The sequence below is a fragment of the Gossypium hirsutum genome, chromosome D03 (genome assembly GCF_007990345.1).
Source record: "Gossypium hirsutum isolate 1008001.06 chromosome D03, Gossypium_hirsutum_v2.1, whole genome shotgun sequence".
NCBI lineage: Eukaryota > Viridiplantae > Streptophyta > Magnoliopsida > Malvales > Malvaceae > Gossypium > Gossypium hirsutum.
In genome coordinates, this window is record NC_053439.1 from 3650275 (window position 1) to 3722363 (window position 72089).

General features: G+C 33.0%; 4 protein-coding genes across 7 annotated transcripts in view; all 4 read right to left on the minus strand.

Annotated features, from left to right (window-relative positions):
- Nucleotides 1–24023: 24023 nt before the first annotated feature.
- On the minus strand, nucleotides 24024–26192 carry LOC107950909 (transcription factor bHLH18). Its single transcript, XM_016885820.2, has 5 exons — nucleotides 26067–26192; nucleotides 25898–25963; nucleotides 24850–25440; nucleotides 24349–24726; nucleotides 24024–24244 (listed from the first exon to the last, which is right to left on the minus strand). The coding sequence occupies exons 2-5, from the start codon at nucleotides 25931–25933 to the stop codon at nucleotides 24170–24172; spliced, it is 1080 nt and encodes a 359-aa protein (XP_016741309.1). The 5' UTR covers nucleotides 25934–25963; nucleotides 26067–26192; the 3' UTR covers nucleotides 24024–24169.
- A 1989-nt stretch (nucleotides 26193–28181) lies between these two features.
- On the minus strand, nucleotides 28182–38115 carry LOC107950506 (probable sphingolipid transporter spinster homolog 2). The gene is made up of 16 exons (XM_016885360.2): nucleotides 37857–38115; nucleotides 37455–37586; nucleotides 37230–37331; nucleotides 36907–37011; nucleotides 36719–36794; nucleotides 36554–36628; nucleotides 36278–36380; nucleotides 36125–36190; nucleotides 35564–35645; nucleotides 35044–35141; nucleotides 34857–34933; nucleotides 34635–34748; nucleotides 34404–34523; nucleotides 29242–29370; nucleotides 28917–28995; nucleotides 28182–28703 (listed from the first exon to the last, which is right to left on the minus strand). Exons 1-16 carry the CDS (start codon nucleotides 38003–38005, stop codon nucleotides 28552–28554), a joined length of 1659 nt encoding a protein of 552 aa, XP_016740849.2. The 5' UTR covers nucleotides 38006–38115; the 3' UTR covers nucleotides 28182–28551.
- Nucleotides 38116–40927: 2812 nt separating this feature from the next.
- On the minus strand, nucleotides 40928–50361 carry LOC107950505 (probable starch synthase 4, chloroplastic/amyloplastic). 3 transcript variants are annotated; one of them, XM_016885356.2, is made up of 20 exons: nucleotides 50152–50361; nucleotides 49997–50044; nucleotides 49877–49910; nucleotides 49599–49671; nucleotides 49389–49517; nucleotides 48602–48806; nucleotides 47987–48121; nucleotides 47324–47428; nucleotides 47043–47141; nucleotides 46125–46254; nucleotides 45372–45422; nucleotides 45139–45249; nucleotides 44627–44736; nucleotides 44341–44509; nucleotides 43364–43450; nucleotides 42939–43010; nucleotides 42270–42383; nucleotides 41742–41803; nucleotides 41536–41632; nucleotides 40928–41410 (listed from the first exon to the last, which is right to left on the minus strand). In XM_016885356.2, the coding sequence occupies exons 1-20, from the start codon at nucleotides 50271–50273 to the stop codon at nucleotides 41291–41293; spliced, it is 2073 nt and encodes a 690-aa protein (XP_016740845.2). In that variant the 5' UTR covers nucleotides 50274–50361; the 3' UTR covers nucleotides 40928–41290. The 3 variants fall into 3 exon arrangements, 2 of the variants coding, with proteins under 2 accessions (XP_016740845.2, XP_016740847.2); XM_016885358.2 differs by having other exon boundaries at nucleotides 49997–50040; nucleotides 50152–50350; XR_005911033.1 differs by lacking the exon at nucleotides 40928–41410 and adding an exon at nucleotides 42805–42840 and having other exon boundaries at nucleotides 50152–50350.
- Nucleotides 50362–67609: 17248 nt separating this feature from the next.
- The window catches only part of LOC107950504 (protein SPT2 homolog), a 4944-nt gene continuing 464 nt past the window's right edge, over nucleotides 67610–72089 (minus strand). Inside the window, exons 2-10 of one of the 2 annotated variants that reach the window (XM_016885354.2) lie at nucleotides 71559–71656; nucleotides 71057–71304; nucleotides 70765–70882; nucleotides 69912–69989; nucleotides 69699–69819; nucleotides 68904–69607; nucleotides 68689–68810; nucleotides 68367–68453; nucleotides 67610–67931 (exon numbers count right to left, since the gene is read on the minus strand). In XM_016885354.2, the coding sequence (XP_016740843.1) occupies nucleotides 67820–67931; nucleotides 68367–68453; nucleotides 68689–68810; nucleotides 68904–69607; nucleotides 69699–69819; nucleotides 69912–69989; nucleotides 70765–70882; nucleotides 71057–71304; nucleotides 71559–71579 (1611 nt within the window). In that variant the 5' untranslated portion in view covers nucleotides 71580–71656 and the 3' untranslated portion in view covers nucleotides 67610–67819. Of the gene's footprint in view, nucleotides 67932–68366; nucleotides 68454–68688; nucleotides 68811–68903; nucleotides 69608–69698; nucleotides 69820–69911; nucleotides 69990–70764; nucleotides 70883–71056; nucleotides 71305–71528; nucleotides 71657–72089 lie in introns of both variants that reach the window. The other variant, XM_016885355.2, reaches the window with a different exon arrangement.

Genomic DNA, 72089 nt, shown 5'->3' on the forward strand with positions numbered 1-72089 from the left:
TACCCAATTGAGTTAATGTCAGTTGCCTCATGATACCAATTCAGTTAAGACCTTAATATATAGTATTATAACCCCACTAGAGATTTTCAATTTTTTTTATAATTTATAATATATAAAAGATGTATAAATGAAAAAAAAATATGTTTTCTCTCTTTTTCTTTTTTTTTGTTAGAGTGTGTGTGACCCAAGTCCAGCCACTTGTTGAAGAAATAAATATAGTGGTAAAATAAGGGGATCTATAAGGGCAAGAGGGTCGTAACCATTAAGCACAAAACTGGATTGGGGGTGACCATACCGCATAAGTTGAGTCCGTATAGAACTATACTTGTACTATTTGACTTTAATTAGAACATGATTTTTCAACCATTAAATAGATTTAGTCGGAACTCTTCTTGTATCATTTGTTTTTCAACATTAATGAATTTCTTCTCCTCTGTCCGTGCTTTTCACGTAAAATCTGTGTGTTCTTATTTTTCCTTTCTTATTACTTTGCGATTATTCTACCGTGATTATTCACATTTATTATAACAAATTTTCTATTTTTTTTGTCTCCACATCTTTTTCTCTCCCACACCTTAGAAGGAAAAAAGTCAACTGTCAAACATTGAGAGCTTAACATTTACAGTGCCATTATTTTATATAACATTATAAATATTTATAGTAATTGGTCAAACAAATTGTTCATCATTGGTGGTGTCGTGTTAAGGAAAGCACTAAAAAAGAAATGCTATTTGCGTTGGATTCTATCTACATTTAGTAAGTTTAAAGATAAAAAAAAATTATTTAGAATCCAATTATCAAAAGCTTTAAATATATTTTAGTTGGCCTTCTTTGTTTAATTTTGTCATTAGGAGGCTGGCAAAGAACAAAGGAAAGAAAGGAACAGCTCTATCACATGATAAACGTGGTTTAGCTTTTCTCCTCTAAACAAATTAGACGAGTGATTAACAATTTGAAGTTATGCTCTTCTTTTAGCTGTTATTTACTTAAACTCCTCCCACCCCCCTTTTGCTTTTAAAAGGTAATAGTGAATAGCAGTCCCTGTATTATATCTCAAATTGCATTTTGGTCCTTTTACTGCAAAAATGGGTAAATTGATCATTGTACATTAGATGAAGCAAAATGGTTCCTCTGTTAAAATTTTGCTATTAAATGATTATTTTGGTGTTTTATATATAGGCATAATAATAAATTTAGCCTTCACAATCTTTATACATTTATTCAATTTGGCCACTACTCTTTTATTTAAAACAATTTGGCTCTCAACCTTTTATTGCTAATGTTAGAATTGTGTGACCTGAATTCCTTCACAAGTTGAATCCGTATAGAACTATTCTTCTTCTATTTGACTTTGATTAGAATAGGGTTTTTCAACCATTAAATAGATGTAGTCTAAACTCCTCTTGCATAATTCATTTTTCAACATTAGTGAATTTCTCCTCCTTTGCTCGTGGTTTTTTCCCAAAAAGGTTTCCACGTAAAATCTGTGTGTGTTTTTCTGTTATTTTCTTTTTGCTTTGCGATCATTCTACTGCCATTATTAACGTTTGTTATAACTGTAACGCCCCAAAAATCCCTTATATATCTATTTTCGTATGCTTGTGGCATAAATACATGTCTGCTTTAGTGGTTAAGTGTTTTAGGAAGTGTCTGAGAGGTTCTAAGTTCTAGCCTTAGCTTGGGCAAAATTTTGTTTTTAATTGAATAAACCCCTATCTTTAGCCAGTAGGCTTATAAATAAATGTTAGTGAAATATGTTAGAATGGGTCTGCTGGTCTGGTGGATAAATAGAGTGGCAAGTATATCTTTAGCCAGTAGGCTTATAAATAAATGTTAGTGAAATATGTTAGAATGGGCCTGCTGGTCTAGTGGATAAATAGAGTGGCAAGTATCGGAGGTCTTAAGTTCAAGTTCTGGTGTGTGTGAGGGAGTGTTTTATTTTATTGCTTGTGTCGGGTAGGTATTTTGGTCTAGCCGAAATTCTGAAGTGTTTGGATGAAGGTTGGTTTCGGTTGTTGAGAGAATTATGGTGGGTTGGTAGTGAGGATTTTGAGGAGAAGTTTTAGGGATATGATGAGAGGTGGTGCCGAAATTGAATCCTTTTTATTTTATTTTATTTTATTCTTGCTTTTCTTCTCTCAAAATTTCGGCTTGGGAAGGGCTTTCTCTCTATTTTTCTTAGTCTTATTTTTTTTCCAAATTATTTACTCCCCAAACTCCTCCCTTTGTCGCCGTTGCTTTCCCTAACATCACTCTTGTGCTGCCAATTTTATATTTCCTATCCCTACCGATTCGTTTTCTTTCGTTGGTTTACTCGCCCCAGTTTCTCTCTTTTCCCTAAAACCTTTGTCGAATTCTTATTCTTTATTCACTCTTAATTTGCGATTTCTCTCTGAGAAGGGAAAATTGGCATTGGTTCTTCTCTGCTTCCCTTGGCCGAATACTTGACTCCCCTTCTTTCTCCCTTTTCTGTCGACTTCTCCTTTAAGTTGATATTCCGATTCAACGTGGGCTGCATTTGGTTGGTAAGTCTTTTGGTAAGGGGGAGAATTTATGCCTCAAATGTTTTGGAGAAGTTTTATTTACTAATTTGTTAAGTTCCTAACACTCTATGGTGTCGAATTATGTTTGGCAGCATCAAATCGCAACGAACTTGGTCTACCTTCAGAGTCGTAGGCTATATCTTTTGGAGCGATAGGGGTAAGCAACATAATTGGAGTTTGATTATTGATGTTTTAATGGTATTAGTTTTAAGCGTGACTGATTTTAGACATGGAATTGTCATTGTTTAGGTGTTTTTTGTCTCAGAAGCATGTGCATACCAAAAATCGTACCAGGTATGTAAACACTGCCCAAATCGTAAACCGGCAAAAGTCGAAAAATATGACAATTGATGCTACACGAGCGTGCACTCGCTCGTGTGGTAATCTGAACGCATAACACGTGGGCGTTAGACTGTTGAAGCCACCATGAGCGAGTCGTGGTCTTTGGCCGTTTTGGGCCATGTTGGGCTGAAATGGGTCGTGTGGGCCCAATAGGCTTGTGGGCCGCACACGGGTAAACCACATGAGCATGTGGAGAAAATTGGGCCAAACTGTGTAATTTCATGATCGAGACCAATTCTGGGCTATGTGGGCTCGCATGGGCCCGCATTATGGGCCTTGGGTCCAATTTTACTATTTGACTGTTAAGGTTGCATGGGTCGTCCGAGACAACTGTGGACCTACTGATGGGTCGATAAGTAGACCTAAACTCTCAAACTGATATAAAATAACTGTTATGCCCCCACGTGGTAAAATGACTGTTATGCCCCTATGTTATAAAATGACTGCATACTCTATGTTATGTATGACTGTATATAAACATGCCACGATATATATATGTGTTGCATACATGTATGATATGTTGCATGGGAATGGGATTATTATTGGAGGAAGTGTACTGTACTGGCAGCTCTACTGCATATACTGTTTAGTGCCACAACCGGTATTAATTTTGGAGTGTAGGGATGGGTGGGTAATGTTATCCCCATATGGAGTGTTGGGCTGGACGGAGTTGAGTATAGAGGCTGGTTGGGTAGGATTTCTAATTGCATGTCTGAACTGTTACTATCACTATAATGGGCTAAGGCCCACACTGATATTGATACTGTATTGGGCAAAGGCCCAACTGAACTGAACTGTTATTGAATTGGGCTTAAGTGCAGACTGTAAATGCATTGGCTATTGGCTTATATGGGGTTACACACTGAGTTTTCGTAAACTCACCCCTCTATTTATCTTACAGGTAATCCCTAATATTAAGGACCAGTATTGCGAGGGACTCGGAGGTGGCCACACAACCACACCTGCTTTTATATTTGACTTTTTATTTATAAGAAATTTATTTTGGGTATTTGTTCTGTAATAATGTCTCTTTAAATTTTTTCTTTAAAACTTTTTAATTTGGGGATTTTACTTATTTTAATTCATATCTGATAGAAGTAGGACCCAGATTTTCAAAAGATGTATGTTTTTTTTCGAAACACCATGTTTTCGTACCATAAAATAAAAGCTTCCGCATCAAACAATGTTATAAATACAGTAACAAACTAATATGATCAACAAACTGCTAAAGTCAACTTGGGTTTCAATAAACGAGAATTAATATAGAGCGGATTTATCATTGAAACTATGTTTTCAAAAAATATTTCAATGTGATATTGCCAGATTCGGCCATAAAGTCTAGGCTAAGTTTGGGGTGTTACAATAACAGCTAACGTGATACTATTTTTCTCATATGTCAAGTTATCAAATCCAAGATAAAATTTTTTAAAAAAAATTATAAAAGAAGTTCAATTTTTCAATATGTTATCTCTTGCAACGCTAATTATTGGCCTTAATTGCTGGTCGAGATGGACCGACCCGAATACAAAACGTCACATTAGTCACTTACGTGACCTCCGTACAACCACCAATCACACCACACAATTTTATATACATGTATATTCATCAATCATATAGTTCAAGGTAAACATACAACTCTAAAAAAAAAAGCTTTTGCAGCCCTACTCTGATCAGAACAACATCAGGGTAGAATCGTCATTTAACACACGACATAAGTAACATTCTTAATCGAATAAACAAATCATATAAACAGTATAAAACAATTCAATAAGGACAATAATTGACAGAAAATACCCAAAATTGATAAGTAAAACTCATTTAATTTTAAAGCAAAGTTTAAGGACCAAACCGTAAATTTAGTAAAATATTTAGTTGTAATGCCCCAAATTTTTGAACCGTTGTTGTTAGTTTCTATTAACAATTAAATATTCGCTTCAGTGATTAAGTGCTTTGGTTGTGTGATTGAGGTTAGGTGTTCAAGTCTCGTTTTTAGAAAGTTTTATTATTCTTTTGGCTCAACTCTTATCCTTGAACATTTGACTTAAGTTTATTTCTACATTAATTTATATCAAGAATGAGCCTGTTGGTTCGATGGTTAAGTTCTGTGTATTATCGGGTCTTGTGTTTGTGTCTCTACGTTTGCAATAAGGAAATATTTTTATGCTACTCGGGGAAAATTTTAGTTATAATTTTCTTTAATTAGATAGTTTCTTTTAAAATAAGTGTTCTTTTCTTCTTCTTTTCTTTTTTCTTACCTCCGTAAATTTTTATTGGGTTGAATTGGGAGTTTTACGTTACTCATTGTGTCGATTGGAAGGTTATTGTGTAAGTTTTGTCGTTATTCTCTTCTATTTTAGCGAGTTTTGCTTTTGTTATCATTCGTTTTGTCAAAATGAATTTTCTACTTATTTTGCTCAGATTCTTTGTTTAAGTGTTTGATTGACTTCTTTTTTAGGCGAAGATCTTACTGGAGACTAGAGCTGTCCATGGGCCGGGATCGGGCCGCGCCCGAAAAAAATTTCAGCCCGCTTTCCAAGCCTGGGCCCGGCCCGGCCCAAAATATGAGCTTGAGATTTTGCCCAGGCTTGGCCCGAGGAAAAAATATGGAACTCGAGCCCGGCCCAGCCCGACCCGGTTTTAATTAAAATTAAAATTATATCTGTAATAAAATTAAAACTAATTGTTATCAAAATTAATTGTTATTAAAATTGTATCAAATTATATATATTTTTTGTCAACATTTTGTTAATAAAATTTTTAATTGTTAATTATATTAATTGTTACTAAAAAAATCAAATTATATTAAATTATTTTATCAAATTATTTGCTTTCATTTCTATTATTCGGCTGAAAATTGAAATTCATTGCATGTTCACCATCCTGTTCACTGGACATTGAATCACTTGGGTTTCTTTCTATTAAACACACCATCCTATTCACTGGACATTGAATCACTTGGGTCTCTTTCTATTAAACAATTAAAAGAAGTTATGTAATATGTATTATTGATGTGCATTATTAAAGCCATTCAATACATGGATTTATTTATTCCATTTCTATTTTGATATTTAATGGCCAATGAGCAAATCTGTTCTATTTCTTATTTATACATAAATTAGTTGGACAAATAAAGAACTATATTTTATAGCAATAAACATACTTAATTTTAAACATACTTAATTTTATCCTGTCACCTAAATTTTATAACAAAATATTTAAACATACTTAATTTTATAGCAATAAACAACAAACCATAATATTCATACATTAATCCATCAACATATTTAATTTTATAACAAAATATAAATTATAAGCTAAATTAAATTTTAAACATTTAGAAAGAAAGTATCTTAAAAAGCAACTGAAGAAACATCATCATCGTCGTCATCATCGTCGTCATCGTCCCTTTTGCAACCAATTTCTAACATGAAATAAAAATGAATAATTAGATAATCAAATTGACGAAAAAAATATAAAATTACAACAATAAAATGAGAATAATAATTACCTGCTGAAAATCCCTTAGCTCGCATCCAATCATCGAAGCAAACAACGGCTTGAACCGTTTTTTGCTTAAGTGAACTCCTCAAAGGTGTGATAACTTTCTTACTCATGCTAAAAGCCGATTCGGAAGCTACAGTCGATATTGGAATTGCCAAAAGATCACGAGCCAATAATGAAAGCTCATCGTATCGAACTGAACTTTTGCTCCAATAATCTAAAACATCTATTTGACTATTCAACTCAAGCTCCGGTTCTTCCAAATAAATGTCCAACTGTGAATTTTCATTCCTAGTGCTAGATTCATTTAAATACCATTTATAATCATCACTCTCATCAAAATATCCCCCAAAATCAGCACTATTATCATTGTGTTCATCCAAACCAGAATTAAGAGGATTTTTATCCGAAACATAAGAACTCCCAGCCAAAGAGGAAGACATGGAATTGGATTTCTTAACATACTCATCAAACAAGAGTCTAAGATTGCTAAGAATGGTCTCAACAAAATCTAAAGCATGAATACCATAGATTGTATTAAATCAATACTGCACATAATTCAACTTGTAGCGAGGATCTAAAATTGCAGCACATGACAATATCAACTAATACTCAGCCCAGTACTTATTAAATTTTTCTTGCATTTGCTTAACCATTGGAGTTAAAAATGAATAAGGGCCTTTAACTCTATCAATCAAGAGCTTGTGAACCTTCCAAACCCCTCTAAAATAAAGATTAGCCGTTGGATAATTAGAACCAGAAAAACACAAGTCACATCATAAAAGACTTTCAAAAATTTGCAAAGAATAGCAACATTTCTCCACTCCTCGCTAGAAAGTGCAAACATTTGATAATCTTTATCTCATTGACCCCAATAATCTAGCACATCTTTATAGTAAAGAGAAGATTCAAGCATCAAATAAGTAGAATTCCATCTCACACACACATCTTGACAGAACTTTTTGGTCACATTTAAATGAAAACTTTTGTCGGCCACATCATAAAATCTTTTCCTACGAATTCCCGACTTTTTTATGTACCTAATCCCATTTCGAATCTTACAAACAACATCATCGGCAAGTCCCAAACCAGCTTTAACTATAAGATTCAATATATGTGCACAACATCTAACTTGAAAAAAAGCACCATCACACAAAATAGCTCGGTTTGCACGAAAACGATTTTTAAGACAAGAAACCAAAACATCATTATAAGAAGCATTATCCAAAGTGATGCTAAAAATTTTCTTATCTATACCCCATTGAGATAAACATAAAACAAGTTCATCCGCCATGTTCAAACCATCATACAGAGGAAATAAAGCTCTAAACCTTATGATTCTCTTTTGTAGCTTCCAATCTTTGTCAACCCAATGAGCAGTAATGCAAATATATTCATCATTAGTATGCTCCGAATTCCAATTATCAGAAGTTAGACAAATTAAACCAGGTGCTTTAGCCAACTCTTCTTTAACATGATCTCTCTCTTTTGCATAATACTTTAGGACATCCCTAATATCTGTTTGTCTACTTATATTCTTAAAATTAGGACTAGCAATTCTCATCATGTATCTAAATCCCGGTTCTTCAACTGTCCTAAATGAATGCTTGCCACACACAAGAAAAGTAGAAATAGCCTGACGACACTCATCAACATCAAACTTGTAGTTTTTTATAGATGGAACACCTTCTAGTGATGGTTGAGTGACTATGGTGTATTGAGTGATGTCCTTATTAACTTTTTTCAAACAGCTATTTAGATGACGTCTTAAATGAGAGGTTCCACTAGAAGACTTAGTAGAGAAGATAGTCTTACAATGATTACATTGTGCCTTCAATTCATTTTTGTTGTCGCATTCAAGCTTTGTCATTTCATCCCACACCTTTGAAGTGGTAGACTTTTGACGTTTGACAGCACTTTCATACTCATTAAACCCTTCGTCCACAGATATAGGAGTGTTCGAACTAGCCATAGTCATAAAAATTCAAGTCTTGAAATCCAAAAATAATCATATTTATAACTCTGTTATTGAATATATATATACAAATATTTTATTAAATAACTGAACATAAATATTGTATAACAGCCACGATTGAGCAGCCAAGCATAAAAGAAAGCAAGGCAATAATGTGAAATTTCTAGCTAATGTTCCATTATATAAACAATAGGCTAATGTGAAATTTTGAGCTAATTTTCCATTATATAAACAATCGGCTAATGTTCCATTTATAATTTTAAAAGGTTGAGCATAATATTTTATGCTCTTGCTTTACAGGAAGTCACCAACATAAGCTTAGAAGCATATTTTGAACTCTTTAAATGCATACTTTTATAATATATAGAATTTTAAATTAATAACTCTTTAAACTACTAATTAACTTGCTGTCTAATTAACAAAAAAAAAAAACACTACTCATCCACTTAGATGCATACTTTTATAATGTATAGAATTTTAAATTAATAATAGTAAAATTGTACTTTGAAGTTCGAACTATTTAAAATAATAAAAAAATAATTTAGTCTTTCAAAATTTATAAATATATAATTTGTTATTAAAATTTTTTTAAAAATTTATATATTTAAAATAAAAATTTATATATTTAAAATATTCTCGGGCTGGGCCCGGGCAAAAAAAATTTTACCCGAGGCCCGGCCCGTTTTCTAAACAGGCCTCATTTTTTGCCCAAGCCCATATTTCGGGCCTATATTTTTACCCGAACCCTCCCATATTTCGGGCGGGTCGTCGGGCCGGGCCGGGCCGCCCGACCCATGGACAGCTCTACTGGAGATGCTTATCCAACGTGCTAGTTCTGTTTTTCGCTTTTACGTGCAATGTGAGTGTGTGAATTTCAGGTTGGGGTTGTTTCGAAGTTTTTCGACATAACTTTGGTTTGATTGTTATTTCTAGTGATTTGTTTGAGAATAATTGTGTAATTGGTCACTGAATTTTTGTTTTTAGGCCTCGGATTCACCCCGGTTGCTTATACGTTGAAATCATGTCAGGTATGTTACGAAAACCTAAATTTTTGTAATTCGCAAATGCCGAAAAACATGACTGTTAACGCCACACGGCCGTGTGTTAGGCCTTGTGGTAGGTCGTGTAACTCACTATTTTCGAGTTGGAGGCACATGAGCTAGAGACATAGGCATGGCTCTAGGCCGTGTAACTCACTGTTTTGGATTTAGGGTCACATAAGACAGGGACACGGACGTCTATCCAGGCCGTGTGAGGGGTTGTGAGTCACACAGGTGTGTGCTTGGCCATGTGCCAGACCGTATAACTCACTATTTTAATCCATACAGCCATATGGACAACATGGGCCAGACATTTAGGTCGTGTGAATCCACATGAGCGTGTGGGTCAAAAATAAAAAATTTCCCATAGGGCCGTAATCATCGTTCAGATCGAGCGTAGGCTTACTATAGGGTCTATACGAGCTGAATAGACAATGAAACTGTTATCTAACGATTTGTTACTGAATAATCTATTATTTTTCTATATATATGTTCAATATGGAATTTGATAAGTAAGTTGTGACAGCATTATATGAGCATGATCTAAATTTGCATTTCTGTATACGCATATTTGATATCTATTACCTCTATATCTGCATTGGGTTGGGATTGTGAAAAGAAGGAAGTATGGGTAGTTTAATAATCTGTCGAACCTGGTGGCTAAGCGAAAAATTTCTATATGATTCTGGCGAATTATCGCTTTTTCATCTGGTAGCTTGACTGCAAACATTCTGAAATGTGACACATAGTCACTATGTGGTGTGTAGGGATGGAAGGGTACTTGATACCCTATGTGGTGTGTAGGGATAGACGAAGATGGTGTGTAGCAGTTTGGGGTAGAAAATTGCATCTGTATCTGAAATATTTTGAAACTGTATGTGATATCTTCTGTTTCTGTATCTGATTTTGAGAATTGATTGATTAATAAGGAACTGTATTATATCTATTATATTGTTAATTAATTGAGAATGTGAGTTATGCAATGAGTTGTAAACTCATTTTGTCTATTTGTTTGGATTACATGTAACCTACAAACTTAGGCGGGTCGATGTGGCAGGAGCTCGGTCATCTCTTTTCTTGTTACCTAACGTTTTACCTGGACTTATACTTTTGTGCGTTTATTCTAGATTTCAGTTTGTAACTTGGATTTATATGTTGGTTTATCTATATAAATGATTTTCGATTGCTAAACTTTGGACAGTTAAGATTGGATTTTTCTGATGGTTTGATGTAACCCTCCAGATTTGGTCTTAACGTCTAGGCTAGGTATGGGGTGTTACATTAGTAAAACCTTTTTGTAAAATCGAGAGTAAAATTGTGAAATTAACCATATAAGACTTAATCATAAAAATTTTCAAGTCATTTCATAGTATTTAAAGACTCCAATTGCGTAGCATTAAAATTAGGACTCAATTGCAAAGATAACAAGACATGCCTAAAACTTGCATATGACACATTGACACCAATCCACACATACTATTTCATGTTTTCATGTCAATTTGCCTATTCTAACATATCATATAACATACATAGATATTACAAATCATGTTTAATTACACGGAAACATTCATTAACATATTTTAACACTCTAGCCAGTTAGCTATACTAGCATGCCATCCTGAAGTCAAAATTCATATTTTCTCAACATGTCAAATTTGCAGTTTATACATTTTTAAGTGCATTATATGTTCATACCTTACCATTTGGTCATTTTAAGCTTGTCTCAATGTTCAGTAATTCATTCAAGCATCTACAAGAATAATTCACTAAGCACATGCATATCATCCATCATGCAACCAAAACCTAAGAATCATGCGTTTCAAGCTTAAATCCAACCAATCAATCGACCACAAACCCAATTATTCTAACCCCTTTTTTGAGATGTGGCAGACTTCAAATAGGAGAATTACTTGCTAAGGAGCTTATCAGATTTAATTCAAGTTGGATTGAACTTGTTGAAGGTAACTTTTCCTATTTCAACTTGAAGATAAGGTTATTTGAAGCCTATTTATAGGTTGTTGATTCGACATAAGGGATGCACTTTTTGTGTGGTATTTTTCTTGAGATTTTAAGTGTTGGTTATTGTGTATTCAAACACCTTTTACTTAGGTATTTATTGGAGAGTTATATTGATTGTATTGTGAGATTTTTGGGAGAGTGATTGTAACAATTTGGGTTTGACTTTGGGGCTAAAATTATCCATTGTTCTAAGAGTAGATTGGCCTTAAGCCAATAGTTGTTCCGGATGAATTGTTAAATAATATCATTTCTGAACAAGACTCCCTAAAAGTAAGGTTGGTAAATCCGAACTACGTTAGTAAATATCATGTGTCGATCTTACTCCTTGCCTTACTTTCAATGCATAATTATCTTGTCTCAATTCTTGTTCATTCAACTAATAGAACATTTATGGGAGCAAAAGGCAAACCGTGGTGAAGCTTTTTCATTTCTATAAAGGGGCATATGGTAATGGTGGCCGAGGGCCCTTACCCCCTCCAAAACAAAACTTAAGGAAATTTTTGTTACTCTTTTAAAAATTTTAATTAGGATCCTAATTTTTTGAAAATTCTGATTATGCCTTCTAATTTCTTTTTGAAAAATTTTAATTAAGTTCTCTTCATAATTTTAGAAATTCACATTAATCTCATAAAAAATTTAAAAACTTCAATTCAACCCCTTAATTTTTTCTCATCAAACTCCTAAAATTTTAAAAATTTTAATTAAGCTACCAAAACTTAGTCCCAAAACTTAGTCCCAAATACCGTCACTATTCTAATATATGAATCACCTGGTCATTTCAATTGGAATTTGAAATTTTGGACCTAATGTTTAGTAATTTAGAAAATGATGATGTCTATGCGTTCAACGTAAATTTAATTAATCTTGTGCAACTCATTAATTTTCAGAACAATATTATAAATGAAAATAGCCTCAATTGTATATATGATCAAAATATAATAAATTAAAATATCAGGATATTTTATTTTCAAATTTCATTTTCCAATTTCAAAAACAATATCAATCCTCAATATTCTTAATAAGCAAATTTGTCAAAGCAAGCTGGAAGATTGAACAAAATGAATCTGATCATGATTTCTTATAAATTGAAAAAAAAGAAATTAGAGATATAAAATACATTATGTTATATTAAAATAATATAAAACAACCCCTCTAATCTATTTTATATGAGGAACAACAACAAAAATATATTATCAAGCGTTGGATGTAGTGATAAATGCATATTTCATCTTTTAAGAAGAGAATGTAAATTCGAATTTTAAAGACAACACTGTTGAAAAGAACGGTTACGAACCCTAAACTTGTAAATTGTTATTTCCATTAATCAATTTACAGCATTATTGGAGAAAATGTAATGGATTTTCACTAGAAAATGAAATATTTAGTTACGACATTTATTGTTTTGATTTAATTTTGCTCTTAATCTTTGTCCTCTTCGTACATTTAAAATTTATTATTTTATTTTTAATTCTATAAATTTAGTAGTCACATCTGAAGCGGTGAACACCCTGACCATCAGACCATCAGATGAGGTTATTTTATATATTACTTTAACCATGTATTAATTGACTTTCAAATCTTAACATTACCGTCATGACATTGTTATACCAATTTAATTAATAATATATAGTTTTCTTTCAAAAGAAATTAATAATATATAGTTGTGTGATGAAACTAATGACCATTTTAGATACTTGGATAGTAACGTGACAATAAATAAACCTTAAAAATGGATGAGTTGAAACTTGAAATGGCTTATCAAATAGGTTAACTAGGCAAGGGAAAATTATTCAACACTAGCATGTCACCAATTACAAATTTTGTTTTGAGAATATTCCAAATGAAAATTGTGGTAATAATGCTATTAAACTCCGTATTTTTTCTAAATTTGTAATTTAATTTTTGTACTCTTATTTTTAAGAATTTAATTTTTTAATAAAATAATTTTAATAGTATTAATAATTAAATTTAAATTTTAAAATCTAAAAAATAGAAGGACCAAATTTATTATAAAGATTTTGAATTTAAAAAGAGCATAGATACTTATGACGGACGATGTTGCACTAATCACGCATTAAAACATCTTACGAGGTTAATTTGGAGATTACAAAGTTGTTGGCTGTCTATTGGTTGTTTTATAACCCATTTTTTCTACTACAAAAGCTGGTATTTGTTAGGTAGGGTTTAGAAAGTCAGAAGATAATCTTTTAATTTTACAAGTCAATTAAAAAGTCTTTTTTATTAATTTTTAATTTCATTTATGAAATCTAAAAAAATTATAAAGGACTGTCCATGGGCCGGGTGGCCCGGCCCAGCCCGACGGCCTGCCCAAAATATGGGAGGATTCGGGTAAAAATTTAGGCCCGAAATATGGGATTGGGCAAAAAAATGAGGCCCGTTTAAAAAATGGCCTGGGCCTCGGGCACCACTTTTTTGGCCCGGCCCGACCCGAATATAATAAATATATTTTTTATTTTTATTTTTTAATTTTAAAATACTTTTAAAATAATGTTTTTAATTTTTTTTATTTTTAAAATAATTTTTTAATGTTTATTTTAAAAATGGGTCGAGCCGGGCCGGGCCGGGCTCGGGCTTATGATATTTTTCCCGAGCCAGGCCTGGGCAAAATTTTAGGCTCATATTTCGGGCCGGGTCGGGCCCGGGCCTAGGAGGCGGGCCAAAAATTTTTTCGGGCCCGGCCCGAACCCGACTCGGCCCATGGACAGGTCTAATTTACATGTACAACAAAATCTAGATGAAAGATATGATTGTATCACACAAAGTTAATGGGAGATAGAGATTGTGGTAAATAGATAAAAGAAAAATTGACCATTTGAGATAGAGATTGTATCACACATGGAAGTGGTATGAATGCAAAATGTAAGGGAGTTGTTGATTCGCGGCTAGTTGAATTGTAATTAAAAAAAATTAATTTAAGTTTATTTTCGAGTCAATTTGATCTGTTTAAAATCATAGACGAATTCAAGAATTTTTAGGGACGGAACTAAATTATAAATTTTTGGGATGTCAAAATGTAGTTTTAACATTTATTCATTTATAGCTCCACTATTTTTGAAGGGACTAAAATGATTTTTTTTTATTTTGGGAAAGTATAAATTTACCATATATTAAATTATAATTTCATTATTTATGGGGACTAAATTGCCAATTTTTCATTTTTTGGGGCCAAGACCTCCACCTACTCCTAGATTCACCCTATTCAAAATATTAATAAAAAATAAAAAATAAATTTTATATTAATAGTTATACATTTTCATAATTAAACTTAAATTCAAAATTATTTTTATTATTTAAATCAAATTCGAATGAGGCCGAACCAATAAAATAAATAAATTTTTTATTCAAACCTGACCCAAACGAAGTCAGCTAATTCCAATCCTGTTTTCATGGAGGTTGGAGTAAAAGAATAGAAGTCAACTATGAGTGAAATGCCCCAAAATTTTGAGAATTTAATTGTGAAAATTTACAATAATTAAAATTATGTATCTATGGTTCTATGCTCTACTTATGTGATTGAGGTCTAGAGTTCAAGTTGCATCATTAAAAGTTTTGTTATTTTTAAAGTAACCCCTATTTGTGTGTTATGTAGTTAAGTGCAATTCTATAAAAATTTAGGTCAAGAATGAGCCTGCCGGTTCACTAGTTAAGCATCTATATGTATTCTGTCTAGTCCTAAGTTTGAATCCCATCGTATGTTGTCGGAAAACTAAGACAAAAATTTTAAACGTTTTCTTTCTTGGTTTCCTGAAATGTTCTTCTTTCCCTTTCTTTTATTTTTTTTCTTTCTTCTTTTTACTCCTTCTATTTCTCCTTCGCAATTGTGTTCGACAAGTGAATATCGAAATTAGTGAGACCCTTAACTTGTTAGAAGATTTCTGTGTAAGTTCTGCCATCCTTCAATTTCTGCGAAGTTTTGTTTTTCTATTGCGTTGTTAATTGGGAATTCTCTAATTGTTTTACATAAAATCTCTGATAATTAGTCGTTTTGTTTCCTTAGGCGTGAGTACGGAGGGAAGTGATCCTTCACATGTTGTGCCAATTTAGCACTGTTGAACTATCGGTAAGCGTTTGTTGTTGAAAGTTAACCTCGAGGTTTCGACACGTTGCTTGAGTGTTAATGTTTACGTTGATTCATTGTTATAATTGTTTGATTGGTTATTGAATGGTTAAATTAGGTTCCGGGATTTCTCTGTGTTGTTTCTACTTCAAAATCTCTTTAGGTGGTTCTCAGACTTGAGCAGATCGACGCTGCGGGAGCTCCGTCAAACTTTTATCTTTCTTCTAAATACTACCATTAGGAATTTCGATATTCTAAGATATTACGTTGTTTGGGAAGATTGTATACTCACATAATTGTTGTGCTAGATATTATGTGTTAAATGGTTCATTCTGACTATGTTATAACTTTGGTGTTTTAGTATCATTAATGTAACTCTCTGGACTTGGTCTGAACGTCTAGACCGGATTTAGGGTGTTACATTGAGGTATTACGTAACCCCATTTTTCTCTCCCAGTTATAAAAAAAATGAGGCACTAACAATTATTATGTTAGTCTAATAATGGTTTTAACCCATTTCCTACATTGTAATTAAGAATCCAATCCCCTTACTTTTATCATATTAAAATATTTTATAATTTTTGTATTAATCAGAATAATTTTAATACCTCTGTCAAGTGGATTAATTTATAATACTAAATTATTTAAATATCTAAAGTGTAATTAATTAATTAAATTTTTGTCAATGATTCAAATAATTTACTCATTATTTTTTCAATAATGAGACATGCATTAATTTACTGTAAAAATATTAATGTGTCAAGCAATGAGGTTATTCACTTGTCAAAAATGGAAATAGATATACCACATAATTTTTTTCTTAAATGTATAAATGAAAGTGATTTTAAGGGTAATAATCATGACTTTTTTAAGCAATTTTTCATTGTGATTTGTAGTCAAGTACCAATAGGACCAAGTTGCAATTTTACTTTATTAATACCTGCTAGTTGGGGGTATATAAATACCCCAACTATTTGGTGTCACATTTTTCATAGGTCATCTAATTGATAATAGAGATTTAAAAGTGGAAAACAAAAGTTGAAATCTATTCTTTTTTTTGGCACTTTTTGGGGGCGGCTATACTTTTGACTCTTGCAAATTTGGCAAAGAATTTGTTTAGTGTTTATTATAATCTAATCCCTTACTTTTATTATATTTGTTAAGTTCGAATTAATATTTGAAGACATAATAAAAAGAAGAGAAAAATAAACAATACAAAAGATGTTTACGTTGTTCAGTTTCTCTTCATCTGTGGGGTCTTATCGAAAGAGACTATTCACTATCTTAAAACTAAGTACAACAAGTGTTTCTAATATGTAACATTCACCAGTTTAGACTTTTCACTTTTTTTACCTAAGATCCAAACATCTCCCCTCTAAATTTTCCCTTTGAAGCCTTAGGACTCTAATTAAATCACACACTTGATTATTACAGTTTGTTACACTCACAAAAACGTTCCTCACTGAACAAAATAAAGTGCTCTCGGTCAATACAAAACCCCCACAATATATAAGTGAATAAGACTTACTAACATGCTATATCTTTTACAATCAATTACCCCTTTGAATTAGTAAGATAACTAGCACAAATAATATCTCCTAAAAAGCATAGGATCGGGCTTGAATCATCTGGATATACTTCCTTCTATAGCTTGATTCGATTCGATCCATGAGTTAAGGGATAGTGGTCGCTTCAATCCAATCTAAACATATCTTCAAGATCTCTTGCTAAGTGAAGTTTGGATATCAAGGATGAGCTAATAGATAACCCAATCAATAAAGAAAACACAACCTGAAGAAATTTGTTGTCAAAATTTATCAATTCAAACGCGACAATTTTTCCGAGTAATTGGTGCTACTACCAGTTGATATTGGTTCAAGCACTTCTTGAAAAATTTATACATTACATTAGAATGATTTTATACAATGAGACATGCATTAATTTGATATAAAAGATAGTTATAGCACACACAAGAATTTCTTGAATGTTATATGAAAGTGATTTTAAGGGTAATAATCATGACTTCTTGTAGTAATTTTTCGTAGCCGTTTGTAGTCTAATACCTATGGTTCCAAATTGCAATTTAATTTTATTAATACCTGCCAATTGGGGGTATATAAATACCCCAAATATTTGGCGTCACATTTTTCTTAGGTCATCTAATTGAAAATAGAGATTTAAAAGTGAGAAAGGAAGTTGAAATCTGTTCTTTTTTTGGCACTTTTTGGGGACGAGCATGCTTTTGACTCTTGCAAATTTGGCAAAGAATTTGTTTAGTGTTTATTATTTTGTGAGATTCAAAATTAAGTATAAACCAATTGAATAAAAATATTTAAATATTCAATCAAATAGACCCAAATAAATATGTATTATAAGATGAAAGTATGTATTATATTTTGGATTACATATTAGTTTCTTTATTGAAAAAAAAATAGGTAAATTAGTCCATATTCGATATATGAGTGAGCAAAATTATCTCTTAATTAAAATTTGGTGTTTATATATAAAGTATATTAACAAATTTATCCCTCAACCTTTACATATTTATTCAATTTGATCCCTACTCTTTTATTGGAAGTAAATTAGACATTTTAAAAACTAATGAGGCTAAAGGGTCAAAAATGTTTCAGTAACAAATTTTAAAGGGTCAAATTTTTTATTAAAAAATAACAACAGTGGCCCATTAAAATCTAATGGTTATGAGATTTAAAAAAAAATTGACCCCTACTCTTTTATTGGGTTGGTATTGTTATTTTTAACTAAAAAATTTATAATTATAAATTTTTATAACTTTTGTTTATAATTTTTGTAATTTTTAATAGTTTTTTTAATTTTAAAATGGCTTAATTGGTTTTTTTTTAAAACATTTTACTAAGGTCTTTTTGACCCTTTAGTCTTATCAGTTTAAAAATTTCTAATTTACTTCTAATAAAAGAGTAGGGGTCAAATTGAATAAATGTATAAAGATTAAAGACTAAATTTATTATTATACCTTATATATAAACACTAAATTTTAATGGAGCACTCATTCAATGTAGAGAGACTATATTTATTTATTTTCCATTAAAAAACTAAAATACAATTTAAAATATAACACAAGAAGTTTTGCAATAATTTTACCGGAAAAAATTACATGTTTTGTCTACATTTTACCCCTTTGATGATGTAATGTGACATTCACATTAGTTTGACTTGAAGTTATTATATTCAATGGTTATTTTAAACCAGAATTAAATTGAATTAATGAGTCATGCGTGATGTTTATCATTTACCATATGAATATACACAATTTGCCATGTCATATGAAAAAAGAATGAAGATGGACTCTACAAAATTAAAATGGGAAGGTTGGTCGTAATCGATTTAGTTTTAGTTCGATTGGCACGTGTATTATTGTCAATGCAGGAGAACGTGACTTTGAGTGCATTGAAGTGCATCCAGTATTTTTTTATTTATGGATTGGGGAGAGACTATGGATAGTTATAGATATTGTATCTAAAAGAACAACTTTTTTTATCCAATAATATAGTAATGAATATCGGGTTTCCTACAAAATACCCATAAATACTTGATATTTTATGTATATATTTGATCCGCCAACAGTATATGAATTTATAATGTAACATCAAATATCATCGAAATTTGAATATTAAAATATACAATATTTTCTCCTATTCTTAAATAATAATAAAAATAAAAGTTCTCGTGCTCTATTTTTCCAAAATTCATGAATTAAATAATTAGCTATTTTTTCTTAAACTAATAAAAATATATAATAGTTTTTAATTATTAACTCTTTTTCTTTAACTAAATTTCATCGTTAATCTTTTAAAAAAAAATCAAATCGTTTGTTTTTTTTAATAAAATTTTTGACTAAAACATTAATTTTTTAGCAATGTTGGTGTGACAACCCTCATGACTAAAATATAACACTATTTATTTTATATTCCACATCAAGAAATAATTTAAAATTTATAAAAGTATTTAAAATATTTAAAATTAAAAATATATATAAAAAGTTCATAAAAATAGCATAAAATACACTTGGATTGTCATGTAGGCTGTCATGTTTAAAAATTTAACGTTTTAGTCAATATTTTCGTTAAAAAGCAACAATTCAATTCAGGGGCGAAGCCAGAAATTTTTTTTGGGGGCGAAATTAAATTGTAATTTTTAGAATAGTAAAAATGTAACTTCACCATTTTAATAGTCTCTATCTTTATAATTTTTTAAAGGATTAAATCAATATTTTATCATTTTAAGAGGGGGCCAAAGTGTAATTTTACTTTTACTAATTTAGAATTTAAAAACTTCAAAGGGCTTAAATAGAAAATTTTTCATTTTAGGAGGGTCGAGCCCCTGCCAATCCCTTGGTTTCACCCCTAATTCAATTCCTTTTTAATGGTAATTTAACTTTCTATTATAGGTTAAAGGTCAAATTGATAAAAAGTATAAACATTAAGGGCTTAATTAGTATTAAAACCTAATTTGATTGAAAACCAAACACTTAATTTAATGTATGGCTACCTAATTTTTCAACTAAATTAAAAGAAAATAATTTAAAAAAACCCCTAATTTGAGAGGAGTGATAGATGAACTGAAACAGTGTGTTCACATTTGTGGAGTAGCTTTCATTGGGGGTTTTTGCTTTGTTTCCTTTGCTTTATTTTATTTGTGATCAAGGTCATAGAAACCTCACATTATAAAATTAATCCTCTTGAAATTCAACATTTGTAGTATTAAAAAGTTTAGGTAAGAAATATATTTATAAAAAATAATATAAAGAATAAATGAGATTTCATAATTAAAATAATAAAGTTGAAATATTTAAAATTACAGTGTTTTGGGTTCAAAATTTAGACATGCTATTGCTTGGAAGGACAATTATAAACTTCGAAACAATTAATCTTTATGAATGATAAAATATAAAAAAAAATAGCTTTTTAATTAATCTGAGCTTGATTTAGATAAAGTTAAAAATGTTTAAACTATAACTCGATAAAACTTAAACAAGTAATTTACATTTTAGGTCACTTAATTTAGTAATTTTCATTTAGGCCCTTTTTTAATTCATCTACAATCATATTGATTAATTATTATAAAACACAAATCGAACATAACTTTCTTACACCAGAATAACTCTTGACAAGATCCACACGTGGTGGGATTTAAGTTAAAATAAATTTGGATTGTATCTACATGTGATTTATGCAATATGCGACTTGAACCTAGGCACCGGAGGTCCGAGGCCTCCTCATTGGCATTTCATTTAGTTGACATTGACATTATTGTTAGTGCAAGAGGATACGAGTTTTAATACATTGAAATGTATTTACCCTCCTATTTAAAAGTTAGGGAGGGATTATTAGTAATTCTATACATTATATAAAAAAAATTTATATTACTCGACTTGTATTATTAAGAAATTAAGTCGATAAATAATTCTCATGAAAAAATTTACTCAAAATACATTTGTCACCTAACACAAAAGTTCAAAATCAGTACTATATAGAAAATAAATAAAGTATGCATAAAATTATTATAATAAATTAAGGAAAGCGATCTAATTTGTTAATAATAACAAATCAATGTTATGACTTATCCAGATTTGAATGTTAAATTCAATGACATGAAGTATAAATTACCCAAACTTAGATTAACAACAAAATCCAGTAAATTTTTTTTTCTACCAACCCTAATCATTATGTTGGTGAGAAATTCTTTTTCAACAATTAAATCTGAGCTTTTCTCCACTTGTCACCCATTATTGTGTTACTTTTTGAGTAATCATTTTAATAGTATTGTGGTTCATGTTGGATTGATTATTTATTTATGTTAAATTATGGAGTACAAATTTGAAAATCAAAATATACTCCAAGTCTACTTATATTTTAAAAAATTTAGGTCTGATCGTTACTACTATCATGTGACATTTTAAAATTAAAAAAAATTAATTAGTAATCACATAACAATAAAAATAACATTGAAAATGTTTATATAGATTTTTTTTTCTTAAAAACATTCTTTTGTACTCGACATGAGTTGGAATAGTGTTCCTAAACAAAATTGATGTTAGCATTTTGATTAAAATAATTAACAATATTAAATATTTAGACTAACTGAAGTTTGATGGTTGTCTTATAATATACCAAAAAAAAAGTAAGGCAAACCTAAAAGAAATAAAAAGCCACGTATCCGTCTATAAAACTGTTAAGGCATTTAAGTTAAATATAACAATGTAAAGTTTTAATAGAAAAACTAATTATACTAACTATTTATAACATTATAGAGCTATAGGACCAAAAATATTAGAAATTAAAGTATAGTAGTTAAATATCAAATTTAGACATAATAGAGGGATCAAAATTGAAATTTAACTATTTTTTTAAAACTCCAATAAAAAAGGTAAACCTAAAAAAATAAAAAGCCACATGTCAACCTCTAACACTTTTAGGGTACTCAGATTATATATAACCAAATAATGTTTTAACCGAAAAGTTAACTATATTAACTATTTGAACTAACTAATAACATTATCAACATATAAGGACCAAATATAAAATTTGAGCATAATAGAGGGACCAAATGTGAAATTTAACCATTTTTCATAAAAGGAAAGGGAACATAGTGAAAATGGCACGTGTCAACAGTTTGGAGATCCCTTTTATATATAAGTATTGGCACATAAATTTTCTAACCCAAGGACTTCAATATGAATTTTTGATACATAATGTTAAATTATTTTATTGAATCCAAAAGAAAGGGGTTAACATTTCCCTTCTATATGTGTTATCCTTAAAAAATTCATGTAATTCTTCATTGGTACAGATTAATTTTTTATATATTTGTTATGGTTATAACTTATAAGCCATATTATTATTTATTGATAAATAAATAAATAACTTAGGGAGGAATTCACATTTGATTTTATTTAGTGCAATCACTGAAAAGATTGAATGAAATATTGTCTTATTATAAGTATTAATTGTTGACTTGGCTAAAAATGAAAATGCATAGGCTTCTTTGTAATAGAAAATATTAAATTGAAGTGAAATCCACTCTTACTTCGTCACTAAAATTATATTACTATTTATAACCTTTTAATTAAATATTAAAATTTAACTATCATACTCATGTATGCATCACTTGTCAATTCACAATCTATTTAATTTTGTAAATATAATGGTTGTAATTATTTGTAATTATTCAATCCCATTAAATTGGGTGTAATTTGAGCATCTCAATTACGCTCTCTAATCCTTAGAGAGAGGATGAGAATCGTGGTAATTACAAGTAATTATACTCAAATTTAATCATCCTATGACTTTCCAAATACAACTGTATTTATTTGAGTTTAAAAAATTATTTTATATAATAATATTTTATTTATATATCATTTTACTGATCTTATTTAAATAACTTGAAATTTTTATTGACGATAAATAGTTTCTTATACGTTTTGAACTATTGAATATTTAGACTAAATTACATAGTATTTACCGACTTTTGGATTTAGCATTTTTTATGTTATTTACTATGGGTCTTTTACGGAGATTTAAGTGATTAACTTAAAAAATTTTAATTTTTAAAGGGACTAAAAAAATTTAAGGTTTTGAAGGAAATATCAAGAACTAGACCTAGACTTTAAGGTTTTGAAGGAAATATCAAGGGCTAACTTAGACAAAAAAATTCAGGTCTTAATGTAGGAACATGGTTAAGTTCAGGGACTAACTTCAGGTCCCAATATAGAAACAATTGCCAAGTTCAATGCTTAACTTAAACAAAATAATAATAATTCAAGCCCCAATATGAAAATAATTATCAAGTTTAGCCCTTTATAATTTAACACCGTTCTTATTTGAAGGTAAAACCTTTCCAAGAAACACGACACCAAAATTCCAAGACGATAGAAATGCATGGAAAAAGAGGGTCTATTTTCGTTTTCATGTTTAAACAAAAAACAACTGTTTTGCTCACATGTATTTTTCTTATAGCTGAGCTGTAACAGGGAAATTGCATCATCAAAGCCCATATATTTGGTATTCATAGATAACTTAAACATGAAACAATTACTTGAGAATATGTACCTTTTCTGCCATTATTCTATCAAATGTTAAAATTGAAGAACAAAAGAAGAAAAAATCATTTTCTACAAGGATTGCCTAATCCTTACATTTCCCATGGAAGAAGATTTAAATTCTAAAAGAAACTTCTTAATTGTAGAATAGACCAACATTTGATAAAAGTTTAATTAAGGCCCCAAATCTAGTTATAAAATTTAGCTCATCTACTTTTTTTTTTAAAAATTTAATCTTTTTATTTGTCTGATTTGAAAATTAAACCTCAATCATAACGCTATTGATGAATTTCTATTAAATTTGAATAATATTACATTTTTAACATTCAATGTTTTTTTTTTAAAAGTTAGTCCAATGTTATATATCAATCAGATATGAATCTTTAAATCAAAAAAGTAGAATGACCAAGTCCCTGAAATTAAAAGTAGAATGACTAAATTCAAAAGTCAAAAAGAGTAGAGGGATTGAGGGATAATTAGTCCTTTGATAAAAACGCTTCAAATCTCTCAAAACCCAATAAATTAATAAATTTCTTAAGCCTTCACAAAAAAGGAAGAATTTACATAACAACACGTAAAACTTCAAGAACTATTTCACATGAACTTCAATAAAGCCATTCTCAAATCCTTAACAAGATCCTTCACTGTCATATTGAATTCAGCATCTTTCTGGAAAAAAAGAAAAGAAAAGGGTTTTCATTAAATTTTCAAGTTGAATTCAATTCCAATGAAATAAAAGTCACCCATTTTTTTTTTTAAAAGTTGTTAATTACCTCAGCAATTATGGTAATGTCAAGTGTTGAATTCCCAAAAGGCAAAGCATTGGTATTAACAATTGAGAGACGAAGCTTCTCAATTTCGCTTAGTATTTTGGCTATGAAACCTTTGTGTTTCTCGCAATGGATTCGAATAAGGACGTCATTGTCTGAGACTTTAGCTTCGATTTCCGGCAATGCCGCATCCGAAGATTGGCCATCGGAGTTTTCTTCGCACGAAGAGGATTCGTCGTCGGCCGATAATAACTGGCATTTCTTCACGAAAACTACGGATTCCACTGTTCTTTTCTTGGTTTGCTCTTCTAGCACTTTTAAACGTTCTTGAAGTTGTTTCACGTACTTAATTGCATCACCAAGAACTGAAGCTTTATCCATCTATAACAAAAACAGCAACGTATCTTGTCATGGAACTAACTTCTTAATTTTCATAAAGTAGAGGGACTAAACTCAAAATTAGACCCCGAAAGAAATTACTATGAAGAAAGATGTAAACTTTACCTTCTTAAGGCCAGGAACAATTGCTGAGAGAGCAATGAAACGCTGATTGAGCTTTTCTCTTCTTTTTCTTTCGGCCATTATATGATCTTGAGCATGTGAAGGGCTTCTCGTCATTGAATAACTCCTACTGTTTTTCGCCGTATAATTTGTGCTTTGAAATTGACCAAAATAGTTCATATTATTTCCTGAACATACAGTTTCATCTTTAGGCTTAACGATATTGTCGATACCGTAAAGCTGCTTAGAATTTGCAGGCAATGAAGCTGCTGGTTTCTCGAATGAAAGAATGTGAGAGGTCGGGGAAGAAGGTTTTTTTGGGACAGGGACATGGTCGATGTTTGTGATGGTGCTGGAGTTCCAACTGGTACCGATTTTCAGCTGTTTTATCGGTCTGTCGGAAGCTTCATTAATGGAGAAGACGCAGTTGTTTGTGGTGGTGAAATTTGGGTAGGAAGAATAGCTCTCAGAGGAAAATGATGATTGCTTGAAGTTCCCTCTGGTAAATGCTGTCGCCGTTATATCTTCACCGGCGGTAAGTTCGGCTAATGAGTTCACATGACATTGGTGGATGATGTCGTATTCATCCATTCCCTGGTCATCAAAACCCCAAATTAGATCATAAAATGAAAATGGATTACTCACACAATGGTCTCTAAAATTTCAAAATGTTTAAATTAAGTCTTCAAAGTATATCAATTTTTCTTCTATTTTATATGAAACATTTTTAAAATCCGTGTATCAAATTTTAAACAGATTGAATCTGACTAGTTTTCAATACATCATATCTAAATTGTCAAAGTAATATGTTTAACATATCATACCCAAATTGAAAGTTGAGTTATACGATACTGTCCTTTAAAAATTCAATTAAAACCTTTTGAAATTTGTGACTAACATACAATCCAAATCATACTTTGAAACATTTCATTAAATATTTCAAAAAATTTAAATATATTAAGCTCCTCTAAACATTTTAAAAATTTTAATTAGACCCTTTATTTTTTTATTGCAAATTAAGCCCCAAATGATGATATTATGTTAATCTTACCAGTTCAGACAACCATTTTGCTGATGAAGAGTCCATAGTTGTAGTAATTGATGAACAAAGATTATCCTGAAAAAATGAAATAAAGTATTATAATTGAAATTAAAACAAGAGTAAATAAATAAATAAACAAAAGCTGGAAAATCAAGAGATTAATGATATGATTATTTACCTTTATTACTTTTCTAGTAATAAATAAAATTGCAGCAAAATTCTGAATTTTTCTCTTTGTGGCTGAAAACTGGGAAAACAGACCTCACCACTCTTCCCTTCTTATACTTGCATATGTTGATCCATCAAATTCTTCGATCCCTAAGCCACGTTTGAAAACTTTTGTCCTTATCTTGAAATTAAACCATTATTTAATTCAAAAGCAAAATGAAGAGATTGAAAAATAAATGAAACGTGGGGACTGGTTAATAAAATAATCTCAACTTGATCCAAGAAGAGATTGCGAATCGATAAGGAGCAAGCAAAAATTAAAAAATATATATATTTATAAATTAAATAATTATTGAATTAGTCATTACTATCCCTGTCAAACATTTATAAATGTATTTTTTTTTGTTTATCAATATTTTAAATCAAATGACTATTTATTTAATAATTATAAGCCGAGAAAGTAAGTTAACTCTACTAACAGTTCGTGGGATCGAATGATAAAAGAACTCGATACTACTCTATTAACAGCTCGTGGAATTGAATGGTAAAAAACTCAATACTACTCTACCAGTAGCTCGTGGGATCAAATGGTAAGAAACTCGATGCTACTCTACTAACCACTCGTGAGATCGAATGGTAAGTAGCTCGACGCACTTAAGCAAACTATCAATCTCGGAAAAAGAAAAATGACTACCTCAAACATTAATGCTGCTGAGTGCTGTTCATCATCCATACCTTGCGTTGTAGTTATTAAAATTAATGGGTGGATGATCCAATCCAGGGTGTGAACACCCATCACAATAATTGCTATTTTTCTTTTTCGTTCATTGACTCACATGTGTTAAGAAAAAAATGAGTAATTTAATATCCGTCTTTAGACTAAAGAGTAAACTAGTTTTTTTTTTAAATTTCATCTAAATCTAGTGATAAAAACTAGTATAGCTAACAAAATAACTAGACAACACGCCATGTATAACTCATGCTGACGTATAAAAATCAGCTTTTAATTGTAGAAATATATGAAACTTTTAACAAAAAGATCAGTTTGCTCTTTAATTTACCATACAATAACTTTACTTGTTTTTTAAGTAAATAAAATAAAATGTAATCCGTCTTTCGATACAAAAATCTTTGTATCAATGATTGAATCAAATACTCGAACTGAAATAACAAATCATATATAATTTGGGAAATATATTTGAATTGAAGCTCAAAATAAGATCTTTTAGGAAAAAATTAATTAATATTAATTAAGTGTTAAAGAAAACCCAATACATCAATTTCTAAATTAATCATCAATCTTTAAATTATTTTAAATGAATCATTTCGTCAGCTTAACCATTAATTTTTATATTAAAGGGGAGTTTAAATATAAAGTAGAACTTATTTAAAATATATGAATTAAATTATAAACACGATGAACAATATAAAATTAATTCATTTCTTTTATTTCTTTTATAGTTCATGAAAATTATTTTTTTTCAAGATTTATAACTACTCTTTAATAATATTATCTCGAGGGTTCAAATCTAAATTATTTTTTCGAGAATACAATGTGCCACCGAACACTTATTAGTAGCAACTTAATTTATTTATTGGTCTACGAATTGCACTTTGTTACAAATTGGACATTGCCCCACCTGCTGATCTCCAAGATCTTTTTGCGCCTGTTCCTAAATTAAATTGCCAATTCGCCAATCCACTATTTTGATCAATTCAATTCATTGATTTTAAAAAATTAATATACTAAAAAACCCTTAAATTACTATACTTTATTCAAATAAGCCCTTATCCTTTTCTTATACCAAAATAAGATCTGTTCTTATTCATGAAAACCCTTAATTTTAAGGTAAAAAAAGATTTTAATTTTTAATCTATTTATTATTTCATGCTAAATTACTAATGTGGTATTATCACATAATAAGATTTTGTTAATTTAAAAAAAAATAGTTTTAACACATATCACAATTTTATTTAAGACTATTTTGTGTAAAAGTTTAATCATGTGCAAGTTCATGAGCTTTTTGTGAAAAAGGTTCCCAATTTCCTTAAACAAGACCCAAAAAGGAAAAAGACTAAAAAATCAATTTTAGATTAGGTATTAATCATAGATTGTAGGGGTAGATTGAGAAAGAATGAAAATATTTTACTAGAAAAAAATAATAATAATTTCACATGCACTGATGATTCTATAGCATTTATCCACAGTATGTAAAACTATTAGTTGATATATCTACAAATGATTAAATTCAAAGCTGAAAGGGGAAAAAAGTGTAAAATTAACAGCAAAATACCTCTAAATAGGATGCCAGCTTCTTATTCATCTACCTTCTCCGAGACTGGCTTCGAAAACTTATATCTTCACGTATTCCTTAGTTGCAAACTCACCATTTGTCGATGTAGACCGGGACGTATAAGAATGCCACCATATTTTTGTGTTTGTTCCCACTTCTGATTTCGTTTATGTTTATGTTTATGTTTGCGAGCCGTGGACTTCAGCATGGAGGTCTGAAATTAGAGTCTTGGACTTCAGCAGGACCCTTATCTCCATTTCCATCAGGCAATGTCTTCATATCGACCATTGGGTTCGGAGAGACTTGAGTTTCATTTTCATCAGTACACTTGTCGACACTTGGTAGGAAAATACCTGTCAAAGAACAACAATAACAAAAATCTTGATTAAAATCCGAGTATCGATTTAGTACAGCTCAAGAATCAAAGAATGTTCGACCCTAAACCGGCAATCCTAGGAAAGAAAATGTTGGCCTTGAGTTCACATGGAAAGAGATTACTGCCCAAATTTAAAGCACACGGATTGTTACTCTTAAACCAGGAACAGAAAAGACTTATTAGTACTTACCTATAAACCAGAATCCGGCAGCAAGGACGAAGATCGATGTGAGCATAAGTGTAGTTGTCCTCCAATTGTTAATATGATCCTGCTCGAAACATCACTGGTCATAATGATGCTATAAATTTTTTAAATATTTTAGTTCCCCCGACAATTTATAGGACAACTTCAAGGCATGCTATGTTAGTCAAGATAAATGCATCTATTTGGTAGCGGTTGAAAGTGATCTACCGAACTAAGCAGAAAAAACTGTGAAACAGCATAGCAATGAGAGTAAAGAAATCTACCACATTAAAACACGTCCCTACACAAGCTCAGATGTAAATAATTGCACCTGGACAACCCCAAAAAGTGGGGAGGATGGCACGTCACCGAAAATGTGAATCGAGACAGTAGACATGGCCATAGCTAATGGTCTCAAACTCGGTTCGACACAATGAAGACACACAAAATTGACTGGAGCCTGCAAAAACGATTTTTGATGAGAAAATGACTAGGAAAACGGCATAACTGGCAGAAAATTCATGATAATACTAGTCCAAAATAATAAATACGGTTCCAGCGCCAATGTATCCATTACAGGGAGAAATGTACAGCAGAAATGTTCTTTCTATTATCAAACTGAAAATATGAAAATGTGGTCCGATTTCTATAAACTATTAAGTTATAGTTGCGGTTCCTACACCTGCACAAATACAAAATGTAATACATTGAAGAAAAAAAAATGTTGGAATCCCTATAATTAAGGATAGAAATTAGGATTTGTTTCCTTTAAAATGATTATTCCTCTCCTTATAATCTGTAAGCTAAAGCAGTAGAATAACAACAGAATTTTTTCCTTTGAGTTTTTTCATGGTATTAGAGCTTTAGGATTCATTCGATCCTATTTTTTTCTAATTTCCCTTCCTAAAAATTCCTTCGGTTTAGTCCTCCAATGGGTGATATTAATGAAAATTTCTCTGAAACTGAGACATCACAAATAACTCAGAATATCAATCGGGGAATCACTCAAGGTGAAATTAATTCCTCCCTTATAATCACCAACCATCGGCTAAATGGGAAGAACTTCTTGCAATGGTCTCAATCGGTTCTTATGGTGATTCGTGGTCGTGGCAAATTAGGGTACATCAATGGAGAAGTTCCACGACCAACCATAGCTGATCCTACTTATGTCACTTGGGAACTCAACAATTCAATTGTAATGGCTTGGCTAATTAATTCGATGGAAGGCCAGATAAGCCGCACCTATCTTTTTTTCAAAACTGCAAAAGACATCTGGGATGCAGTCAAAGAAAACTACTCAGATCTTGGAAACGCCTCCCAAGTATTTGAGATCAAGCTTAAGTTAAAGGATATCCGACAAAGAACACTCGAGGTAACTCACTACTACAACAATCTGAAAATTTTGTGGCAAGAACTGGATATGTATTATGAGGCAGATTGGGGTGAAGGCATAGAACACCACAGGTTTATGACCCATCTCAACAATGAATGTCTTTATGAGTTTTTAGCAGGACTGAACCGTGAGTTAGACGAGGTCCGTGGCCGAATTTTGGGCAGATCACCTCTTCCAACGATCGGTGAAGCAGTTGCAGAAGTTAGAAGAGAGGAAAAGCGTCGTCTTGTCATGATGGGAGATTCAAAGGAACCTAAACCTATGACCCCGATTTCTAACCGTCCTACTGAATATTCTGCACTCATCTCCAAAGGTCCACAGCCACAAAAACAACGTGCTGGAAATGATTCTGGATCAACAAGACCATGGTGTAGTCACTGCAATCGTGTTGGTCATACAAAAGAAAAATGCTTCAAACTCCATGGCTATCCTGAAAAAAAACAGAAGGATAATAGGACTGCCATGTTATCCTCCACTACCGCTGATGATGTTCTTGATGTTCGCTTAACCAAAACACAACTTGAGACTCTCCATAAGATACTTGGTACTCCCACTACTCATGGATCTCTAGCCACTCAAGGTACTGCCCTCAACATTGCTTTTGAATCTAATAATCAATCTCCTTGGATACTCGATTTGGGCGCCTCCGATCACATGACAAGTGACTCCATGTTGTTTCACACCTACACTCCTTGTCATAACAAATCTCGAATCCGCATAGCTGACGGTTCTTACTCACCTGTGGATGGAATAAGAGAAATACAAATGCCAGGGAGTTTTTCTCTCGATAAAGTCCTACATGTCTTGTAATTTACTTTCAATTAGTAAACTTACTAAGGATGAAAAAGTTCTTGCTGAATTTTCTGCAATTGGTTGTGTGATACAGGAACAGAAATCGGGGAGGATGATTGGCACTGCTAAAGTTGATGATGGACCATTTATTTGGAATAAAAACAATGCACAAGGGGGATTGGCTCTATCTACTTCAAAAGAAGACACTATTATGTTATGGCACCGTAGGTTAGGACATCCAAACTGTGTATTTGAAAAAACATCTTTCGCTGTTATTTCAAAATAAAAGTATTAATTCCTTGAAGTGTGAAATTTGCCAATTATCTAAACATACCCGTGTGCCATACCCATTAAGACCACATATTCAGTCCCAACCTTTTTCGCTAATCCATAGTGACTTATGAGGAGCCAACCGAGTGAAAAATATTACAGGGGCTAAATGCTTTATAACATTCATTGATGATCATACTAGGGTCTGTTGGGTCTATAGTCAAAGAAAAATCTGAAACACCCAAAGTATTCCAAAATTTTCACTCAATGGTTCGAACCCAATTCAACTCTACCATACATACCCTCCGTACTGACAATGGGAGAGAATACTTCAACTCCATCTTAAGTCCATACCTTTTTGACCAAGGCATTATACACCAAAGCTCTTGTCATGACACTCCTCAACAAAACGAGATCTCAGAGAGAAAAAATCGTCATCTCCTTGATGTGGCTCGAGCCATAATGTTCACTATGAATGCTCCAAAATACTTGTGGGGAGAAGCTGTCCTTACTGCCTGTTATCTCATAAACCGAATGCCATCAAAGATCCTCAATTTCCAAACACCTCTAAATACTCTTTTAAAGGCCTTCCCTCTATTTCATGTTCCTAATCTTCTAGCCAAAATATTCGGCTCTAAAGCTTTTGTCCACAACCATCAACCAAATCAATCCAAACTTGATCCTCGAGCCCACACCTGCATCTTCATTGGATATTCCCCTACACAAAAAGGCTATAAGTGTTACTCACCAACATGGCGCCGAATGTTTGTCTCTCGGGATGTTACCTTCTTTGAAAATGAACCATACTTTGCAGCATCTCATCTTCAGGGGGAGATTTTAATGAAGATGAGACCCTTAATACTCTCCTCATTATACCTCTTGATCCTACTACTACTATCACAAACAAACCTATCCCAGATTTAGTTGTTGTTTCCCCTGTGCAGCAAGAATTTAACACTGTCCTTCCCAATAACAATACCTCCACCAAAGTACAACAGCCACCTGATCAAAGAAAACAGCAAATACAAGTTTACTCCCGACGGAATCGTTCTCCTGAAACTGATACAGCAGTGCCAATTACATCTCCAACCGAGGACTTTTCTGAAGCAAAAGTCCCACCTCCGTCACCATCCATCTATCTCCCAATTGCAGTTCGAAAGAGTACAAGGAGCTGCACTCAACATCCTATTTCTCGATTTGTATCCTATGGAAATTTATCTAAGTCTTACAAAGCTTTTGTGACTAATATTGATTCTGTAAAAACTCCAAAAAATCTAGAAGAGGCTCTTGAATCAGCTGAGTGGAGACAAGCCGTGATGGAAGAAATGAAGGCCCTCAAAAACAATGAAACATGGGAAGTCTCGAATTTACCTAAAGGGAAAAAAACCGTAGGGTGCAAATGAATTTTCACTACAAAATTTAAACCCGATGGCTGTATTGACCGATACAAAGCTGGACTTGTGGCTAAGGGATTCACCCAAACTTATGGTCTTGACTACAACGAGACGTTTGCACCGGTTGCCAAGCTAAACACCGTTCGGGTCCTGCTATCTCTTGCTGCCAACCTTGATTGGCACTTGACTCAATTGGATGTAAAAAATGCTTTTCTCAACGGGGAATTAAATGAGGTGTACATGGATTTCCCACCCGGGTTTGAAGAAAACAATGACCAAGTGTGTAAGTTGAAGAAGTCCTTGTATAGGCTGAAACAATCTCCACGAGCGTGGTTCAGCCGATTTGCAAAAGCTATGACTAGCAGAAATTACATTCAAGGACAGGCAGACCACACCATGTTCTACAAGCACTTGGAAGAGGGTAAATGCTGCATCCTTATCGTTTATGTCGACGATATAATATTAACAGGAAATGACTCGAGCGAAATTTTGAGATTGAAAGAATTTCTTGGTACAGAGTTTGAACTTATAGACTTGGGGAGTCTTAAATATTTTCTTGGTATGGAGGTAGCAAGGTCGAAAAAAGGTATCTTCATTTCCCAAAGGAAATATGTCCTTGATCTACTGTCGGAAGTTGGTTTGATGGGCAGCAAACCAGCCGAAACTCCTATGGAGTTTAACCTTAAATTGGGAACTAATGAGGATGGAGAAGAAATCGACAGGGGGAGATATCAACGTCTAGTAGGAAGGCTCATCTACCTATCTTACACCCGTCCAGACATAGCCTTCAGTGTGAGTGTTATTAGTCAGTATATGCATGCCCCGAGGGAGAAGCACCTGGAAGCTGCATATAGAATACTAAGATATCTAAAAGGAACTCCTGGTAAAGGCCTGTACTTCAAGAAGACTGTCAACCGAAGCGTGGAAGTCTATACTGATGTAGACTGGGCAGGTTCTGTTAATGATAGACGCTCTACAAGCGGTTATTGTAGTTATGTTTGGGGTAATCCCGTGACGTGGAGGAGCAAAAAACAGTCTGTGGTAGCACGCAGCAGTGCAGAGGCAGAGTATCGAGCACTATCTCATGGTATATGCGAAGGAGTTTGGATACAAAGACTTATGGGAGAACTAAAAGTGCCTTATACCAGACCTATGAAGATGTACTTTGACAACCAGGCTGCTGTCAACATAGCACATAATCCTGTGCATCATGATCAGACCAAACATGTGGAAATAGATCGTCACTTTATAAAAGAAAAAATACACTCAGGAGAAGTATGCATCACCTACCTACCTACTAGACAACAAGTTGCAGACATGTTAACTAAAAGTTTGAACAGAAACATGTTTGAAGAACTTATTGGCAAGCTGGGTTTGATTAACATCTACACTCCAGCTTGAGGGGGAGTGTTGGAATCCCTATAATTAAGGATAGAAATCTTACCTTATTACTAGTAGTTCCCTTGTAAATAGAAACTAATCTCAGTTACTGATTCTTAGGAAATTAGGATTTGTTTCCTTTAAAATGATTATTCCTCTCCTTATAATCTGTAAACTAAAGCAGTAGAATAACAACAGAATTTTTTCCTCTTGAGTTTTTTCAAAAAAGATAAAAAATCTAACATACTCGACTTTTTGTTTTACCTGTGCAGCAAAAAGAAGTAATTCACCTACTGCAAAGAGTACCAGGAAACCATACAAATTCCTGAGACAAAAGGCAGAAAAGCAAGATATTGCACCCAGAAATGTCGCACCTGAAAGAAGCTGTTACAGAAGCGAAGTAAGCCATAAACACCCAAAAAAACCATCAAATTAAAAAGAGACATGTAAAAGGGAACTGTTCGCATTAGACAGTATCGGAGAAACAATACTCACTATAAAAGCATGATTTATTGTAGCACTCATGTGATCTAGGATGAAGCCACCGGCTATTGTTCCGAAGATCCCACAAACAACTGTAATCCCTCCAAACAACATATCTGCACTCTTCTGCAAAAATCATGATTTATATGAGTACAGAACCAAAAGAAGGGCCAACTATGATTCTCTCTTATGTCAGGAAGAAAAGATTTTGGTGTAACTTGGGACGGACTATACCATATGATAAATATTGTAACCAGCCTTTGGCCCCCAATACCCATATGCTCCAAGGACAAAGGTGTACGCTACATAACCTGGAAGTTCACAATCCAAAGTAATATCATACATCATAAATACAAGCATAGTATTTATGAGAAAAGAATAGTTTATCTTAGAAATAACATGTATGGGGTCGAGAATATACCTAAAACATTTACAACATAAACTTTGTCCACCAAAAGCACTTTCATGTCGTTCCCAAACTGAGATAACCGATTCAAAAAGTTGTGTATGTCTAGTGACCTGCCCCACAAATATTGAAGTACACAGAAAAAGTTTTAATGCGTCTAAAAAGTTAAATCTTAGTCTAGGTTTTGATAAGATAAATCTGTTTCGAGTTTAAACCAAAGACACATGACCCTCTTCCAAAATTACATTGGACATCAGTCTATTCCCCACAGCCCGTTTATAAGAAGGCTGATGGGTACAGTACAGAAAAGGGTTGTGACCCCATTGTGAACAACATTCTTAATGCAATGAGTCCAATGAACCATTTATCATATTTAAATCTTTCTTATTTGTTGACTCCTCCCCGTTTCCGTTAATAGAACTTTTTATAGCAAATAAGATCTGTAAATGTATATTGTTTTGAAGCAGTTTGCCCCGTCATAAGGAACAATGACTATTAAGTCATGAGAGATTTAATAAGTTCAAGAACCACTCACTTGGAAGTTTTATTCAATTCATCAGCACTGATACCATCACCTCCAACCAAAATAGGGCCTTTTACTTTCGATGCATCCAAATCTGCAACTAGGATAGGTTAGACATGGAAAAACAAGAGTGCTGGAAAAAGGCACTTCACTAGCCAGCAGGACAGCTTATTACAAGAAACAAACTTATGAATCATTCAGTCCCGGATTAGTGCTTTTAGCATGCAGAACAAAAGAAAATGAGGGATTAAATCACAAAACTTGTACAAAACATTCATAGAGTAATATAGAATAAAGAGGACATTGAATTTTGACCTTTGTCTCACTGCATGGAGCAGGAATCAGCATCATAAAAGAACTTTCATCAAGTCTGATTTTTGGCTATATACCTTGAGACGTACTGAATCACTTCTTAGGTAAAATATTTGGTTATCGGAAGCAGGTGAGACTAATAAATACTTATGACATGCATATATACATAACAGGTACATAGCTCCTGATAATTGAAAGTGACTTCTCATAAACAGTGGACCAATAACAAATAACAGAAGAAGAACAATGAAGAGCATGTACCATCAGTTACAGCAGAAACTGTCTCCATAGGTGTCGATGCTTTTTTGGATTCAACCGAAGAAAAACCTATAATTCAAAGTTCAATGATGTTTAATTGTTGTGAGATTATAAAATAAAATCTCTAAAGTGCAGATGACACGCCAGAGCAGTTACCTTTCAACTGCAATGGTTTCACTACAAAACCGAAAACAGCAAATGGAAACATTAACAATGCCTCTCCCCAGAATGCATAGCGCCAGTTAAGATGTTCCCCGACCTATATGAGAAGCAAACACAATTCGTGACTAATAATCAAACATCCAGCGCAGCTGACATGCCTACACAGTCAGAAGGACTCGATCAAGTGAATTCATCGAGGAGTACAAATCACATCTATAACTTATGACCAACAATGAAGTGAGAAAGAACGAGAGGGATATGCTAACTCACTAATCCGCCATAAACATATCCAAAAGCAATTCCAGTAGGTATGCACATATAAAACACTGCAAGCCAGGCTGTTTTCTGAAGCATGATAGAGATTTAGTACGATAGTGTAGTCTGGGGCCAGAAGATAGATGTTTCAAAGTTTGGAACGAAACAAAACAAATGAACCTGAGAAATGGGAGCGTTATCGTCAATAAACGGAGCTGCAAGACTTATGAAAGAAGCTTCCCCAACACCAACCAGCCTAAAACATCAAGATCCAGCCACATTTTTTTTTTTCGTAAAGAACATATTGTAGCACAAGGGAATAACACCACACCGGATTCTTAGAGGGTACTGAAAATAATTACACTTACATGCGGCATATTGCAATAAACCAAAAGGAAGGAGCAGCACCACATCCGGCAGTAGCCAAGGTAAAAACAGATAATCCAACTCCGATAAGCCTAAAAGGGTTGTGGCTGCAGTCACAGAAATCAACTATAATTATTATAAACCAAATTGACAAGTAAATAAATGCCAAAAATACTGCAGTAATTAGTTAATTACAGCAATAAAACGATGAACCCTGAAATTGAACTGATTCTATTTAGCATTCAACATGCTAGTGCTAAGCGAAATACCAAAATGCCATATCAAAGAACTTCAGATTTTAATGAAAAAATCAAAGGAAATTCACCTCTTTGCTAAGGAAGCAAATACCGGGGACGAAACAAGAAGTCCAACCATAAATGCAGACGATAAGAGACCGTCTTGAAAATTAGTCAAATCAAAATCTCCCCTGCAAGCAAACATCTTTCAGTAAAACAACTAAGAAATAAGTCAATAACAAGAAAAAGTTTACTTATTCGAAACTTTTTGCAGCGAAAAAACGAAACATTGTGAGTTAAAAAAAAGTTCTTACTGAATTCCACTACCAGATTTGCAAATTCCCTTGTCATCACAAGTCCTTTTCTTCCCATTAACACCATTGCTAGCTATGGTTCCTCGATCCAAATAGTTTATCATATTAACCACACAAAATATAAACAATAACCTAAAATAGCAAACCAAAAAAAAAATAGAAAAAAAAGTTAGAAATTTATCATCTTTATCCAAAAAAAAAAAGTAAACTTTAAAAGAAAAATAAATCTACATTCACTTAACTTTTTGTCCTATATACCCTAATTACAGTTCAAATCAACCCCAAGTACGAAAGATTCAGCTTTAGTCAAATTAAAGCAGAATTTCTATAGAAAAGAGCTTAACAATGAACTGTTGAAAAAGTTGAAGTCTTTTTTTTTTTTAAGTTAAAAGGAAAATTCACCGTTTGGGTGTGAACCAAGAAGGATTAGAAGGAAGATCCATGGTGGAGGAAGAAGCAGCAATGTGTTGTGATTGAGGGTTTGATTGTTGAACTGACACTGAGCCTTCTTTTTCCTCTTCCATTGAAGGAGTTGAAGATAGTGACGCCATAAAAATAAGATTTTTAGTTTACTTTCTCTTTCTTTTTCTTTTTTCTTTTTCTTTTTCCTTTCTTTTTGCACTTATACCACAAAACGATTTTTCTTCTTTTGAACAAGTTTCGATCAGTTTATTGGTTGAAATTAAATAACTTATTAAAAATTTTGTAATTATTAATCAATTTTTTAGCTCGATCAAATTATTTATGGATTAATGAATTTAATTTAAGTTAGGACTAGAATTTTAAATTTTAAAAAAATATATAAAAATTAAAATTAATATATTAAAAAATAACAAATTGTAGCATTTGCTAAAAAGTTTTAGATCATAACTTAAGCCTAACTTTTGTTTGGATATTTGGTTGATTTCCAAAATGTTAGGCACTTATTGGGTAACAATATGTCTATCTGAACCAACTAATTAATCTCCCTTCATATTTTGGAACATACATAATCTCATTTCTTATGATTCGTCCCTTTGATTTAATCATGACATCAATTTAGTACAATATTACAATAATAACCAAATTCACATCCTTCATTTTCTTTCTAAAATATTATTTATTAAAATTATTAATTGAATTATTGATGGAATGATAGAAACTTCTCTGACTTTTCTCAATTTTGATATGAAGTAAAGTAGCTCATCATTTCAAAAGAAGAAGGAAATAATTTAATATCTATCAGTTTTGAGTATGAACAACTAAGGATAAGTAATTACAGCGTCAATTGTATATAAATTTGATTGATATGATAACAAATTTAACTTTAAATATTTATATATTTTATATAAATGCTAGCAAAATGTGTAAATGTTGAGGGCTAAATTTGTTAAAGTGAGACCACAGAATGTGTAAATTTTGAAGCTAAATTTGTTATCATAATAATAATAAATATGTGCAATTGACAAAAAAAAATTAAAGTTGTGATAAATTATTTTTATTTACTCACTTTTGAAATTTGGAAGTAACTCAATTATTTTGAAAAGAACTAATTTACTCAATATTGAAATTGAGAAAGACTAAAAAAACTTGTTTTATTAATTTTCTATTAAAGAAAACTATTCCTCCATCTTAAAAAATCCACCTGTATTTAAGAGAAAAATTACTTAAACAATTTAGATAATAAATCGTTAAAAAGTTGTTTATCAAGTAAAAGTAAAAAACGGGTATTTTATCTTTTATTTCTCAAGGTATTCTATCAAAGATAGCGCTAATCATAAATTTTAAAGTTACTCTATATCCAAAATAAGGATCAAATCATTTACCACTGGCTAAGGTAAAAGACACTATTGCATCTCACCTAGTATATCTTTTCTTTAATTCTTAAATTTCTCCATTTATTCTTTAAAATATCACGTGCAGTATTTCTTAAAATACTTCTTCACTTCCCTAGAATTTCCCATGAATAATGGATGTGACTACTTCTAGTAGATATGAAATGCACGAGTATTCCTGTCAAAAAAAAACCCCAGCGAAATGTTTGAATGGGAATCGTAATTTGTAATTCAATTGATGAAATTATTTTAGTAGCTTTTTACTTTTGTTAAAACATTATTTTAAGAAATGATCACTTGAAGTAAATTTCAAAATTTGGAAAGCTTCATATTTATATATTTTTATTTTGATTTAAAATTGTATATTTTTATAAATTTTATATAAAAGTATAAAAAAAATTAAAACACTCCATAATAATAATTATTAATTCTTTTAAAATTTATAACAAATAAATAAAATTTTAATTGAAATGGTAAAGTTAATACATTAAAAATGACAATATTGGGTAAAAGCATCATAGCCCCAAGTACTAAGAGTTAAATTGCATTTTGATTCCTCTATTTAAAAAATAGACAAATTAGTCTTTAAATGTTAAATTAAATAGCAAACCGGTCATGTTAAAATTTTCATCAATTTCTATTGTAAAAATTAGCCATTGTTCATCAACATTATGTATAAGTTGCATGCCACGTATCAGTGCCTGGTTGAAATTTTTAACTGAAAGTACCAATATGCTCTTTGAACTAACGTATAAGGACTAATTTGTTCATTTTTTAGTAAAGGAAGAAAAATTCAATCTAACTCCTAATAAAATTGCTCTCATAATAATATTTATTACTTCGTAAAACTTTAGCAATTACTTAGCTAAATTGTGATTTGATGAATGAGTATCACCAACTCAACTAGTTCTTTAAATCTAATATAGATAGATTAGATAGTATATTAAACTCATAATACAGAAAATATGCTAAAAAGTATACGGTATATTAAAACTGTACTTTGAACACTCACTACCAAAACTAACTATAAATTACTGTTGCATATATATCTATACTAATTATAAAGTTAACTAACTGTTGACACGGGTTACCAACAAGAGGAGATGGATGTGGAGGAGAGAGTTGGTTCACTTAAGTTAACCGGAGAGCCGACCAAGAGGAGTGGGGATGTTGTTGTCAGGGAGGTAAAAGGGGATGGTGGAGAGAGAAAGAGTCCTCGTTCTCTCATGCACCTTGACTTATATAGTGGGTTACTCTTTGACTCGTAGTGCCATGCAATAGATTGTAATGTGACCTGCATAGTTGTGTGGGCTGGCTAGGTATCGGTGCCAATGCTGGTTAGTTATTGCCATGGTACAAACTGTGTGGTCTCGCTCATGTTGTAGGTCATCTTGGTTTGACATCTACTCTTGAGACTGTACAAAACAGTTAAGCCAGGTAACCTCAGTGAGGGGTGCTACGCTAAGGGTGCATAGCGGACCGTTAGATTAGTCCAACTGGAGGTCTGCAAAGGGTTGACCACGGGCCAAACGGCAGCCCTCCATGTGTCCTGCTCTACTTGGGTATAATAATAACTAAATTTTTTTATGTTTTTATTATTTTTCTTGTTTTGCATGCAAAATTATTGGGTCTTATACAAGGAACTAAAAATGAAGTTCATAGAGGAAAACTTTCACAATCCTCAAAAGTACTGAGGATTATATGCCATATAATTGGTCATTTATCAGGTTATTTAATTACAGCTAAGGGAGGAAGGTAAATCCTCTAATATGTAAATTACATATACATGCATAAGTATGAACCAAGTTACCTCGTAAAAAGTCATGGCACTTGCGATTTCGAGGCTGGAAACAAGCTTTTCCATCCCAAAGACTGATGATATGCGTCGATCTTCGTTGATGGCGAGCATCATAGATTCTGACTTTAGAGCCGCAACTTCAACTTTTTGCTTTTGCCCATGGTGATGGCAACATTGATACATGTAAAGAAGCATGCGTGTAGTTTTGACATTCATTGCTGCTTTCACAGACTTTTAACAGCAGTGTATGCCGAGACATGAGTTTCATAGCATTCTGAATCCCACGAGAAGTCCTTCTTCATGGCGTTCAATATCTTTGTTTTCCATGTCGATGGGTTGTTTTTCTGCAGTAAGGATAGTGACAACAAGCTTTTGATTAAAGGAGATGCAAATACTTCAGAAACAAGTTGTCTGAATAAGAGACTGGAACTGAAAAAGTACGGAAATTTTTTGACTGCAAAACACTCACCATTTCATCAAGGGCTTGGCTAAGAGACATAACTCCGAAGGTAGATCTCATGAACTGTGAGAACTTAGTGATCTCATGGTCATGATCTGACGAGTATCTGCTAGATATCGCAGAAAACAAATGCTTTGTGTCATTCTCCATTTCTTTATCAAATAAGTACACAGTGCTGTTTGAATCATTCAAGTCCTCGGCAAGATACGGTTTACCTGAGGTGGTTATCACCTGAGGCTTCTGAAACCGGGGCAGCTCCATATCTTAAAGCCTTGAGCTACAATTTAAGGATCAACCCGAAGGGGGAGTAAAATATATGAACAAGGACATAGACAGGGTGGTCAATTAAGAATAATGAAGTCCAATCTAAAGGTCAAGTATACACACATACACATACACACCCACAGCCACACACAGGTCAAGAAACAGACTAGGCTCCAATGATCCTCACACCCCTTTTATCACATTCAATTACCTAACATGTAGCCCTCGATGGAGATTACAGTTAGTTTTCAGGTTGTAATAGTTCTCACTTGAATATTTAGCATATCTATCTAGACAGTATAATCACGATTATACTAAATTACTCTGTTACAATGCTCAGAAGTTAGTATAGAAGGTTGCGTGGACTGTGACCACATAATATTGCTCCCAAAGGGAAAAGCCAATCGGTTGATAATGAGCATTTTATATTTCCTCAAATGGCACTTAGTTTTCATTACGGGATAATGCATTGAACTTACTTGAACTTGAAGTAGAGGCTCGTGAAAGGAATGGCACAATATAATGTCAGATCCTGCAAAAACCAAATGTGATAGCGCTTCGTCATAGTTGTAAAAGAATTTCACGTTTGAATCCTGGGTAGAGAGGAAAGCATCAAAAAGGGATTAGCAGCAAAATAAAGGAAACAAGGGAAAGGATTGGAGGAATGAAAGAGATGAAAAGAAAAACAGATCATCAAAGTGACAGGACATACTCCATGAAGGAAATTAGTTTCAGTCACATACAACCTTAAGTTTCAAACAAGTAGTTCAAGAACTAGAGAAAACCTATTTTGCTTCATTGTAATATGAGCGGAATATTTCTCAAGACATTAGCTCTACTAGAGTTAGTTGCACTTTGCATTTTGTATGCTTTTGAACTACGTTATTCCAACTCATTTTTATTGAAGTGTCGGTCAGACAACCATGTCCAATGTACATCCAGATATGGGTATGGGATATGACCTTCAAAAGATCCTCCAAATACATGAAAAATTAGGGAAAAAAATAAACTTACATGTGCAGGACACATATTCATATCCAGCACTCACACCTAAGTCCAAGTGACATAGTTTCAGAATGCATTATATACAAATGTAGAGTTGCCAGATCGCAAGATGCATAGCAAGTGTAAGGAAGAAAAGGCTATACCTCAACTGCTTCCTGGAAAGATCTGAGTGCTCTATATGTAGTCGACACTGAACCATTCCCCAATAATACAAACTGCAGAGGGTTGATAAACAATCAGGTTCAGAGAAATCATTAAGCAGGGAAGAAGGAAATGGAAAATAAGCATAGGAAACCCCTATGGCCCTACCTACAGCCGGTTGTAGCTAAGAACTAAAAAGACACCACTGTTTGCAGTAACTCTAAAAGTACACTCATGATGTATTTAAGGAAAAGAAAAAAAAAAGAATGAAGGATGCAAATACTATGGTTAATTCATTAAAAGAAATTTGTTAACTTACCCAGAAAGAACCCTATAAAACATCAGGTAACAAGACGTTTAAAAAAAAAAACCATGCATTTCTTTTTGTTTCTTTTGAATGAACTCAATTTCAGAGAGAAATATATACCTGTGCACCCTCTCTGATAGCATTCCGCACAACTGCCTTCAGCTTCTCCAAATCAAAACCCGATTCTTCTGAGATGATGCATCCAACCTGGAAAAATAATAATTTTTAGCATCTTAGAACTATTCCAAGTCTGGTCAAAAGTTATAGAAATGAGGAATGTGACAACATGAAATGTTTTAAGCAACACTATAATAACTACTTTCTTCACCGTACAAATAGAATATACAGTTCTAGAACATTTTAGGTATAATTGCTCCTCATGGCTTTTTGGCTTTGAGCATTTGGTAACGGACATAAGTTACAGTTCCAGGTCTCAAGGGATGATGAGAAAGAGGAGCAAAAGAGCATTTACATATTAATAGTTGATACCCCTGGCAATTGAAAGGGTACAACAGTGCATAAGTGCATTTAGGTTCCAGAAGATATCCATGCTAACAGTTAAGTTGCAACATAGTTACATTTATATTTAGCACATCTCAAAGGAATACCACACTGATTCGAATGCATGAAGCCAAAATTAGTAAATTTATGTTCATATCTAAAAATAGTTGACAAGATATAGGTTTAGGGTATATCCTTACGTTGGATTAGGTAGAGCATCAAGATCTAAATACATTAAAGTACAAAACACTAGGCACAAAAGCATAATTTCAACTGACTGTGCTCCCCATTTCTTTTTCCTGAACACTTAAACTTACCCCATGATACTTCTTGAAGTTATATAATTAACGACCTACCCCATGATACTTCTTGAAGTTATATAAATAATGACTTACCCCTCCTCCACAAGGCTAAGAAGAAATTATTTATAAGAAAGAAATCAACAAAGAACTACATTTCATGGGGGCAGATATATTTAGAGAAAGAAACTTAGCAGGATGGTTTTAGTGGGCTATATCACCAAGGAGTTTTCTGTAATTAACCCTATAATTACGAAAAAGAAGTCGGTATACACAGCATTCTTGTGGAACATATACCAGAATAGAAGAAGCATGTGTTGATATGCCAGCCTGCTGTTGTAATGCAACTTTGCACGCATATTTTCCTCTCATGTTCTCTGTACTATAATTTACTGGAAGAAATTTATCTGTGGATGGATCCCAGGTAGAATTATCAAAGCCATAAGGAGCAACAAGCAATTTTTCCCTTTGGTAACACAAACAGGAGAACAGAAATAAATGTATTGAAATTAAACACTTCTCAAGATGCAAGAGAGAAATTTCTACCTCATTCCACTGCAGGAATGGAATGAGCTGTCCTTACTTGTGCATGCTTAAGGTAGGTTCCAATCCATGACTCATACTGTGAATGATCCTTCCTTTAGAATGCATGGATGACATAACTATAACCTTGTTAGAATACACTACCCCACCCTGCAAATGATTCAGAAAGTGTGCTTAATGCTGGACAGAAATAAATAAATAAACAAACAAACAAAAATAAATTTCAGTCAAATAGTTCAAGGCCATTATGGATTTCATAATGTGGTGCAATATCAAATAAGCACATAGGTTCTACAATGAGAGTCTTTAGAAAGATAAAATAGAAACCTAATAAACAGAGCTTTAGTCATTATAACAATTTTATAATATTTGGATGTTGGACATGAGGTTCATAAGTAGAGAACTAAGCCTATGCTTTATGTGATGTTTTGAAAAGTGGAACCAAATATATCAACTCTTTCTTGCAAACTAAGACAAAGGATTACATAAAGAAAATATTCAATGGGTAGAACCTTACTTGACAAAATAAAAAACACAGGTATAACCATTTACCTTCAAAATGTTCACAAGATGTGTCTTAGCTGTATCTTGAAAACGGTCAGCACGATGAAGTCTACCAGGATCAAGTCCACAAAGTGCTAGCTTATCAGGTTCATCGAGACACTGAAAATTTTAACATTAAAAGCAGGTAAATAAAATTCAAATTTTGAAAAACAAAATGTTCAAGGTTAAAATGACCCAAGAGAAACTGTAAAACAAGAAAGGAAATAGAGATCGTAACTTACCTGTGAGTCAAAGCCTTGGCAAGTTAATAATATTCTAGTATTTCCTAGCCCCTGTCATAAAATATCAAGAAAGTGAAGAGGTAAGGATGATTTCCTGTTTCCCTTAATTCATAACCTATTTTGCTGCAAGTTAGAAACTATCCAGAGAGGTATGCAATAAAGACAGAGCAACAAATAATTTGTCCCACATCATGCAAAAGCAATCTTGGATGCAAGCACATCAATTTTCAGATTTCTATCTCCCAAACCAAAAGGAAATAATGGAGTGATATAGGTTTCGGCAACTAGAAGTTCAAGAAATGAACTCAACATGGCTATGGCGTGTTCCAAAAGTTTCAATCAGATTCAGCCTCATCTTATGCCTTTGACTGTAGTCTCACCACACCTCTCCCAATCATGAACTCCAGTAAATGCCATCTTACAGGAAGAAGGACAGGTTATTAAGTGCAGTACCAATTAAACAACACATCTGTCTGAGTTTGTTTTTACTTTTTAACACCGCATGCAATTCCTACTTTCTTTGCTCACCAGACCTCTTAGTTTATCTACACATCACTCATGTCGCGCTCCAGATTAAAATACTTAAAAAGAAAGGAAAAGTCCACAGTTAGGAGAAGCCATAGGACCAAATCATTCACCTACTTCCTTGCTAAAACTGCCTCTACTGTTTTCTTTTGTGATTTTTTTCACTTCACTATGTTTTCCAGCAAGTTACACGTCAATACGACTAAAAGAAACTGTGAGAAGATGCACCTGTTTAGCAAAAATATCCCAGAATAGAGGTCCAACAATAGCAGTCTCCCAGTTATGTAAGTGTAACACATCAGGTTGCTTTCCGGATTTGGCTATATAATCCAATGAAGCACGAGAGAAATAGGTAAATCTGAATGCATAAAATGGATAAACCATCATGAAACAATCCACAAATTGATATGAATATATGATACGACAAGTTAAGTAGGAAAATTCCAATGAAATTACTCAAAACAAATTCATACTATAAGTGCAAAAGAGTAGTCCACTAAAAGTGATTCAGAATGCCAATTGATTTATTCGATATTGAGCTAAATCAAACTGTGCAACACAGACTTTTTTTACACAGTCATAGTTTGATAAAAAAAAAATAGTCACAGTGGAAATGAAAGTGATACAGGTCTATCATCTTCTTTTCATGAACAATCTCTTGTAAAAAATAAACAGTCCTTTTAGATTGGAAGTTCAACAAATATTATGTCACCAATAGCTTTAGCATTCAATCTGAATCATTAAGGTTATTTTGTGCAAAATTTATGCACCTCTCAAAACTGCATCTCATATCTCAAATTCCAGTACAATGAAGCACGAACCAACTCATGCTACCTCTTAGAGCAGGTGCTACAGATACCAGACATACAAGCAGATTCTTCTCACCATGTATCTTTACAAGATTCAGTAAGCATTGCACCTAAATTGGAGGATGTGCAACAGCACTTCTCCAGTTAATCTTATCACTCGATTAACATCCCTAGCACTTGAAACTTTTTCTTTTTTACTTTATTTTAACTCATGCTCTGATGTGCCTATGTCTGACCAGAACACTGCTTGTACACACTATTATCCATATATATAAAATAGTCAAAATAAGAAACAAAATGGACAATAAAAAACAAGTTGCGAGACAAGTGGACTCACCGTTCAAAGTCGTCTGGATGGTCATATATCCCATCTCGGTTGAAAAAAGATGAAAAATATAAAGGTTGAATAAAAGTAACTCCAATGCCACGGACAACCCTGGATAATAGGTAGAAAATATATCAATTAATTTTTTTGATAAATTAGACTGGAAAAACTTCCAACTTCCCTGCAGTTGAAACTAACCAAAAGGAAAAGCAATCAGAAATTGACATTGCATTTTTTTTTCCATTTTATAACTGAATCCCTACTCTTAGCCTAAAGAATATAACCAGACTCACCCAGTCCAGATTCTGTTTCCATGCAGCTGTCCATTAAAGAAAGAAGAAGAGTCTGCCTCAATTTCTCGCAACCCCTGAACCTCATCTAGGTCAAGACTAGCATACCTAACCAAACAGCAATCTCCTTTGTGTCAATATTTTAGAAAACAGCTTCATAACCGAATTAATGGTTAGAATGCCGTCACCAGCAGAACAATCTGGCATATCTCTACACATACAAGCTATTGGGGGAAGGAATAAATCAAGCACTTGTATACTCTTCTCATAGATTAACAGGTAAAATAGTTTGTGTCTGTGTGCTTGCGTGAAAGCAGGCATAGCCAAGGGGAGGAATAGAGATTTGCTGTCTTATTTTTTAGTAAAATAATCAAGACATGTATCTTAAGGTTTATTAACCTATAAATAGTTTAAGACGGCCATATATCAAAGTTCATAAAATTAAACATAAAGGTCAATCTGATTCCGGATAAAGGAAGAAAATTGCTAAGTTGGAAGCATGTCTCATGAATTATTACCATCAAGATCTTTCTTTCACTTTCCCATGGAATGTAAGCCAAATAAATGGCATTCAGAAAATTCCTAAATTAACATGACAAAATGAGGTCTAGATAGCTACATAATGACAAAGCACCTTCAATGAATAAAAGAGACAAGTTCCATTACTTTGGCAAAATAACTTCCACCAAATGACCCTTTCTTTGCAGCGCACGAGATAAGCCAGTTATGTATGGTGCTAAGGGCCCTACTGAGATCAACGGTTCCATTTCAGTACATATGTGAATGACGTGATAACCTTTCCTGTGTTAATAACAAATTGATTTATCTTAGAAGAGGAGGAAAAAAATATAACTGGAAAAGCAATTTTGCAAAAAAAAAGAAAGAAGGTAGAATCAACATCATGCATAGATAATAAAAAGTAGACTTATGATTGTGGAAAAACACAAATGAGCTTCTTGGCAAGAATGCAGAAACCCCAGTCATGGATTAAGATTTTGTCAATAAGAAAAGAATGGTGGCACAGCTCAGATGATGCCTTCATTATTCACATAGTGTTAAGTACCTTGGATTTTCTATCAAAAGAATTACATTTGATGTGGTTGAAGACATTAAACCAGAGAAATCAAAAGAACCAATTAATAATCCCAAGTTTCATAAAACAGATAGAGAAAAAGGATCCAGGACTTTTACACTGCACCAGAGTATGGTTATAAAACTGCCAAGTTTTTGTGTTCACCATGTCAGAGTAAATTTATTGTAACTTCCACAGGCCAGTTCTACCTTTTGCTTCCTTCAGAGAAGAGGCGGAGTTCTGCGAGAAGTTCAGCATCTCTTTGCTGCAGCAAACCTGAGAATACATCCACTAGACTAACTTTACTATCTATGACCATCCTTCTCAATTTAGATGCCTCTTCAGTGCTAACCATTCCACCAAGGACCATTGAGTCTATCCGAAGTAACAGTTCCCAGCACACAACTAGATTATCTGGTCAAAACAGGACATAGCAAAATCTCATTGTTGAACTTGAACTAGTAATTAGCTTACACTCAAGAATTACTATACTAAAAACACATTATCCTCATGTATAGAAGACCAAAGAAATTAAAATCTTGACCAACATAAAACATATAAACTTTTATCCCTCTCAGGCAAAACAAACATGGCTGATGCCCTTGCAACCTCACTAATGGCAATGATTGGATAATAATTTCACGAGGATGGCCAAAAAAACAAAAGAACATTAAGCCTCCTACACTAACTAACCAAAGGCATCCCGTCTTGGAAGAAATTCTCAAGTATCATCATAAACACCCAAGTTTAGACAGCTCAAACATATTTGAGATGTATGAAAGTAGCCCTAAAGGAATATAGGACATACTAGCAACAGCATTATCATTTTGGCAATAACCAAATTCAGCTTAAATATATATTTCTCAAGTATATATTTCTTGTTGAAACACTAAAATGTGCAAACAAGACACACTCAAAGTTTGTATACTTTCTATGAAACTACAATAAACCCATAACTAACGGTTGCATATACAATAAGCCAAGTTCGAAATTCACCTTTCCCACTAACTCTTTTGTTTTCTTTCTCCAATTGCTCTATCTTATTAAGCAATAATTGCTTCTCCCTCTTTGCTTTGTTCAGCTCATCAACAGCCTTCACCCGTTGTTTATTCAAATACAAAATATCTGAAATAACACACAAAAATACACTTTATAGAAGTAAACAAAGGAAAATTTATCATTTTTTTCCGTCAAATTAAGACTTACTCTGCTGAGCTTCCTTGAATAATCGCCATATCTCATTATTCTTTGATTCCAGCTCAACATTGGATGACTCTTCCTATTTAGAAAATAATATATTTAAACCTTTGTATTAACAGACAAATCTTCAAAAATCAAATTACTAATTAAAATAATGTTCACAAAATTTAACTAACAAAATCAACAATTTCACTTCAACCTCCAACTTAATATTTAAGTCGCCATTACAATTTTTCATACAAATATGAACAAAAAAAAAAGGAGCAAGTAATTAAAAATTTTACCAGTGACGTTTCCGCATCATCTTCACCTCCATTACTAAAAATGCAGATAAAAAAATATTTAATTCACCAAATAAATATAATAAATTCAACAAAAATGAGGAAAAAAAAAGTGAAGCTCACTCCATCGGCGGTGGAGTTCTAGATAAGCCATTTATTTCACCATTCTTCCTAAAATCAAAATAAACATTGATTAAAAACTTACCCCAACAAAAAAAAATAGAGAGAGTTAATTACTGGTGAAAAGAAATTGAAAGAGCTAATTTTGAAGTATATACCTAACGCAACGAAGGAGCGAAGGAGCTTTAACGAAGTGAGAATTAGGGCTAGTTAAGGGAATGGAGAAGCGACGAGAAGGTGAAGAAGGGATCGCGGGGTTTATCAGAGTTGCCATTGACATCCTCCAACCAAAATCCTCACGCGCGCACCACTGCGGTCTGCGGGTGAGTTATTGTTTTGCTACGTTTTCTTTTACTTTCCGTTTAAATAAAAATAAATAAATAGTTTTTAACGGTTAAATGAATGGTCGGTTTTGTTTGTTGAAAACTTACTTTTTTTACCTTTTCGTTTTCCTCCTAAAAAAATTACAATTTCCTCATGCACACCAAACCCGATCCAGCTTAACTTAGTCGGATTTGAATAAAATTTTTTGTACCGATTGAATTTAAACTAAATGATTAATTTTTAAAATATTTAAAAATAAAAAATATCGAATTAATTAAATTGTTGGTTTTCAATTAAAATTTGATTTAATTATCGAATTTATGAGAGTATTGGAATTAATATTCTCTAGATTCTTTTATGCTTAAATTAGCTTAAGGCTCTTTTGGATGGGCAGTGTGTTTACTTGTTGGTTAGTGTAAAAATAGCGGTGGCTATAAGACTAGTTATTGTAGTGATGAAATTAAATACAATAGCGTGAAAAAAAAACTAAACACACTACACTAAAACACACCGCCCATCTAAAAGGGCTCTTATTCAGTAATCCATGACAAATGAAGCTTAGAGAATAATAATGTAAAGTATTTTGCCTATTTTAGGGTTTGTCTACTCAAAATTATGGTTTGAATCACACTATTTGTTACCATCTATTGTTGTTACTGTGATACCCCTCTTCAGCCTTATGAATCTTTATGAATCTTGTGACTTAAGCCTTCGAAAATATTTTACTTAATGTTTTATATATTAATATTTAAGGGTTTTTAAGTTAGACTCTAAACTTGGTAATTATTTTCACATTAGAGTTTGCATTAGGCAATTATTCTCATATTGAGGTATAAGCTTTTTTTTATCCAAATTAATCCTTAAATTTAACAATTATTCCCACATTATGGCTTGAATTTCTTTTTGGTCCAACTTTTTTCAACGGAAATATCAAGATTAACTTGGATAAAAATAATTTGAACCCCAATGTGAGAACAATTGTTAAGTTCATAGATTAACTTAGGCAAAAAACAAAATTCAACTCCTAATCTTGGAACAATTGCTAAGTTCAGGCACTAAGACAAAAAGAATGTTGAAGTTCAATACAAGGACAATTGTCAAATTCATCCCCAAATAGTGCATATCAATATAATTTTATTAAATTAATTTTAATATGAAATTTATAACCTTTGATACAATACTAACTTTTATAATATTAATTAATTAGGTACCTACACCTAAAATCACTAAACTATTAGTAAGTTTATATTTTGATCGCTCAACTTCAAAAAGTTACAAAATAGTTTACTATTCAAAAGCTTTCATTTAAATCACTAAACTATTCAAAAAAAATTATTTATGTCATTAGGTTGCTAAGTTTTTTTTTAAAGTTCAGTTAACAAACTCCAAGCGGCGATTTGATGATCGATATGGTAAATCATTACCCATTAAGAAGTAGAAGAACATACCTTAAATCCAAGTCGATTTGACAATCAATGTCAAAAATTAAAGAAGAAAGCTATTTGGATTTTAGATCGAAAATTTGTGATATTCAAAACTATTTCATAAAAAAACGAATTGTAGAAGAAAAGAGACGAAGAGCATTCAATTGATGTAGGCGATACAAACAAAAAAGACGATTTTTAACAGCTTAAAGACTTAAATAATAACTTTCAAATAATTTTGTATCCATTTTATAGGTTTTTTATATCAATAATCCAAAAAAATTAATTAATTACGAAAATGAGTTAGGGAAAAAAATATTTACGAAAATGGGCTATTTTCAAATTAATTTTTTGAACTTTTGGTCTATTTACATGTTAGGTTTGTCCCATTTTGAAATTTGTTGATAATAGGAATCATTTTTTCTTGTATATTAAAACAGAAAATTTACATGGTTATTTATACTAAAAGAATAGGCCTAACTAAGGAAACATAACCAATACATTAAATCAATAATCCTAATTTTAAGGTAATCTAATCCCTAATAATCAGTAATGAGATTAGTTGAGATAAGTTGTCAACACTCCCCCTCAAGTTGGGGCATAGATGTCACACATGCCCAATTTGCAAACCAAATTATGATAGCTTCTATTGTTAAGTCCTTTAGCAAACACATCAGCTAATTGCTTGTCAGAGGCTACATGACTTATGCCTAATGTAACAGCCCTAACCCATATCTGTTGCCAGAATAGGGTTACGGAGCATTACCGAAATTTACAAATCAAATACAGACATTTCATAACACTTCACGTTTATATCAGAAATCAATCATAAGTCAATCATATTGTCCTTATATAAGCCATCGAGCCCCAAAATACACATTAGAATTAAATCGGGACCAAATCGGGAACTCAAAATTTTTTTTTGCAAAATATCAAAATTTTCAAGGATGCAGGGAACACACGCCCGTGTGGCCAGGCCATGTAGCTCACATGGTCAAGAGACACACCCGTGTCTCAAGCCATGTGGGCATTCGAAATAGGGGCACACGGTCGTGTCCCAGCCCGTGTCCAAATTAAGGTGCTCACTAACTTGGGTCACACGGCCAAGCCACACGCCCGTATGAGCATACTAACTTGCATTAAATAGGTGCAAGGGTCACAAGGCCAAGCCACACGCCCGTGTGAATAATTTTAGGTATACTGTTTTTCAATTTACAAGATGCAGGGGACACATGGCTGAATCACACGCCCATGTACACGGCTGAGACACACTCCCGTGTTTCTGCCCGTGTGGACAAAAATAGGTAATTTCCAAGCCATATTTCTCACCCAATTTTGGTATCAACCTAAACACAATAATTTTCACAATTACAAGTCACAATAAGACCTTCAATTCAAGCCAAACTCAAGTTTAATACATGGCATAACACCCCACATGTCTAAGTATTCTATTTTACCTAATTGACCATATATACATATATGCATAATTCTTTAATCATGTTATCTCAAACCATCACTAACATGGTACCCATTGTAACTCTATCCCATTTCCATTCAGGTATCATGACTGGCTATAATAGTCCAGAAGGTACTTGATGTTTAGCTTTAACTTGCTGAAATATCAAACATTTAGATACAAATTTAAAAATATCATGTTTCATTCTCGGCCACCAGTACATCTTTTTTCAAATCATTGTAAATTTTATTACTCCTTGGATGAACAGACATAGTACCATTATAAGCTTCGTGTAAAATTTTCTATACAAGCTCTGAATTCTTCGATACACAAACCCTGCCTCTGAATAACAGACAATTATCGGATCCTATTTGAAATTCTGAATTAAAAGTCGATTCACATTGCACCCGTTTAGTTTGCAACTCATTATCATATTTTTTAGCTTCACAAATCTGCTGTAGAAACATCGGTTTAGCATTTATCTCAACTAAGATTGAACCATCATCAGATAACGACAATCGGGTATTTCATTTCTCGTAAGGCAAACAATGACTTTCTACTCAGAGCATTTTCAACCACATTTATTTTTCCCTGATGATAGTTAATAACCAAATCATAATCTTTCAACAATTCAAGCCACCTGTGTTGTCTCAAATTCAAATCTTTTTGTGACACTAAATACTTTAAGCTTTTATGGTCAGTGAATATATTACATTTTTCACCAAACAAGTAGTGTCGCCAAGTTTTCAGTGCAAAGACAATAGCTACCAATTCAAAATCATGTATCAGGTAATTCTTTTCATGCGGTTTTAGCTGTCTGGAAGTATAGACTATTACTTTACCTTATTGCATCAAAACACAACCTAAACCGTTCAATGATGCATCACTGTAAATCACAAATTCCTTACCCGATTCAGGTTGAACTAGAATTGGTGCTTCAGTCAACAGGACTTTCAACCGATCGAAACTTTTTTGACATTTATCAGTCTATTTAAATTTCACATTTTTCTGTACCAATCATGTCATCTGTGAAGCTATCATCGAGAATTCTTTTACAAATCTCCGATAATAACCAGCTAATCTCAGAAAACTTCTGACTTCAGATACATTTTTCGGTGGTTTCCAATTAACAATTGCTGATATTTTATTCGGAACCACTTTAATGCCTTCAGCAGATACTATATGTCCAAGAAAACCGACTTCCCGAAGCCAAAATTCACATTTGCTAAATTTAGCATACAGTTGTTTCTCACGCAGAGTTTGCAGAACAATTCTCAAATGATTAGCATGTTCATTTTCATCTCCGGAATATACCAAAATATCATTAATAAATACCATTACAAATTTATTCAGATACGGTTTGAAAATTTTATTCATCAAATCCATAAATACCGCAGGTGCATTAGTCAAACCAAACGGCATTACAAGGAATTCATAATGTCTGTACCTGGTTCTGAAAGCTGTTTTCGGTACATCCGAGTCTTTCACTCGTAACTAATAGTAGCCAGAACGGAGATCTATCCTCGAGAATATTGTAGCACCTTTTAACTGGTTAAACAAGTCATCAATACGAGGTAGTGGATACTTATTCTTAATTGCAACTTTATTGAGTTGTCTGCAATCAATACATAATCTCAACGATCTATCCTTCTTCTTTACAAATAGAACCGATACACCCCAAGGTGAAGAACTAGGTCGAGCAAAACCCTTATCAGTCAGTTCTTACACCTGTGCTTTTAACTATTTTAATTATGTATGGTGTTATAGATATTGGTGTTGTTCTCAGTCCAAGATTTATAGTAAATTCTACTTCTCTGACCGGTGGTAATCCAGGTAATTATTCTGGAAACACATCAGGATATTCACATACCACTGACACTGACACTGACTTAATCTTCAACTCAGATACTTTAGTGTCCAACACATAGGCAAGATAAGCATCATAACCTTTTCTAACATATTTCTGTGCCGTTATGGTTGATATCACATTAGACAACCCATTCATTTTATCTAATTCAATACAGAGCATTTCACCATTTTGACATTTCAACACCATATACTTCTATTTACAATTTACCACGATATCATGCTTAATTAACCAATTCATACCCAGAATCACATCAAATTCATCAAATGGCAATAACATCAAAACAGCCAGGAAACAGTAACCCCATACCATTAACAGATAATTCTTATAAATTTTATCCACCATCATATATGGGCCTAGGGAGTTTGATACTTTATCCACGAATTCAGTGGACTCGACAGGTAAATTTTTATTAGACACTAAATTCATACAAATATATGAATGAGTTGAATCGGGATCAATAAAAGTAATTATATCAGTATCAAGAAGAGAGAAAGTACCAATAATAACATCGGGTGCAGAAGCATCCTCACGTGCATGAATAGCATATGTTCTGGCTAGTGCTCGTGCTTCAGATCTGACGGTTGAATCTTTTGTCGTACCCCAGCAACCACTCACATTACTGAAATTACGAGGTGGTTTACCTCTTGTAGCGGGGTTGTTCAGCCTTAAAGTTTAGACGATATCTTTTTCAGGCTTTTTTGGGTAGTCTCTAAAATGGTGGTCAAAGGAACCACATCTAAAACAAGCCCCACTTTTAATGCAGCACTCACCAAAATACAATTTATTACAGTGCTTGCATCTAGGTCTAGTGTTTCTAACACTCCCCACACTTGTTACAGATGTAGCATGAGATTTTGGACTGGAGCGTTGTATACTTCTATTTCTCCCAGAGTACCCTGCAGAGGTGGTAGAACGATCATGATATATATTTCTTTGAGGCTGACTGTTGTGACTTTCCCGTAAATCTTTTACTTGAAGTCCTGGCTTCCATCTCAGCTTGTCTTTTTTTTTTACTCAACTCTTTAGTTTTATGAGCTCAATCAACCAATATGACAAATTCTTTTAATTCCAGAATCTCAACTAACTATTTTATATCTTCATTCAAACCTTCTTCAAACTGTTTACACATGGCTATTTCAGTAAGGATACATTCTCTCGCATATTTACTCAGTCAGACAAATTCTCGTTCATCCTCAGATACTGTCATTTGTCATTGTTTAAGTTCTAAAAATTCATTCAGTTTCTGATCAAGGAATCTCTGGCCAATATACTTCTTTTAATCCTCTCTTTCAATACAACAAAAATTAAGGTGTTCCACCACTGGTAGGTTGAATCTTTTAATAGATATACAACACATTTCAAATATTCATCTGGTGAACAAGACAATTCATTTATAAATCTGATGGTATTTTCTAACCAAAATTCAGCTCTTTCTGGATCATCATCAGCTGTAGCTCTAAACTCTTCAGAATCATATTTACGGGTTTTGTCAATAGGTGGCTTACTGATTCTAACAAGTTCTGTGCTTTGAGGCATTTCGAGAACTAGTTGAGAAACAAGAGGGGGTGGAGGTTGTTGTACAACCGGATTTGTTCTTACAAATTCTGTAAACCATTCATTCATCATTTAGAAGAAGGCTTCTTAACCTCTCCTCCTCGCCCTCAGAAACAGGCATTCTACTACTTGAGATTGCTCTTTGAACTGAAGCTTGAGCATTGCTCTCAGTTTTTTCGAATTCAACTCGGTTGGATGACATTACTATATGAAAAACATGTTTTAAAATGGTTAAGAGATATCACACTATCACATGTTATAAATGGCATGTATAGCTAAACTTGTATATGCTATATTAGTTTGAGAACCGACTAAACCGTAGCTCTGATACCAATAAATGTAACGCCCCTAATACATATTCGTTGTCGAAACAGAGTTATGAAGCATTACCAAAATTTACAGATCAAATACAGACATTTCATATCACTTTACATTCGTATCATAAATCAATCATAAATCAATCATATTGTCCTTATATGAGCCCTTGAGGCCTAAAATACACATTAGAATTAAATTGGAACCAAACCGGGAACTCAAAATTTTTTTTTGTAAAATATCAAAATTTTTAAGGATGTAGGGGACACACGCCCATGTGGGCATTCGAAATAAGGGCACATGGTCGTGTCCCAGCCTGTGTCCAAAATTAGGGTGCTCACTGACTTGGGTCACACGGCCAAGCCACACGCCCGTGTGAGCATACTGACTTGCATTAAATAGGTGCAGAGGTCACACGGCCAAGCCACACATCCGTGTGCTAGGCTGTGTGAATAATTTTAGGTATTCTGTTTTGCAATTTCCAAGATGCAGAGGACACACTGCCGAATCACATGCCCATGTGCTAGGTCGTATGTCACACACGACTGAGACACACTCCCGTGTCTCTGCCCGTGTTGACAAAAATAGGTCATTTCCAAGCCATATTTCTCACCCAATTTTGGTATCAACCTCAACACAACAATTTTCATAATTAAAAGTCACAATAAGACCTTTAATTCAAACCAAAATCAAGTTTAATACATGTCATAACTGTAACAGCCTGATTCTGGGCCTAGTCAGAACAGTGTTTTCGGGATCACAAATCTGATGAGGGAAAATATTATTATTATATTTTTATGATCTACAATTTCACGGAAAAATTTCGTTCGAAAATTTCGACGTTTGGGCACTCAATTTAGTCAAAAGGACTAAATAGTAAAAAGTACAAAAGTTGAGTTCTACATGTTAGAAGTGTCTAATTGTTATGAAATTATAAATTGGTAGTCCTTATATGGTAATTAGACCATTAGTTAATTGATGGACAAAAATAGACATAAGAAATGGGTGAAATAGAATTTTTTTAAATGGGGGCATTTTATTCATTTAGTAATAAAAAGAATTAAAAAGGGAAAAAGATGGCAAAATGTACTCATCTTCTCCATGGTGAATGAAATCAGCAAGGGGGAAGTCGTAGTTAGGTTTTTTAAGCTTCCAAGCTCAATAGTAAGTGATTCCAAGCCCCGTTTTTAATGTTCTTTATGTTTTTGGAGTCCCGGTAGCTTAATTTAGCTTATTCTAGCAATAATTTAACCTAGGGCTTATATTTGGAAAAATACCCATAGGTGAAAAGTGTTTATTTTGCTGTTTTATGGTGTAATATGAAGCTAGAAATTATGTTAAACAACTTTTGCTAAGCGATTTTAAACGAAAACGGGTAAATTGACATAATCGGTAAAAATAGTTAATGTTCAAAAGTATGTGTTAGAGTGAGAATTTGATGTTTCCATAGAAGGGAAAAATGTTCATCATGTTGTAAAACATAAGAATAAGAGATGAAATTTAATTTCCGAGCTTAGGGACAAAAGTGTAAATATTCAAAAGTTTGGGGGCAAAATTGTAATTTTTCAAAAAGTTGGGTGGAGGACTATTTTATTAAATTTGAACATTAAATGAGTTAAATTTGCTATTATAGATCAAGAAAGACGAGAAGATTACCTCAAACAGGGAAAATAGAATATAGTGGAGTAAATTACAAAATTACGATATTTTACACCGAGGTAAGTAAACATATGAAATAATGCATATTTTTGCTATTATTTGATATATGTTGAGATTTATTTGAACATAGAATAAATATTTGGCAAAGATTCTAAAAGTGTGGTTAAGTTGGGAAAGGTGGTAAAGTGTTGAAAAACACGGTTTTCGGTTGAACACTCGGAATAGGCCGGATTACATTGAATATAAAGGGGGTTGCTAAGTGCTGATTCCCCCAAGGGGTTGCTAAGTGTTGATTCCACCGCATATTAAATGTGAAAGGGTTTGCTAAGTGTTGATTCCCCGACTCATTGGTGGTTACAAAGAGCTGATTCCACCGTATCTTAAATGTGAAGGGGGTTGCTAAGTGCTGATTCTCCCGAGGGGTTGTTAAGAGCTGAATCCCCGAATCATTAGTGATTGCTAAGTGCTGATACCACCGTATCTTAAATGTGAAAGGGGTTGCTAAGTGATGATTCCCCGAGTCATTGGTGGTTGCTAAGTGCTTAAATATTCAAAAGTTTGGGGGCAAAATTGTAATTTTTCAAAAAGTTGGGTGGAGGACTATTTTATTAAATTTGAACATTAAATGAGTTAAATTTGCTATTATAGATCAAGAAAGACGAGAAGACTACCTCAAACGGGGAAAAGAGAAGATAGTGGAGTAAATTACAAAATTACGATATTTTGCACCGAGGTAAGTAAACATGTGAAATAATGCATATTTTTGCTATTATTTGATATATGTTGAGATTTATTTGAACATAGAATAAATATTTGGCAAAGATTCTAAAAGTGTGGTTAAGTTGGGAAAGGTGGTAAAGTGTTGAAAAACACGGTTTTTGGTTGAACACTCGGAATAGGCCGGATTACATTGAATATAAAGGGGGTTGCTAAGTGCTGATTCCCCTAAGGGGTTGCTGAGTGCTGATTCCCCGATTCATTGGTGGTTGCTAAGTGCTGATTCCACCGTATATTAAATGTGAAAGGGGTTGCTAAGTGCTAATTCCCCGACTCATTGGTGGTTGCAAAGTGCTGATTCCACCGTATCTTAAATGTGAAGGGGTTGCTAAGTGCTGATTCTCCCGAGGGGTTGCTAAGTGTTGATTTCCCGAATCATTGGTGGTTGCTAAGTGCTGATCCCACCGTATCTTAAATGTGAAAGTGGTTGCTAAGTGCTGATTCCCCGACTCATTGGTGGTTGCTAAGTGCTGAATCCACCGATAACGGATAACATTCCGAGTGTTCAACGAGGAAATTGGAAAGGTGAATATTTATATATGGTGGACAAGTTTATGTAAAAATAAATATTCCTCCCATAAACTTGTCCACCATATATAAACATTCACTTTTCCAATTTCCTCGTTGAACACTCGGAATGTTACCCGTTATCGGTGGATTCAGCACTTAGCAACCACCAATGAGTCGGGGAATCAGCACTTAGCAACCACTTTCACATTTAAGATACGGTGGGATCAGCACTTAGCAACCACCAATGATTCGGGGAATCAACACTTAGCAACCCCTCGGGAGAATCAGCACTTAGCAACTCCTTCACATTTAAGATACGGTGGAATCAGCACTTTGCAACCACCAATGAGTCGGGGAATCAGCACTTAGCAACCCCTTTCACATTTAATATACGGTGGAATCAGCACTTAGCAACCACCAATGAATCGGGGAATCAGCACTTAGCAACCCCTTAGGGGAATCAGCACTTAGCAACCCCCTTTATATTCAATGTAATCCGGCCTATTCCGAGTGTTCAACCGAAAACCGTGTTTTTCAACACTTTACCACCTTTCCCAACTTAACCACACTTTTAGAATCTTTGCCAAATATTTATTCTATGTTCAAATAAATCTCAACATATATCAAATAATAGCAAAAATATGCATTATTTCACATGTTTACTTACCTCGGTGCAAAATATCGTAATTTTGTAATTTACTCCACTATCTTCTATTTTCCCCGTTTGAGGTGGTCTTCTCATCTTTCTTGATCTATAATAGCAAATTTAACTTATTTAATGTTCAAATTTAATAAAATAGTCCTCCACCCAACTTTTTAAAAAATTACAATTTTGCCCCCAAACTTTTGAATATTTACACTTTTGTCCCTAAGCTCGAAAATTAAATTTCATCTCTTATTCTTATGTTTTACAACATGATGAACACTTTTCCCTTCTATGGAAACATCAAATTCTCACTCTAACACATACTTTTGAACATTAACTATTTTTACCGATTATGTCAATTTACCCGTTTTCGTTTAAAATCGCTTAGCAAAAGTTGTTTAACATAATTTCTAGCTTCATATTACACCATAAGACAGCAAAATAAACACTTTTCACCTATGAGTATTTTTCCAAATATAAGCCCTAGGTTAAATTATTGCTAGAATAAGCTAAATTAAGCTACCGGGACTCCAAAAACGTAGAGAACATTAAAAACGGGGCTTGGAATCACTTACTATTGAGCTTGGAAGCTTAAAAACCCTAACTATGGCTTCCCCCTTGCTGATTTCGTTCACCATGGAGAAGATGAGCACATTTTGCCATCTTTTTCCCTTTTTAATTCTTTTTATTACTAAATGACTAAAATGCCCCCATTTAAAAAAAATCTATTTCACCCATTTCTTATGTCTATTTTTGTCCATAAATTAACTAATGGTCTAATTACCATATAAGGACCACCAATTTATAATTTCATAACAATTAGACACTTCTAACATTTAGAACTCAACTTTTGCACTTTTTACTATTTAGTCCTTTTGACTAAATTGAGTGCCCAAACGTCGAAATTTTCGAACGAAATTTTTTCGTGAAATTGTATATCATAAAAATATAATAATAATAATATTTTCCCTCGTCGAATTTGTGGTCCCGAAACCACTGTTCCGACTAGGCCCAAAATCGAGCTGTTACAATAACACCCCACATGTCTAAGTATTCTATTTTACCTAATTAACCATATATACATATATGCATAATTCTTCAATCATGTTAACTCAAACCATAACTAACATGTCTATATGATTTCTATCATTCATCCATTTCAAACACACATCAAACATATCAATGTCATTTTTTACATATAAAAAATATACCAATTACAAGTTATACCAATGGCTAGTTTCAACCAAACATTTACTTGTCAACTTTAGTCTATTAACCTACACATGCCATTAAAACCAAAAGTAATTTACTATTTATGCCGAAATAAGTCGAAGGATAGTGTGATGTAGCTCCGACCAGCTTCCAATCTTGACGAGCTTCCGAGTACTATAGAACAAGGAAAATAAAACGAAGTAAGCCTTTAAGCTTAGTAAGTTCGTATAACAGAAAATTAACTTACCATTCATTTACATTTAAGGTAAGCATAAAAAATACATCCAAAGTAATTTGGCTAATAGCCCATACACATATCTTCATCAAACATGTCAGTCATGTATTTCACATGAATACAAGAAACATGTATGAGCTAATCAAATATCAAATTTTTAGGTTCATAAACTTTCTACATCTTGTGTTCATATATCAATTCATATACTTCGGGTATATACTGGTATAGTTCATTTCAATTTCATGTTGTCTCATGTCAAAACTTTGTATGTTGAATCATTTAAAATATCGATGGATACACGGGTAGTACACACAAAGTGCACAAATCTCTAATTCGTCAATTCATATTCGAGAATGCTCATACGAGTACATAAACAGAAAGCTATTTTGAGTCATACAACGGAAAACTCTAAAGAGCCATTAACGGGAAGCTCATACGAGCCAAAATCGGGAAGCTCCAGAGAGTCATTAATCAGGAAGCTCATGAAAGAGCCTTTAATCGGGAAGTTCAAGTGAGCCAATATAGGGAAGCTCCGAAAAGCCATTAATCAGTAAGCTCCTAAGAGCCAGTTATCGGGAAGCTCCGAAGAGCCAATTATTAGGAAGCTCATAAGAGTCATAATCGGGAAGCTCGCAAGAACCATATAACGGAAATCTCGTGAGAGCCAAATATCGGGACGCTCGTAAGAGCTAGGGTGTGTCCACAACACATGCAGGATCACAACTAATCGGGATGCTCATAAGAGCTATTAACGGGACGCTCATGCAAGCTGTGGTGTGTCTGCAACATATGCAGGACCACAACCAATTCAGGAACCCTATATCCATCGAATTTCATTTGTTCAAACGGGACTTAATACTTGTCGGACATTGTCGGATATGTAATTGATTATCATACATGACAATTACACAATTCACATACATAACATTCAATTCAAATATATAATTATACAACTTAGTTATATGAACTTACCTCGACAATGTTCGTGTACACAAAAGCTACTAATCTGCTACTTTCTCTTTTCCTCAATTTAACTCCGTATTTGATCTATCCAGATCTATATGAATGAATTTAATATCAATTTAATACAATCCACATCTTAGAAAAATTATCATTTTGCCCATATACTTTTAATTAATTCTGATTTTATCCTTAGGCTCGGAAAATGAAATTCACGCAATTTAATCCTTATTCTAAGCCTAGCCAATTTTTACATGTAACATTAGTAGCTCATTTATTTCATAAAATTTAGAACTTTTCCATGAATTTTATATTTATTCAATTTAGTCCCTAAATCATAATTTCATCAAAATTCTATTTACAAAAGTTGTTTATCTATCAACAATCTTTCATTTTCTACCATAAAACTTCATAATTCATCTATATTCATCCATGGTAAAACCCTAACAGTTTGATAGTTTTACAAATTAATCCCCGAGATAGCTAGATTAAGTTATTACGATCTCGAAAATATAAAAATTACTAAAAACGGGACAGGATTAATTACCTAATTAAGCCAAATAAACTTGTCTTTCTTCAAGTCCCCATAGCTAGGGTTTCCATGTTTTTAATTTAGCAAAGATAATAATATGATGATATTTTTATTATTTAATTATTTATCATCTTTTTATCTTTTACTTTCCAAATTCATTCTTTTCTTTATTAAATTTTCCTTTGATGACTAATCATACTTATCTACTAACTCCTCTAATGGTCTATTTTCCATATAAGGACCTCCAATTTTTGAATTCTATAGCTATTTGAAACCTATAGCTATTAGAACTCAACTTTTGCATTTTATGCAATTTGGTCGTTTCCATCTAAATAGACATGTAACCGATAAAATTTTTCTAGGAAATTTTCATACAATATTTCAATCATAATGCAGACCATGAAATAATATTAAAATAATTTTTTCTTTTAGACTCGGTTTGTAGTCCTAAAACCACTGTTCCGATTTCACTGAAAACGGGCTATTACAATTCTCCCTGTAACAACCCGGTTTTGACCCTAATCAGAATAGTGGTTTCGGGACCACAAATCCGAATCAAAAAAATATTTTAATATTATTTTTAGTGTCTATTATATGTTAAGTTATAGGTGTGAAAAATTCGTGTGGAAATTTAATTGTTTGAATGTTTAATTTAATAAAAGGGCTTAATCGCTTAAAATGAAAATTTAGGGGTTAATTATAAAAGCACCTAATTGTTGTTGTCTTTATAAAGTGGAGGATTTATAATGCAATAAGACCAATATATATATAGTGGGCGGCAAAGGACTAATATGTCCTTATTATATATGTTTTGTTTATTATTTATATAAGGTTAAATTAGTAAACTAAAAATATATGCTAATATATGTTAAATAAAACAAAAAAATAAAGCCATTATCATCTTCTTCTTAGCCGAATGTAAGAAAAAGAAGAAAACTTAGCTAGGTTCGACCATTGATGAGCTTGATTTAAGGTTAGTTGTTTGTTCGATTTTTGATAATTTTCATGTTTTTGAGATCGTTGCTTTGTGTTCTTCAAAACCCATGTTTTAATTTTGTGAATTGTTGATGATTTTGAAATGTGCCATTGATGAATGCTTGGACTTTGTGATAGTTGATGATGAAAAATGAAAGATATGTGATAGATTAATATGTTTTGTATTGGAATTTTTAGTGAAATTGAGTAAATAGGGCTAAATTGTGAAATTAAATTTTTGGGGGACTAAAATGTGAAATAAATGCAATGTGTGGACTTGTATGAGAACCATGAATATTCGGCCCTTGTGTGGTATGGCAAATTTTGTGTAAATTGTGTTTTATGCAATAAGGAGTAAATTGCAAAAAGTGTAAATATTAGGGGCAAAATAGTAATTTTCCAAATTATGTGTTTTTGGACTAAATTGAATGTGTTAATAAATAAATTATCTTATTTTGAATATATTTAGATCGAGAACCAAATAAATCGGAGTTAGATCGGGGAAAAGCCAAATTAGTCGAATAATCGTCCGACTTCGATTTTCCATCGTCCGAGGTAAGTCTATTAGCAATTAAAAATTATTAAGTTAATATTTATACATGTATACTAATTGTATTTTGTGTTGAGCTATAATTAAAAGTATATTGATTGAATAAATTTTGAAGTATGGATGATATTTACATATATAGCATGTTCGAATATACAAGTATAATCTTGATAGATTTATGGGTTGAAATAAAGGTAAGAAATGTATAAGAATATAGATGATATTCGAATAAGCATGTATATATATATGTATATATAATGCTAGAATATATATACATATATATATAAAAGTTATTGAAATTAGTTAAAGTATGAATGTTGCATAGGTATAAATTCTTGATTTTAATCAAAGGAATGTATAATATATATATATATGGTGCGAATATATATATAGGTATATACATGTATAAACTCTTGGATTTATTTAAAGTTATGTAACCCATGATTGTATGAGAAGTTTCGAATAGATATGTATATGTGAATTGTAATTTATATGTATATGCTATATTTGAATAAGCATGCTTACATATATGTATATGTTCTTGTAATGAATTTTAAGTATGAGTGTTATATATATATGCATAAATGGAGTTCGAATATGTACATATATATGCATAAATGTACATCTATTGTATATTTGATGAGCTAAAATTAAAAGTACATGTATTGAAAATTAGTTGAGTATGAATGTTATATATATATGCATATGTGTGAGGTTCGAATATATAGTTATGTATATATATATGTACAGGTATAATTTCTTGTATTGAAATTGGGTATGGAATTATATATTGATATACATGGTCGAATGTATATGTATATATATAGGTTTAAGATTTGCATTGAATTAAAAGTATAAATTTTAAATGCTTGTATGATTCGAACATGGATTACAAATTTTCTTGGGATAGAGTTGAGATTGTGAATTATATATAAATGTTATGAACGTGTGTTGCTATTAAGAAATATACGAGAAATCATCCTTGTATCTGTGAAATTGAGATTTTCAGGCTAAGCGCCTAGCAGGCTTAATGCCGGTGATCTAAATCAGGTTATAAACCTAGCAGGCTACATGCCGGTGATCTGAATCAGGTTATAAACCTAGCAGGCTTCGTGCCGGTGATCTAAATCAGGCTATAAGTCTAGCAGGCTAAGTGCCGTTGAATCTGTTTTAATTAAGTGATTATAAACATTGGGTATATATGTATATGATTTGGTTATTTGTATTGGATAAATATATGAACATCTGTTGCTATGTTTTTGATGAGCATATAAAAGCTCGAATCTTTGTGTTTGGTGAGTATATATATATCTATGCGTTCGGCATATGTGAACTAAAGTATATATATATGTGCATTCGGCACATGTGGTTGATAAGTATAATTATTTGCTTTTGACATATGTATATGAAAGATCATAAACATGCATTCAATGAAATGCAATGATAAGTATATTTGGAATTTATATATGCGATTAATGATTATGTATATAACTTGATTTTTAGGTATATAATGATAATACATATGATCGTTTATATGTATTTTGGATATGCTATAAACTTACTGAGCTATAGAAGCTTACTTTGATTGTTTTTGTTTATTTGTTTTATAGATTTTGGAGACGCTTTACGAGCTCGGGGATCATCAGCATAGTTTATCACACTATCGACTTCTTTTGGTATTTTGTTAACAGTTTGAACTCGATCTTATGGCATGTATAGGTTTGAGTATGATTTTTGTTAGATTTGGATTGTATAATATAATTAGCCATGCGAATATGGTTTAATTTCTATGTTTGTGATCAGTTTGTTTTTTTTTTAAATAGTTGTTTGTTCGGTAATGCCTCGTAACCCTAATTCGGCGACGGATACGGGTTAGGGGTGTTACACTCCCCCTTAAAGAATTTCGTGCTCGAAAATCTCACCAGTAAAAAGGTTTGGATATTGCTTTCTCATAGTTTCTTCGGGTTCCCAAGTAGCCTCTTCTATTTCATGTCGTTGCCAGAGAACTTTTACTAAAGCTACCTTTTAATTTCTCGTCTCACGTGCCAGAATTTTGATCGGCTCCTCACTGTTTGCCATGTCATGTTAGGCTAAATCTCCACCTCCGTTAGAAAGATAACATGTGATTGATCCGACCGATACCGTCATAACATAGGCACATGAAAAACATTGTGAATTCTGTCAAGTTCTAACGGTAGTGCCAATCGGTACGCAACAGGTCCTATTCTTTCAATGATCTCATATGACCCGATAAACGTCTCCAAGTCATAATTAATTTGTCTCCAAATCATTTCCGTAATTAATTAAAAATTTTTATTCTTTATATAAAAAAAACTCGAATGACCTAAACATTGATTTATTGACATTGGAATAATTTACCCTAATAAATTTTAAGATAATTTTATAACAAATGATTTATTTATCTACTTTTGTAATTGATACATTTCTTATGAAACCTCTTACCACATTGTTAAAATTTTATTCATCTTTTGGATAAAATACGCTAAATACCATATGCGTCTCACCGTTAAGGTACAATTTACCAAAAGTATACCACAACACACGAATTTGATATCTAAAACTATAAAGGCAAAAAAAGCGCTTTATGCATTAACTTCGATGCACCAACCAAAAACGAGTTACTTATTAACGAAAAAAAGAAAATTCTAATGTATTATTTAATTCTAAAACTTGAAAATGAAAAAACATTCTTCAATGTGCAGTAATTACATAGGCAAAATAAATAAACACCAGAAGATGAAAAAAGATTTTTCAGAATTTCAAGCCTGGCTGCCGCTTGGATTCGGTTACAATCAAACAATCGAATCTATCAGTGTTGGCTCAGCTTGCGCTTTTTGGCCATCCGCCGCATCTGCTCCCGCCGCTCTTCTTCCTCTATCAACCTCAATTGTTCTTCATCCTCCTGCCTTGCAATTTTAGCACTGTGGGAGGAAAAGAAAACAAGTAAATATATAATAAATGCAGGTAAATTAGATATTATCTTTTCAGTGCAAAATATTCGCAGCCAAGAAGGGGTCCGGAACCGACTACATGTCAACCTCACAAAGATGATGTACATGTCTCAACACAGCTGAACTAAATCCCAAAGTTGAAAGGATTTAAGTAATATTATTACATGCACTCCTTTGTTGGAACCAAACTAGACTAATTGGTTGGACTGGGAACCGGCCGATATACTGGTCTGGTCCAAACAAAGGGTTTGAACCAATTGAACCAAAAACAGGTGGTCTGACTAGTTCAACCAGTTTTTAAAACATTGGATGCACTGTCAAACAGAGTTAACAAGGACGGTTCTCTACATGCAAATGCTTGGAAGATATTTTCAAAAAAGAAATTATTAGGGAAAATTTACTAACCTTCTTCTTTCTTCCTTCATAATCTCATCCCAATTTGCCTCCATGTCACTAACGTCATCATCATCACAAACTGGATATCGATCAGTGCTGCAATGGAGAGATCAAATATTAGAGAACAAAGTTTTTGAAACATCGAAATCAAAATACTAAAAGCAACAAAGTCATTTACTCTTCCAGTTCATTCAATTATATGGCTTTGAATGGCAACTTAGTTACACATTTTTTCCATCTCTTCTTGTGAACAATAGTGAAAATAGGAAAATGGGATCTAAGATTTCAACAAAAAAGGCAAGGGAGAAACATGATGGGATAGAGATCTTACTGGAACATATTTCTGATCATCATTAGAGCCTTTTCATCTTCACTTAATTGCTTTTTCTTGGGTCGCTGAACATTTGGTTTCATATGAGATTGTGATGAGACTGGCTTGATTGGCTTGTTTACCTGTAAAAATTTGAGAGTGCGTAAGCAAAAAAGTGAGGCGTATTTTAAAAGTGCCTACAAAAACACAAGCATTGGTGCAAGTGAGGTTAAAACCTGTGGCTTTGACGATACTGGAGGCCTTTGGTGCATCATTTTATCCTTACTACGTTCTTGTAATCCCCTTTTCTGTTCCAAGTGCTGTCTTGAATCAGATAAGTGCATTTTTGAGGAGGGTGCTTTGTGCTCACTAGGTGGGAGATTCCTAGAAGTAGGTGGAGGAATCTTCTTCTCCATCTTTGCGATAGGCATCTTTGAAGGCACGGCTTTAGGGCCAGCAGAACGGCCAGACCCTGCACCATTGCTTGAGCCAACAGGCCGGCCAGACCCTGCACCATTGCTAGCAGCACCAGCCCGGCCAGGACCAGAACCACTGTTAGCACCACCAGGCCGACCAGGCCCAGTACCATTGCTTACACCACCAGGTCGGCTAGGCCCGGTACCATTGCTAGCACCACCAGGCCGGCCAGGCCCCATACCATTGCTAGCACCACCAGGCTGGCCAGGCCCCATACCATTGCTAACACCACCAGGCCGGCCTGGCCCCATACCATTGCTAACACCATGCTGCTTTCTAGAATCCATTGGCATCCCATTTGGTTTAATGGTAGAAGACTTAAGGGTACCAGCTTTAGATTGCAATTGACCCTTCAATGGAACTGATTTCCTTTCATCACGGATGCCTTGGGAATTTCTGCCACTATTGCTGTTGCTGCTCAAAGCTTGTTTGCTTTTTGGAAACATTTGAGCAGATCGCGCATCTTCAAAAATCAACAAAAAAACCTGTATAAGTTATCTGTGGTTTAATTCAGAGATAGAAAACAGATTTAAAACAGTTATGTAGCACCCTACCAGAGGTTGGAGCAGAAACATTTCGAGGTGGAGGCTCTTTTGCAGGCGCTGGAACCCCTCTGTCATCTTCAAGAAATGAGTAATCTCTTGCAACCTTAAGTTTCTCCACTTTCTTTCTGAGCTGCACAAGTCCAGCAATTGAAAACATTAGTTATCACAGAACAGAGGTCCTTCAAAGGATCAAACAAAATTAAAAGTGCTCAGAGTAAATACCTCACTTGTAGGTTTGGGTGGCCGGATATGTTGTCCTTGTCTTGGTCTAGCACCGTCTGAAGCAGAGTTCTTTTTACTCTACAGGAAGTCACAAGGTTGTCAATACAAATTCAAACATCATGTACAACTTGGAATTATTTAATCTGGAAAAAAAACAGATCTTTAAAAGAAGCCATTAACAAGTAGTAACATCATAGACATATAAGAAGAGGGTGTAGAATAAGTGAAAGATCATGAATGTCGCAGCCTGACTCCATCTTCAAGCACTAGGCATGCATACTCAGGTCCGGCTCAGAAATAGAAGAAAAACTAGAATTTTGAGTTGGACTTTACTAAGCCAAACGCTAGCAATTGCACAAGTCCAAGTTCAAGAATCTTAATTTTTGAATTAAGTCACTTGCAAACCTAACGAAACTTTTTTATCTTAATATTTTTTACAAATTTTAATTATTATTGAAAATCTCAGGTCAAACTCAAGTAGAAATGATCAGTTTAAAGTCATACATGGAAATCAACCTCATTTTTAAGCTTAAGCTTCAAAACAAAACTCAATCGAGCTAGAGCCGAGTTTTGAGATACAAGTTATGAACAGAGCTAGAGTTCCCTACTGATTAAGACAGCCTGGCTCAATTAAACCCCCATGCATACTACATTGCAGGAAGAATGATTTATTTAGTTGCAAACTTACGCATGTTATTAAACTGTCAAAGTTATAATATTATCCAATGGAATATATAACAACAGCAACAGGCTGACTGAGTTCATCAGATTGGAGTTTGCATAATCATGCACATCAATAGCATTAAACACAGAAAACATTCACATAAAAAATTGATAAACAAGTGATGCTTACAGACTGACGGGAAGTCAACATCTTTGATACCAAATTCTGGTTTTCCAACAATGACTTGCTTTCTTGGATAACTCTCTGAGCAATAACAGGCTGAGAAGGGCCAAAAAAGGATCCAAAGCTGCAGGAAGACAACATTTAATAAACTTAATTAGAATGATTACCGTTATGTAAACCTGGAATTGACGCACTTTGTAACTATTACAAGGAATAGAAGAAACCTTGAATCCAGAGAAGTGCTCAAGTGTCTTAGAACAATAGAAAATTATTCTGCAAAAAGAAGCACATCACTCACTTATTGTATGGAAGCTTCTTCTCTTGAGAAGAACCTGCAGCACCATGCTTCCTCTTTCGTCTGATAGATTCTTTCAGCCGCTGCCTTAACTCTAGATATTCCACTTCTTCTTGTGTAGGTTGCCTGGTTTCTTCTTCCTCTTCCTCTTCCTCTTCTTCTTCCTCCTCATATCCATCCCCATCTTCTTCCATGACATCTTCATCTTGATATTCTCCTTCCATGTCATAATCATCATAATCTTCGACTTCCTATATTGAAAAAACAAAATAATTAAAAGAAATTTTCTTTAACAAAAAGAAGAAGAAGGTCCGCATTCAATAGAAAATGACATATAAAAGAACAACTCAAATGAAGGATATCAAATTCCAGATCATGGAATAGATATAAAATATGCAAACAACAGCCCTTACGATTATCATTTTCTATAAAATCCCACATCATGAAATTGATATAAAATATGCAAGCAACATACTTATTTATTTCTTCGTTTGAGTAGACTTACTTCTCTGTCGTATCCCCGCATTGCTCAGTCCAGAACCAATTAACAATTTTCCTTCTTATTGTATTGAATGAACTTGTCAGATAAAAAATGCAGGAAACCTAAAAAGCAAACAGTTAACAATGTTAATGTTGGGAGCAAAAGCAATGAAATTTAAAGAAAATTAACTACAAAATGGCTCTTTCTTCTTCTAATCTAGTTCAAGATCCTAACATTAAGCCATATTCAACCTGGATTAATTTGCCCCCACTAAGATCCATATTTAATCTAATAAATAAATAAAAATGTAGTTTTCAGACGAAAGTATTGCAATCAAAACTCATAAATTTCACAGATAATCGAAGAATGATAAATTCCATATCTTCAAATTAAAATAACCCAAAGAACAAGAAAAGACCATCAAAAAGGAATAAAGAAGAAAAAAGCCCTGATTTTTTTGACAGAAACAGATTCGATGACGCTAAAATCAAGCAATCCGAAAACGAATCTTTCAAAATCCGGTTTAATATCAACCAAATCCGCTAACAACGATTT

What these genes read in the sequence shown, in the direction of transcription:
- LOC107950909 (XM_016885820.2), bottom strand. Translation starts at nt 25,933, where the DNA reads ATGGACTCTTCATCAGCAAAATGGTTGTCTGAACTG. An exon ending in TTGTTCCTGGCCTTAAGAAG is followed by an intron (nt 24,727 to 24,849) that starts GTAAAGTTTACA and finishes TTTTTGTTATAG; the next exon opens with ATGGATAAAGCTTCAGTTCT. An exon ending in ACATTACCATAATTGCTGAG is followed by an intron (nt 24,245 to 24,348) that starts GTAATTAACAAC and finishes CTTTTTTTCCAG; the next exon opens with AAAGATGCTGAATTCAATAT.
- LOC107950505 (XM_016885356.2), bottom strand. Translation starts at nt 50,273, where the DNA reads ATGTCAATGGCAACTCTGATAAACCCCGCGATCCCTTCTTCACCTTCT. An exon ending in CCTACCTTAAGCATGCACAA is followed by an intron (nt 44,510 to 44,626) that starts GTAAGGACAGCT and finishes GTGTTACCAAAG; the next exon opens with GGAAAAATTGCTTGTTGCTC. An exon ending in CACATGCTTCTTCTATTCTG is followed by an intron (nt 43,451 to 44,340) that starts GTATATGTTCCA and finishes TTATTTTTCCAG; the next exon opens with GTTGGATGCATCATCTCAGA.
- LOC107950506 (XM_016885360.2), bottom strand. Translation starts at nt 38,005, where the DNA reads ATGGCGTCACTATCTTCAACTCCTTCAATGGAAGAGGAAAAAGAAGGC. An exon ending in GAAACCATTGCAGTTGAAAG is followed by an intron (nt 36,191 to 36,277) that starts GTAACTGCTCTG and finishes TTTGAATTATAG; the next exon opens with GTTTTTCTTCGGTTGAATCC. An exon ending in GTTACAATATTTATCATATG is followed by an intron (nt 34,749 to 34,856) that starts GTATAGTCCGTC and finishes TGATTTTTGCAG; the next exon opens with AAGAGTGCAGATATGTTGTT.